General features: G+C 43.7%; 1 protein-coding gene across 1 annotated transcript; it reads left to right on the top strand.

The window, feature by feature from the left end:
• The first annotated feature begins 21474 nt into the window (after positions 1–21474).
• On the top strand, positions 21475–53134 carry TAF7L (TATA-box binding protein associated factor 7 like). Its single transcript, XM_058659199.1, has 13 exons — positions 21475–21898; positions 26781–26848; positions 30669–30747; positions 32634–32767; positions 33677–33809; positions 34024–34079; positions 40412–40453; positions 41327–41399; positions 41731–41844; positions 42270–42548; positions 42723–42835; positions 49098–49157; positions 52957–53134. Exons 1-13 carry the CDS (start codon positions 21619–21621, stop codon positions 52999–53001), a joined length of 1476 nt encoding a protein of 491 aa, XP_058515182.1. The 5' UTR covers positions 21475–21618; the 3' UTR covers positions 53002–53134.
• Positions 53135–62621: the final 9487 nt, after the last annotated feature.

The following is a 62621-nucleotide window of genomic DNA, read 5'->3' as shown; positions in this document are numbered from 1 at the left end:
TCTAGGTGTCCCTTTGCTCAGTCAAGTTGGACATAAGTTAGCCTTCATAGATATGAAGAGACAATGCAAAGAAATGGAAACACAAATGGCTCTTTTTTATTTATTTTTTTAAAGATTTATTCATTTTATTACAACCAGATATACACAGAGGAGGAGAGACAGAGAGGAAGATCTTCCGTCCGATGATTCACTCCCCAAGTGAGCCACAACGGGCCGATGCGCGCCGGTCCGAAGCCGGGAACCTGGAACCTCTTCCAGGTCTCCCACGCGGGTGCAGGGTCCCAAATCCTTGGGCCGTCCTCAACTGCTTTCCCAGGCCACAAGCAGGGAGCTGGATGGGAAGTGGAGCTGCCGGGATTAGAACCGGCGCCCATATGGGATCCCGGGGCTTTCAAGGCGAGGACTTTAGCTGCTAGGCCATGCCGCCAGGCCCAAAATGCCTCTTTTTTAAATACTCATTTATTTTCACTGGAAAGGCAGATTTAAAGAAGGAGAGACAGAGACAAAGATCTTCCATCTGCTGGTTCACTCCCCAAATGGCCACATCAGTCAGAACTGAATCAGTCTGAAGCCAGGAGCTTCTTCCAGGTCTCCCACATGGGCACAGGGTCCCAAGGCTTTGGGCTGTCCTCGACTGCTTTCCCAGGCCACAAGCAGGGAGCTGAAAGAGAAGTGGAGCCACCAGGACGCAAATCGGTGCCCATATGGGATCCCGGGGCTTGTGGGGGGAGGATTCAACAGTTGGGCCATTGCACTGGGCCTGCAGATAGCTCTTGAATGTGTGAAAACATGTCTGTATCTTGCAGGGAGTGAAAACTCCTCTACTGAGTTATTTTTCACCTAGCTGCCAAAGCACAAATCTGATAGTATACTGTTACATGTGGTATGAGGATACTGGTGGCAGTGTAAATTTGTATCACTAACTGGACAGCAGCTTAGCGGTCTTTATGAATGTACAAACCTTCCATGCCAGAAATCTGACTTCTAGGAATTCCTAGTGTGAATGTATCAACTCAGCAGCAAAATGACATATAAACAATGTTTGTAGTAGAAAGGAACTGGAAACAGTCCAAGTGTTGCTCAATAAAAATGCTTATTAAGCAATGATTCTATGAGATACTGGCTACAGAGCAATAAAACAGAGTCAGCAATTTCTTCATGCACTTATATAGATGGGTTCCAGTGTGTATTCAAGGGCCTGCTTTGTGGCACAGTGGGGTGACCCACTGCTTGCGATGCCAATATCCCATATCAGAGTGTCGATTCGAGTCCCAGCTCATCTGTTTTTGATCCAGCCCCCTGCTAATGTACTTGACATATTAGTGGATGATTCCGCAATTACTTGGGCCCCTGCCACACATGTGGAAAACTTGGATAAAGTTCCTGGTTCCTGACTTCTGCCTGGCCCAGGTCTAGCTGTTGCATCTATGTTGGGAGTGAACCAGCAGATGGAAGATTTCTTTTTCTCTCTTTCTTTCCATTTATTTCTGTGACTCTGACTTTTAGTTAAATAAATCTTAAAAAAAAAAAAAAGAGTGAAGACAATATGTAGGAGGAGAGGAGCAACTGTTTAGCCTTATAATCAAGATACCCCCATTAAAGTTCCAGAGTTTTATACTCAATCTCCTAATTCCAGCTTCCTGCTGGTGGCAACAGTGGGGATGGCCCATAGTAATGTGGTTCCTGCAGTCCACATGGAAGACTTAGATTGCGTTCCTTGCTCCTGGCTTTGGCCTGGCCATTGTAGGTATTTGGAGCATGAACCAGCAAATGGGAGTGCGCGCTCTCTCTCTCTCTCTCTCCCCCTTTCAAATGAAATACAGAAATAAATAATACATAAGTAGGGGCTGGCACTGTGGCATGGCATGCTAAGATTTTGTCTGTAGCACCAGCATTCCATTTGGATGCCAGTTCATGTCCTAGCTGCTCCACTTCCCAGCCAGCTCCTGCTTATGGACTGGGAAAGCACTGGAGAATGTCCCAAAGCCTTGGGACACTGCACCCTCACGTGGGAGATCAGAAGAAACTCCTGGCTCCTGCTTTCGGATCAGCTCAGCTTTGGCTGTTGCTGACCCTTGGGGAGTGACCCAGTCGATAGATCTCTGTGTGTTTCTCCTCCTGTCTGAAACTTTGCCTTTCAAGTAAAAATAAAATTTTTAAAATAAGTGTTTATTTTAAAAATCAAGTTAATACAAAAAAACCCCATGATGAATAAATATATCAAACTTTCAAATGAAGATAGGATGTGTAATGAAGAACCTGGAAGTTTTCTGCCTTTTGTGATTCCGCCTTAATGGCTTGGCTGAGGGCTGTGTGAACCCCAGGCCTGATAGCCTACATGACACCCAGCAGGACATGTGGCAGGTCACGTCCTGAGGAGTACCTGGTGTTTGATAAGATTCACCACCCTATAGCTCATCGATTTGTACTTTTTGAAAGTTGCTTGTTTCAAACCCACCAATAGAAGCCTGCTAGACCATGACTGTATAATTAATAGCCTAAAATGTATAAAAACTGGGGGGCTTGGGCTCTCTCTCTCTCTCTCTCTCTCTGTTTGCTAGCCCTGCGGATCCTGCAGCGGCTGCCCCTCCCCCGCCCAGCCATGCTGGGCTGGGGGAGGTGGCTGGGAGACCTGGGCTGATCTGAATAAACCACCTTTATGCCTTAGCTCTGACTTCAGACTTGATGATTATCTGGGGATTTCAAAAACCGGCACAATAGTAACACGGTTAAAACAAGGAACATTGGCACCTGAGGAAAAAAGGAAAAATGTAGATCCTGTACACACATTGGTAAGTATTCTTGAATAGTTCATTTTTTCCTCCAGAATTCTGAAGTAATTGATTGAAATTGAAAAACTGAAAAAAAAAAAAAGTAGGTGATGGGAAATCTCTAAAGTGCTTTGGTTTTTGGGAGAAAGATTTAGCAAGAATTACCGGGAGAGACAGGGAGACTGGGAGAGAGCTCTTTCATTTGCAAATTCACTCTGAAATGATTGTAATGGCCAGCTTTGGGCCAGCTAGAAGCCAGGCACCAGGACCTTCAGTTGGGTCTCCCATGTGAGTGACAGGGGTCCATCACTTGAGTCATCTTCTGCTATTTCCCATGCTATTAGCAGGGAGCAAGATTGGAAGTGGAACAGCTGGGGATTGAACTGGTGCCCATAATGGGATTTTTATCCACTATGCCACAACGCTGGCCCCTATAAAGTGTTTTTAACCCATGTTTTGGAGAGATTACAAGTGTATGAGTGCTAAGGACTGAAAAAGCACAAGGCTGAAAATAGGAATCTCACAGACTTGTAAGATAGAAAATGTAATTTTGTGTTAGAAAGGCTGGGTCCTGATGACTATGGATGAGCAGCAAGAGGAAAATGAGACTGACTGGCCACTCTAGATTCACCACGTAGAGTTTGTCCTTTACCCATATTTGATTACATGTTTGTTTCTAAAATGTGTGACAGGAAATATACTACTCTCTCCATTCTAAGAAACATGATAAGCAGCTTTTATTTTTGTAGCTGAGGTCACGCCAAAATTGGAGAAACATTAATCTTATGAAGTTTCTCACCCAGATCCATATATAAATATTTGAAAGACAGAATTACCGAGAGAAAGAAGGAGGAGGAGAAGAAGGGAGCGAAGGATTTCCGTATGTTTCAGATGGCTGCAATGGCTAGCACTGAGCTAATCTGAAGCTGGGAGCCAGGCGCTTTCTCTGAATCTCCCAGATGATGCAGGGGCCTAACGACTTGGACCATCCTCTGCTGCCATAAACTGGGAGCTGGATCACAAGTGGAGTAGCCAGGACATGAACTGGCACCCATATGAGATGATGGTGCTACAGGCAGAGGATTAGCTTGCAATACCACTGTTATGGCACTTATTTTTGCATTTTAAAAAGAGATTTGATTATTTATTGTTGGAAAGGCGGGTTTTTAGAGAGAAGCAGAGATAAAGATGTTTCATCTGCTGGTTCACTCCCCCAAATGGCTGCAATGGCTGGAGTTCCATCAGTCTGAAACCAGGAGCCAGGAGCTTCCAGGTCTCTCATGTGGGTGCAGGGTCCCAAGGCTTTGGGCCATCCTCTGCTGCTTTCCCAGCCACAAGCAGAGAGCTGGACGGGAAACAGAGCAGCCAGGATACAAACTGGCTCCCAAAAGGGACTCCTTTGCTTGTGAGGGAAGGATTAGCCAATTGAGCCATTGCACATTTTAAATTTATATATGATTCACCAATTTATCTGGAATTTGCTTTGGTAAATGATATGAAGCAGGGCTGTAATTTGCTTTTTACCCCCAAATATTTGCCTGAGCAGAATATGTTATGTGTTTTTTCCTTTTCCCACTGAATTGTGTTCTCTCTGATGTATTAAGGTTTGTTTCTGGGCTGCCTATTCTTTGCCACTGTTCGGATGAATAGCTAGCCCAGGCTGCCAAGAGCTGCCTCAGTTTCAACACAGGAAAGCTCTCAGCTGGAGGATCTACTCCATACTCTTGTGCTGTTGCCACATTGTCTTATTTATGGTAGTTTTACAATTCTAAATACCTAGAATAACAAGTGCCTCTTGGCATCCTTTCCAGAAATTGACTGCTTATTATTCTAGTTGAAACTCAGAATATTTTAACAAATTGTGTTAAAAATCTTGTTTTGTCCTACAATTACAAAGAAGAGCATACTTTTTTTTTTTCATTGAACCTCCTTATAACGGTATGAAATGTCTCATTCAGGTGTACTTTTAAGTCTCTTGTGAAAGTTTCAAATTTCAGCAATGGCATTGTGGCTTATTGGGTAAAATTGCTATCTGCTATGCTGGCATACTATATGAGCAGCAGTATTTATCCCAGCTTCTCTACTCCCAATCCAGCTCCCTTCTGATGTGCCTTAGAAAAGTAGTAGAAGAAGGTCCAAGTGTTTGGTCCCCTGCTTCCCACATGGGAGATCCAGGAGAAGCTCCTGACTCCTGGCTTTGGACAGGCCCAGCTCAGGACTTTGCAGCCACCTATGGAGTGAATCAGCAGATGGAAGATTTTGATCTCTCTCTTTCTCTTCATCCCCCCCCACCCTTTCTGTTACTCTGAATTTCAAAAAAAAAAAAATCTTTAAAAAAAGACTCATATACGTCATTTCTAGGTAATCTAACATAAAATGCTATTATATTAAATGGGAATTTTTTCTTCCCCTTACATTTTCTTTTTTTAAGATATTATTTTTCTTTTTATTGGAAAGGCAGAGTTACAGAGAGGAGAGACAGAGAGAACTTCCATCCATGAGTTCATTCCCCAAATGGCCACAATAGTCAAGGCTGAGCCAGAAGCTGGGAGCTCCAGCTGGGAGCCAGGAGCTGCTTCCTGGTCTCCCACATGGTGCAGGGTTCCAAAGATGTAGGCCATCCTCCACTGCTTCCTAAGGCATAAGCAGACAGCTGGACTGGCCGTAGAGAAACCGGGACACAACTGAAGCCCATACGGAATGTCAGAGCCAGAGGCTGGAAGATTAGCTTACTGCACCAATGTGCCACCCCCTTTACATTTTCTAAATGTATAAATGCGTAAGTATGCTTAAATACATGACTTTTTTAAAAAACTGCAAGCTTGCTTGCTTGCTTTCCTTCTTTCTCCCTTTCTTTCTTGGCCACCCCAGCTCTTCTATTCTAATGCTAATACATATTAACATAAAATGATAACCAATTGTACCATATCAATTGATAATCTATTCTTTGCCTGATGAACTACTGCCTGTATCACTCACTAACTTTTTGCATGTCCTGTGATCTCATTTTAGATTTGTAACTTTATTATACTGATCTACTTGTCTAATGTCATATTAATGTGAGATTAATTTGTTCACACTGGCTTCACTGAATTTCCTAATATTTAGCCAGCAAATCCTCCTTCAGTGTTCTTATGTTTCAGGCTTTTCTTGGGTTACTCCTTGTACTTATTCCAGAATAAGAAGGAGAAAGAGAAAAGAAGGCAGGCAGGCAGGCAGGCATGGTAGCCTAGTGGCTAAAGTGCTCACCTTGCAGGTGCCAGGATCCTATATGGGCACTGGGTCATGTCCTGGATGCTCCACTTCCCATCCAGCTCCCTGCTTGTGGTCTGGGAAAGCAGTAGAGGATGGCCCAAAGCCTTGGGACCCTATGCCCATGTGGGAGACTTGGAAGAAGATCCTGGCTTTGGATCAGCTACTGGTCAAATCAAATAGACCAGCAGGACGGGCAGTTTTTTGTCTAGGTTCACCTCCTGAGCTCCCGGTGAACGCCCCTTCCCACCTTGTTGCTGGTGGAGTTCCAGCTGCTGTTGCACTTCACCGCTAGCTGAATGCAGCTGGGGTATCGGTCACTGCAACATCACACCATTGTGTTCGCAGCTTTCCCATGTCTGTCCGTCTCCAGCAGCCCCTCTGTTGTCGCTCTGTCCTCTTCTATTTCCTAGAATGTGCCCTCTGCTTCATGCTGGCTAATGTTTCTCCATCTGTAGTGTGTCCTTACCCTATCCTGCCATCTTGATTCTCCCCTGTTGTGTTTTGTAATAGAATATATTTATGTCTTTCTTTTCTATTCCTAGCTCATTATGATTTCTATTAAGAATTTCTGCTGAATTTCACCCAATTGATTTTCATAATTTATCTGACCAGAAGGCTTTCTTCACTAGCTTGGTGATATAATGGGTTATGATAAATTCTTATGTAATCATTTTTGCATTCCTGAAATAAGCCATGTCTGGCCATAGTCTAATTTATTGTTATTTAAAAACAAAAACTTGGGTCCGACGTGGTAGCCTAGTGGCTAAAGTCTTCACCTTGTACGTGCTGGGATCCCATATGGGTGCTGGGATCCCATATAGGTGCCAGTTCTAATCCCAGCTGCTTCATTTCCCATTCAGCTCCCTGTCTGTGGCCTGGGAAAGCAGTAGAGGATGGCCCAAAGCCTTGGGACCCTGTATCCGTGTAGAGACCCAGAAGAAGTTCCTGGCTCCTGGCTTCGGATCAGTTCAGCTCTGGCCGATGTGGCCACTTGGGGAATGAACCATCGTATGCAAGATCTTTCTCTCTGTATCTCCTTCTCTCTGTGTATCTGCCTTTCCAATAAAAACAAAGTAATAAATAAATAATTAAAAAACCCAAAACTCAAAATTATTGGGTGCAGATGTGTTCTGGGTAGGTAGCACACACTGGCAGATTACAAAAAACATACCCAATCCAAGACACCTTGTACACCTGGGAATAACACCCCCTCCCCACATCCTTAATAATGTTGGCAAGGTTGTAGGGAATCCAAATCATTCCTTCAATCACAGACCAAGCCAATTGAGAAAGTAAGAAAGTATTTCATTGAGACATCAATGCTGCCCCTCATCCTGCCCTGCCCTTTCTTATTATAATGCATCCACTGCAAGTCCACACCCACTGCAAATACAGAGATCTGTCTCAGCGCAGCCCCAAAGTGCTTTGTGGATCAATTTCCGGTGAATCAATCCTCAACTCTGCCGACCTGAGGTAGTCAGCCTTTTCAAGTAGTCAGCCTCTTCGGTCTGAGTGCCGCCTCTTTTCCTCCTCTATCCCATCAGAATTTCCCAACATGGTTTAAAGATACGCTTACATGTTAGTTTCATCAGTACCTGGATCTTTTCCGTTTCAGTCACGACAAGGCAGGAAGATGCTCCTCCATATTAGGTATAGATCAGTATTAGCATAGAGCCCAGAACAAGTTAAAAAATTGGTTTTAAATTTTATTTATTTTTAAGGCTCCTTCTTCTAAAAATAAGATACATTCATCCTTGCTCAGCAGTCCACGAAGTGGTGCTGTGGAGCCAGTTCCTTCTGTGCCCCAGAGGAAGTTGGGTCTAGCATCCTAGTCTCTGGCTTCTTGGTTGCTTCTCCCAAGAGATTCTGTGAGGGGCAACGTCAAAGGTGGGAACAGGCACAGCAGACTATTTTAACACACTGTATAAATGAAATTAGTGACAAAAAGTTGCCCAAGTATTTATCTCAGCATGTACCTATTAATAATCATTTCTTCTCTGACAGTTTTGGTTTCTGCTGTCTCAGGGTTTTGCAAGCAGAAAATGATAGGCTCACTGTGAAGTGGGACTTTTGCTCCAAGAGTGTGCCGTGAGGCAGCAATTCCAGGTCGCATTTCTGCAACCTAAAGAATCCCACCAGCTAGATCTCCCAGCACTCAGGTATACTGTGCAGTCACCATCAGCTACCTCCTTTAAGCAAGCAGCTGTTTTGAACTCCTTTGCTGGAAAGAATGTCTAGATAGGCAATCAGCTGACAGCTGGGATTGCAGCTGACAGAGGACAGCATTAAGCTCCCATAGTTCACTTGTTCTTTTAATGAAGACATAGTGGCCACGTGTTTTCTGGATTGGACAGTCAGATCCTCTGGCTCCTTGCGGAACCCTTCTGGGAAATCAGAGTGTGACCTGGAAGTGTTTTTGGTTCTAGATGAAATGGGAACACACAGCACACCTGAAGACCTTAGGACATTTTTGATGGAATTTCAAGTGAAGAATGTTCCTTCAGAACGAATTGCAATCCACAAGATCCTGTCTGGGCTAAGAGCATATTTGGATCACTCTGACCCTGGCTGCGGGGTAGAATATGTATTATCTGCTTGGGTGCTTCTGCTACCAGGCCTCTGGGGCTCAGTGTGATCTGATCATTAATAGGATCACCTTGAAAAATCTGCACTCCCTTAAGAAGACTCAAGAATGGCAGCCTTGGTGCTGTGTGAGGAGTTGGGCTCAGGCACACTCTTTCATTCATTCATGAGCTGTATTCGTAGTGCTTAGATGGCAAACTTCTCCCTAACCATGATAGCCATTCCTTTTTTTCCCCCAGACATCATCCCTTGTTCTTCCAACACTGGATTCCCTAAAGCCTTGGCAGGTGCGGGAGATAAATGCATTCTAGAAGGCAAAAATTTTACACTCATTTGTGACTTGAATGAGATTAAGCACTAGAATTGTTTCTGAAGGAATTTCTTCAATATTTTCATGATTTTGCTTGCAATAAGGATTTCCATAAATATTTGACAGAGAAGGGATCTAAACCAGCCCATTTCCTCTCCTCTGCACGTGCAGAATTCTTTGGAAACTTCTCTCAACATAAGCAAAGATGTCAATAAAAGGCAGCTGCAGAAGGTTGTAGATTTGGCTTGAGGCAGTAGCTGGTTTCTGCAACAGAAAGATAAAGCTCATCCGTCTGCATCCATCAGCCTTGGGGGTGACAGGCCCATCGTTGCCAACCGGAACAAACAGCAAGTCTCTCTCGCTAACAAGAAAAAGAAGAGGCCTGCAAGGGAAAGAATTAAAAACTTGGTGATATGCATCAAAGGGAATAACCCAGTAAACCCCCCAGAACACTAATGGGAGTAAAGAACAAGGAGTTCTCAGACATAATCCCTGGCTGGCCTTGTTCTTGAAGAATTGATCTTATCCAGTAATACGGTCCGCCCCATGGGGGAATTGGGGAGGGTTGTACTTCGCAGATTCCCACCTCCACTTGGGATTCTTGGCCTGGTCTGGAGCTGTGAGATTCTCTGGTCACAACAGTTTGCCCCCCACCCAGAGGTGTTTATTAAAGTCCCAGCCACACAGAACGGGTGGAAGGAGATGGGAATGCAGTTAGCTGAATAAGCAAAGAGAATAGGAAAAATCAGCTTTAGGAGCAAATCACTACTGATATCCACAACATACATTGTTGATGTCAGTCCCTGGTTGGGAGGCACTTAAAAGGCTGTCTCCAGCTATGTAGGTGAAAACTTCACAGCCAGATCTCAAACGAGTACACATGTGGGATGCCTGCATTACAGGTGGTGGTTTTATCGGCTACACCGTTACCACCACCATGCCTGTCTGCTCCCTATATTCTTGCCCTTCTCTTTTGAGAATTCTCCTTTTCCACTAGGAAATAGATACAGAAACATTCAGTATTAGAAGCAAAAAGTGGGCACAGCACAGAAGGCTAGTGGCTAAATCCTCGCTCTACTTCCCTTCCAGGGCAGCGGTGGCTAGACAAAAAGGCACCTGCCAGTATATGTGTAGGATGGATAGTAGGTTGGTTGGGTTGAACTAGGCTTCAATGCCCATTGACAAGTTCCAAAGCTAAATGGAATGTGGGACAGACTGAACAAGCCTGTGGTACATACTGGTAAGCATGGGAACCAGGGTAGGGGCAGGCCTGGTGGGGGTTATGGGGAGTCGCCTCAACTAGGCTGCAGCTCCCACTGGTTTGTGTGAGGACCGAGTATGAAGTGGGTAGGATTGGGCTGGACTGCAACACCCATTGGATGACAGGGCTGGAAACAGAACTGACCCAGCAATTGCAACGATGGATGGTGCCAGACCCTGTACTGGCAAATTCACGTAAGACTCAGGTCTGGGATCATCTCAGATGAAGTTTCTTTGGAGATCCCTCCAACTGAACTGCTGATCTCAGAACCCCAACCATGAAGAGACTATGTCAGCCAGTGGATTCTGAATAGGTTTCATTACGATTGGAACGGTGAGATTGGCAGCAATTCAGAACTGTTGAACTATCAAAATTGCTTGAGCAGGACCCTCGGAGCGTGCCTCACATCGGGGACCTGGGATGGGTGGGAGGCTGGGTGGGGCTTTTCCCTTTGTTTCTCCCCTGACCCCAGATACAGGGGGAAAAATGATATTAGTGTGGAAGCAATGGTATTACCCACTTTCCTGTAGCCCTTGACCCTTTGTACCCTAATCAACTAACATCATTTTTAAAAGATCAGTTAATAATAATAATAATAATAATAATAATAATAATAACAACAACAAAGCACAGATTTGAAAGGCCTGGCCGTGGCTGTTTTCTCTGTAAAATGGGTTAGGGCTGGTGACTTGCACCACCAGGTGGTGCTAGAGACAGAAGTGCTAACTCCAGAGCCCAGTACAGAAGAAGTGCTGTCACTTCTCAGATTTTGACATGGAGTCATTTTTCTTTTCAGAATTAAACTGTAGACTTTGCAGTGACTTTGAAAAGTTTCCCACTTCAGTTTTAGGTCAGAAATTACAATGAACTCCACATGGAATATTTTGGCAAGCCCGGTAATAGTTAACTCTGAAGCAATAACTTCTTTGTCCACATGGTTGTGCTGTTGAATTTCACATCTGAAACCAGCAACCAGGTGTCCTGGCTTTTTACCCAGGCAGTCTGTCTGCTGAAAGAGGGTTTCCATTTGTTCTTGCTAAAGGAGCTGAAGTCTGTTGGGTTAGCTATCTGCATTTATTTTAAAGGAATAAAAAACATACCTACTTATTTCTAAACGAAATGTCTTTTTTGTTCACGGATATTTGATTAGGCATTTTGGTTTTTTACGTTGCTATTGTTTGTACATGTAAGGTGTGTTTAAGTACAAATGCTTTTCTTTGACGATTTATATGGTGATTCTTTTTTACTTTTCAGAATATTTAATGATGTGACATATGTTAATATACAAAGACGTTAATAGACAACTATAAATTCTAGTTTATCTATATGAACTGTAAAAACACCAAAAAGATAAAACGGAACTGCAGGAAAATAGACAAAAAGAACTTCTTTTTTCTGGGTTTAGGGTTGAACAGTCCTTGGGAAAATGGTAAAAGTGACCAAGTTCATTTCCAAGTCCTTGAACCACATAGAATTTCTCCAGTATGCCAGTAAGGAATAAGAACGACTTAACTGTATTTGGGTACTTCCTTGGGATAAAGTAAGAAGCAACAAAGGGCACGTAAGACATAAGGGGGAAAAAATACTGCAGCAGTAGCACAGTAAGTTTGGTCATGTAGTTGGTGAGATTTATACATGTGAAACTAGTCACTGAGATATACAATATATTCTAAAACTCTAAAATTAAAATTAATTCTAAGGCAAGAGGTAAAGAACACAAAAGATCTTCTTCCTCCCTTTTCTTTGTAGATATCCAAAGTCAGCACGTGAAAGACACATCTGTACTCTCAAGTTCATTGCAGCACTACACACAATAGCCAAGGCAGGGAATCACCTAAATGTGCATTTTTGGATGAATGGATTAAGAGACCATGGTATATGTTTCCACAGTGGAATATTACTCAGCCATAAAAGAACAAAACCTTTACAGTGAAATGAATGGAGCAGAGAATATCATGTTAACTGAAAACAGTCCCACACAGAAAGATACTCCATGTTTGCTCTCATATGTGAAGGGTTTTTTTTTTTTAAGATTTGTTTATTTTTATTGGAAAGTATGGTATGCAGAGAGGAGGAGAGACAGATAAGATCTTTCATCCAATGAGTTACTTCCTAAGTGACTGCAACAGCCGGAGCTGCACCGACCCAAAGCCAGGAGCCAGGAGCTCTTCCTGGTCTTCCATGTGGGTGCAGGGTCCCAAGGCTTTGGGCCGTCCTTGACTGCTTTCCCAGGCCACAAGCAAGGAGCTGGATGGGAATCAGGGCCACCTGGATTAGAACTGGTGACCATATGGGATGCAGGCAGGTTCAAGGCTAGGACTTTAGCCACTAGGCCACCGTATTGGGCCCAAAAATATTTTTAAAAGGGCAATTCTTGAGTTGGGCCTGAAATCAAGTACCACTTCCTCCTTCACTCCAAATTTTTGCTGATGTGCCTGGGAGGCAGCAAATGATGACGTAAGTACTTGAGTCCCTGCCGTTTACATGTGGAAAACTCAACATGAAGTTCCTGCTCAGACCTTCAGCCTGCACCAACCCTGCTGCTGCAGGCATATGGGGAATGAACCAGCAGACAAGAATTCCTTCTCTATCTTTCAAATTTATGAAAAAATTATACATATATATGTATATGTATATATAAAATTGGGCCATTCTGAATAGAAGTAAAATACAACTTAGAATGAATTTGGAAGTATAAGATTTTAAAATAGGGGCACAATGCGATGACTCAATAACTAAATCCTCACCTTGCATGTGCGAGGATCCCATATGGGCGCTGGTTCTAATCCCAGCGGCCCCGCTTCCCATCCAGCTCCCTGCCTGTGGCCTGAGAAAGCAGTTGAGGATGGCCCAAAGCCTTGGGACCCTGACCCGTACAGGAGACCCTCAAAGAAGCTCCTGGTTCCTGGATTCAGATTGACAGAAAATCTTTCTGTCTCTCTCTCTCTGTAAATCTTCCTTTCCAATAAAAATAACTACATCTTTTTTAAAAAAAGATTTTTAAAAAGATTTAGTTATTGGGCCCGGCGGCGTGGTTTAGCAGCTGAGGTCCGCGCCTTGAACGTGCCGGGGATCCCATATGGGCGCCGCATCTAATCCTGGCAGCTCCACTTCCCATCCAGCTCCCTGCTTGTGGCCTGGGAAAGCAGCTGAGGACGGCCCAAAGCCTTGGGACCCTGCATCCACTTGGGAGACCCGGAAGAAGTTCCTGGTTCCCGGCTTCGGATCGGCACAGCACTGGTGTTGTGGTCACTTGGGGAGTGAATCATTGGACGGAATATCTTCCTCTCTGTCTCTCCTCCTCTTTGTATATCTGACTTTCTAATAAAAATAAATAAATCTTTTTAAAAAAAAGGATAATGACATCCATTATTAAAAAAAAATATTTATTTTTTTTATTGGAAAGGCAGATATACAGAAAGGAGGAGAGACAGAAAGGAAGATCTTTCATCCAATGGTTCACTCCCCAAGTGGCTGCAACGGCTGGTGCTGAGCCAATCTGAAGCCAGGAACCAGGAACCTCTTCCGGGTCTCCCACAGGGGTGCAGGGTCCCAAGGCTTTGGGCCATCCTAGGCCTCTTTCCCAGACTACAAGCAGGGAGCTGGATGGGAAGCGGGGCCGCTGGGATCAGAACTGGTGCCCATAAGGAATCCCGGCACATGCAAGGCGAGGACCTTAACCACTATGCTATTGCACCAGGTCCTAATAAAGAATTTTAAATAAGAGGGTCCAGCAAGGTCAAGCAGTATGCTAATCCTCCACCCTGTAGCATTGACATCTATATAGATGCCAGTTCATATCCCGGCTGTTTCACTTCCCATCCAGCTCCCTCCTTACGGCCTGGGAAAGTATCAAAGGATGGCACAAAATCTTGGGACCCTGCACTCATGTGGCAACCCAGAAGGAGCTCCTGGCTTCAGATCAGCTCAGCTCTGGCCATTGCAGCCATTTGGGGAGTGAACCAGGGAACAGAAGATCTTTCTCTCCTTCTCTGTCTACAGTGTCTTCCTTTCCAATAAAAAATTTAAAATATTTTTTAAAAGTTTAAAAGAATAAAAAAGTAGTAAAAACAATGCAAACATTAACATAAAGCCCAGATAAAACTTCTTATTCCTGCTTACCTAACTAATACACTCAATTCACCCTGGGAGATACACCAGTGTGACTGAGGTAATGACACAGATTGGAAAATGGACAGCTTACAAAGGCACAAACTTTCTCATTAAGAAAGGTAACAGGACGCAACCAAAGCTTAGCACATCTGAAACTCTGACATAAAGTAACTTTTACATAATGTGCTACAGTTTCTATAGTCAAGTCTAGAGCCAGCACAATAGGTCAACTGGCTAATCTTCCCTCTTCAAGCCTTGGGATTCCATATAGGTGCCAGTTCATGTCCTAGTGCTGATCCAGCTCCCCGTTTGTAGTCTGTGAAAGCCACAAACCCTACACATCCATGTAAGAGACCCAGAAGAGGCTCCTGGCTTCAGATTGGCTCAGCTTTGGCCATTGTGGCCACTTGGGGCGTGAACCAGCGGGTGGAAGATCTTCCTCGGTCTCTCCTTCTCTCTGTAAATATGACTTTCCAAGAAAAATAAATAAATCTTAAAAAATAAGTCTAACCCACATCAAGAATCAGAAGCTTGTACATACATGTACTTGTGCTGTAGAAAGTCTGGACTTCCACACAATTCCAGCTTGATCCTTCCATTCTTTTTTTGTTTTGTTTTAAATAAATCTCATAGCATCTATAAAACAGGATAGGACTTAATGCTGCCTCAATAGTTTGTATTATTATTCCACTAAGCAAAGATTAATAATTGTGTTTTGTTGGTTGGTAGTTCCTGGTGTATTGTGACCAATTACTTAAAATACTGGGACATATGTGCAATGACTGGCGAATAAAGAACAAGTATATCATATTTCTTAGCTAAAAGAATAGCCAAAAAACACATCATTTCTATTTCACTATGATTAAGAAAGTGCTACTTCTTCCACAATAGAAGACTAAAGTAGCAGGACTTCAATGAAAGACTCAGATATTCCAATCTCTAGTCCGATGTCTACTTTCTTCTCACCAGTTTTTATTTGTTTGTTTACAGGATACCCCTTCATTTGCCTTGAAAGGTTGCTTCCCTACACAAAGCAGAGACCTTGAACAGTGAGACTCAACTGTAACTCTAGGCCAAGAAACGTGGGCTGAATTTGAATTTCCTTTTGCTTTAGCCACACAGAGACTGATCAGGATATATAGCAGAGGCAGAACTATACTTTGGAGGTTGGCATTTGTTGTGCTAGCATCTCATACGGGCACTGGTTGGAATCCCTGCTGCTACACTTCTGATCCAGCTCCCTGCTTATGGCCTGGGAAAGTAGCAGAAGATGGCTTAAGTCCTTGGGTTGCTGCACCCACGTGGGTGACCTGGATGAAGTCCATGGCTCCTGCCTCCAGCTTGGCTCAGCCACAGTTGTTTTGGGCATTTGGACAGTGAATCAGTGGGTGGAAGATCTGTTTGTCCCTCTCTGCAACAAATAAACAAGTATTTTTAAAAAGAAATGCACTTTCAAGATAATTTTATTATGAGGGAAAAGTATGTTTCTGCTCATGTGCGTGAAATCATGTGACGAAATGAGATTTCACTAAAAGTATATGAGAAAAAGAGAAACCCTGAATGCTTGTTGGATTATTCTAAGACTAACTGTGACCATGAAAGAAAAACAAATTTGCTTATTAAATGCACATTGGGTTGAATAGAATTTCTAAAGATTATAAAGTGAAGAACACTAGATGTTAGTCCAACCCACCAGAACCATCTCTTCTGGCAAGTATGACTACTATGAAAGACAGAAAAAGTTTATATATAAATATGGAACCGGTGTTGTAAAGTCACCACCTATGATACTGGCAACCATATGAGCAGCAGCTTGAATCCTGGCTGCTCCATTTCTGGTCCAACTTGCTGCTAATGGCCTGGGAAAGACAGAAGAAAATGACCCAAGTACTTGGGTCCCTATCACTCGTATGGCAGACTTGGAAGAAGTTCTTGGCTCCAGGCTTCAGCCTGGCCCAACCCTACCTATTGTAGCCATCCAAGGGGTGAACCAGTGAACAAAACATTTCTCTCTCTCCTATCTGTTTCTCCCTCCTTTCTTCCTTTCTGTAACGAAAAAAAAGTTTTAAAAGTATTAATCTACTAATTCTATAACAGCATAACATAATAAACTAATATTGCAATTATTTGTTTTTTAAGGTAACAGATAACTTAACATTTTAGCTATTTTCTTTATTTATGAGTTCTAATAAGGTACTTGGATATTTTCCCCATCACATTTTTCAACTTTATTTTATTGCACTTGTAAAACAACATAAAGCCTGATTTTTTTCTGATTACAAATTAAAAATGCATGTTGGTCAAAAAACATGAAAACATACAAAAAAGTACAAGGAAGAAAATAGTACCTGGAAGGAAGAAAGACTAAATAATCTGTCTTTTTAAAAAATCTAGAAATTGCCATACTGTTGTAACTGAAGCACTGATAATCACCCTTTTAAAAAACGATTTATTTATTTATTGGAAAGTCAGATATACAGAGAGGAAGATCTTCCGTCCGATGATGATTCACTCCCCAAGTGGCAGTAATAGCCAGAGCCAAGCAGATCTGAAGCCAGGAGCCAGGAGCTTCTTCCAGATCTCCCACTTAGGTGCAGGGTCCCAAGGCTTTGGGCCGTCCTCTCCTGCTTTCCTAGGCCACAAGCAGGGAGCTGGATTGAAAGCAGGGCCACCGGGATTAGAACCGGAGCCCATATGGGATCCTGGTGCATGCAAGTTGAGGACTTTAGCCATTAGGCTACCGCACCGGACCCTGCTCATCATCTTAATAAGATCCATCTTTTTTTTTTTTTAAGATTTATTTATTTTTATTACAAAGTCAGATATACAGAGAGGAGGAGAGACAGAGAGGAAGATCTTCCATCCGATGATTCACTCCCCAAGTGAGCCGCAACGGCCGGTGCTGCGCCAATCCGAAGCCGGGAACCTGGAACCTCCTCCAGGTCTCTCACACAGGTACAGGGTCCCAAAGCTTTGGGCCGTCCTCGACTGCTTTCCCAGGCCACAAGCAGGGAGCTGAATGGGAAGTGGAGCTACTGGGATTAGAACCGGCGCCCATATGGGATCCCGGGGCTTTCAAGGCGAGGACTTTAGCCGCTAAGCCATGCCACCAGGCCCAAGATCCAGCTTTTTAAAAAGAAAACTTCTTTTAAAGAAAATGCTGAGAAGTGAGTTTTTGGAGCAGTGCTTGAGCTGTCCCTTGGAGCACCTGCATGGGCATCCCATATTGGACTTTTCTTGGTTTGAACCCCAGTTCCACTCCCCGTAATAATAATGCACAACCTGAGAAGCCAACAGCATGGCTCAGACAGTTGGGTTTCAAGGAGATCTGGGTGGAGTTGCAGGTTCCTGGCTTCAATATGCGTCTACCCTTGCTGTTATGGGCAATGATATGGGGCTAATATTTAAGAGGTGAATCAATGGAAGGAAGATATTTCCTCTCTCTCTCTTTGCTTTGAATCACAATGGAAATAAGTGAATACAATTTTTAAGGCAATCAGCGTGGTAATAAATTCAGGGGAATGATTAATATTAAAATGAAATATTGCCAATGTACTGTAATAAACTTGCCATCTTCACGAATCTTGTGCTTTGGGGTCATCAATAAGCAAAAAACAAAGTTGCTTAAACACAAGCACTGCAGGGCTTCAATAATTATCAAAAAACTGAAATGGCTGCTAAGCAACTAATGGCAAGTGGAATTACAGAATAGATACACTGGACACGCCCATGACTTCCAGCACAGGTGGGCTGAGGGGGTGTACTTCCTTACTCTACCCCAGAACAGCAGACAATTTAACATGTATGTATTTTTTTTTTACTTCTAGGATTTCCATTCACCATTTGAGACCATTATTGACTGCAGGGGAAAACAAACAACATAACAGCATTATTTTAAAAGCTGAATGTTATAAAAAATTCAATGTCCACAGATAGACAAATAGATAAGAGAGATGTAATATGGCCATACAATAAAATACTATTTAGCCTTTAAGATGAGTAAAATTCTGATATTTGCTATGACCTAGAAGAACCTGAAGACCATCATGCAAAGAGAATGAAGCCAGACAGAAAAGCACAACTATTGCATGATTTCACTCATATGAGGTAGCTATACTAGAAAAATTCATAGAGAAAGTACAGGTTATCAGGAGCTGGGGCAAAAGCAGAATGGGTAATAGGAAATAACTGGACTTCCTAATTTCCTAGAAGAGATCTGAGTATGCAGACATAGCAATTTTGAGAGTTAAATGGACATGAGTTAAAGTATTGGATCTGCCATTTGCTGTGTGACATGGGTCCAGGTAATTAACCTTTTCAAATCTCAGTACACCAACCTGCACGAAACTCCCAATAAACAGATACAAAGTCCTACCTCCTTCCAGGAGGAGCTAACATACATAAAGCACTAGAGCAGAACCTATCGCAGTATGCCCTTAGTGAATGTTAGCTATCAGTAACCTTAGAAGACTTCTAAGTACACAACGACAAACTTCTGGTGAAAGGACACATGGAACTGCAGATTTGCCATACTGATGAAATTGATTGAAGGCACAGTTGGGAAGAGGAGGGAGTGATTTACAAGGAAAAGGGTAAAGAAGAACTCACTGGAAAAAAAAACAGCAATATGACAGAATTCGGATGTAAATTCTGTATGCACCTGACAATGGGTTACTATGTGTTTTTAATGTGTGTAACATGTTACTTCAGTTCTCTACTGTCAAGAAAAACCTAACTCATGACCTTTCTTTTCTTCTACCACTTAGTCTCTAACAAGATTGCAAATTTCTTTTTTTTTTTTTAAAGATTTTTATTATTATTGGAAAGCCGGATATACAGAGAGGAGGAGAGACAGAGAGGAAGATCTTCCATCCGATGTTTCACTCCCCAAGTGAGCCACAACGGGCCGGTACATGCCAATCCGATGCTGGGAACCTGGAACCTCTTCCGGGTCTCCCACGCGGGTGCAGGGTTCCAAAGCTTTGGGCCGTCCTCAACTGCTTTCCCAGGCCACAAGCAGGGAGCTGGATGGGAAGTGGAGCTGCCGGGATTAGAACCGGCGCCCATATGGGATCCCGGGGCTTTCAAGGCGAGGACTTTAGCCGCTAGGCCACGCCGCTGTGCCCAAATTTCTTTTTTTTTTTTAAAGATTTATGTATTTTTATTGGAAAGGCAGATATACATAGAAGAGAAGAGACAGAGAGGAAGATCTTCCATCCGATGATTCACTCCCCAAGTGAGCCGCAACGGGCCGGTGCTGTGCCAGTCCGAAGCCAGGAACCTGGAACCTCCTCCAGGTCTCCCACGTGGGTAGAGGAACCCAAGGCTTTGGGCCGTCCTCGACTGCTTTCCCAGGCCACAAGCAGGGAGCTGAATGGGAAGTGGAGCTACTGGGATTAGAACCGGCGCCCATATGAGATGCTGGCGCGTTCAGGGCGAGGACTTTAGCCGCTGGGCCACGCCGCCGGGCCCAAGATTGCAAATTTCTTAAAGATGATTTTTTGCCCCCGTCTCATGAAACACCAGATTTTAATGCTTCAAATTAAGTCTAGCACATCAAATTCTTGATTAACATGTGTAGGATGATTACGTTTATAAGTGAACAGTCATTTTCTGTGCTTCTCTCCTCCACATCTAAGGTTCCTCTTAGAAACTTCTGTCAGAGCATGCTTTCATTAATCAAAAATTCATAATTGTCTGTTTAATCAAATAAAATGTTTGGAGCTGCTTCCAGTGTTGTTTACTGCACAAGGTAAAAATCACTAGGGGATTAGGAGACTAATGAAAATGGGTAATAGATGCCAGCGAAGTTCATGGTTACTAGATATGGAATATAAATTTGGGTCTGAGCTTCCGAGCAGCAATGATACAGAAGTTAATCACAGGATTCACATTTTCCAGACCATCCACAGCAGTTTTTCAGCTATTTCAGTTACTGAAAATAGAAACTTTTCTTCGAATGATCAATAAAGGATTCTTTTAAGAGACACCTTCAAGAACATTCTACACTGAATGTAGGACTGTTATTACTGGACCATATTTTTGGCCCATTCTTCTTGGACCATTGCATAGCTAAAAATATATTTAATACAGGAACGCATGAAATTACCTACGATTTTTAAGCTACAGGAATGTTTTAAGTGAAATTTCCTCTGATTAGTTACAAAAGGACTATAGATCGATTAATTAATATTGAACATGGTCATTCTTTATTTCTTCGGTGAATTTTCAGAGCAAATCGTTTGCTGTGTTTTGGGGGAAAAGTCCACATTGTATTGTATTGAACCATTTTGTATTATAGGTCACAATGTAGCCAGCCCCACAATGTAGCCAACCCCAGATCAGCGATTGGAGTACAAAAGGGACCGAACGACCAACAGAACTGCTCTAGCTTTAGTGAATGAGAAAAGAACACATATCTGGAAGAAATGACTAGATTACTCGGTCTTCAACCGTGATATCTTCAAAAGGCCCCCAGAAAGGCTCTTCAAATGAACACTGTGGCTTTAAAGAAAATCCGTTGACATCATTTCAAGAATGTTCTGGAACTTCCTGAGTCACATGACTGAACTGGAAGCCATTTTGCCGCCCTAACGGCGTGGATTATGGAGCATCCTGAAGAGCGGCAGCCTATCGATCCGTCAATAGATGATTTAATATTAATAGCATCAGAATCAGAAAAAAATATTTATGAACAGCAACAAATTCTTGCCCATCAAAACCAAGACGTCAAAATGGTCACTGGCCTTGGCACTAAAAACGCCGGTGGCCCCCGCCCTGAGAATCTTGACGGCTCTAGTACTGAAAGTGTCCTAAGAACTGAAAATGTCAGTGGCTCCAGCACTGAAAGCCTCAGCGGCTCCAGTACTGAAAATGCCAGTGGTTCCAGCACCGAAAATGCCAGTGGTTCCACTACAGAAGATGCCAGTGACTCTAGCACGGAAGAGGCCAGTGGTTCCAGCACCGAAAATTCTCTCAGTCCCATCTCCGAAATCGCCAGTGGCCCCAGCTACGAAAATACCGGTGGTCGCAGCATAGAAAATATCAGCAGCCCCAGTTCTGAAAATGTCAGCGGCTTCAGTATGGAAAAGACCAGAAGTCCTAGCTTCAATGATATCACCAGTCCTAGTTCTGATAATTTCGGAAGCTCCAATTCGGGAAGTTCCAGCAGCTCCAGCTCCGAAACGTCTAGCAGCTCTAGCAATTCTAGCTCTAAAAATTCTAGCAGGCCTAGCTTTGATAATGCCAGAGGCCACATTCCCGAGATTACTAGTGGTTCCGTCACCAAGAATGGCAGTGGCCCCATCACTGAGACCACCAGCTATATGACCAAGAATGCCAGCGGCCCTGTCATGGAGACTTCTAGTGGCCCCATCACTGAGACTCACAGTGGCCCTGTCGCTGAGAATGCCAGCGGCCTCGCCAGTGGTCCCAGCATGGAAATGGAAGGCCCCATCTCCAAAACAGTCAGTGAGAGCAATGTCAAAACGACGGGCGACCAAGGTGGCGAGATTCTGGTTGACCAAGGCCCTCCTCCAGCTACGGCTGACGCCAGTGCCCAAGCTGCTGTCCAAACTCCATCGGAAAACTGCCCAGAAAGGACAGGTCAGTAGATCTTAAAAGTTTTTGTGGGTAACCTGAGGATCTTATTTGGCAGGGGTGCCGCCCTAAAAACTTGCTTTGAATTTGTGTCCCTCTCTAAAAATGTAAAGTAGGGTTGAGGATGGAGGAAGTACACTGTCGATCTAGCTACACAGTAGCTTAGGCAAGAATTCCAATTCTTTGTCACCAGATGAGGCCCCCTCACGAAGCAACAGAAGCATGACACAATAACGAATAACAGGAGCAACGAAATGCGCTTTTAACGAACACCACCGCTTAAATTCCCTTGCAGCCCCAATGGTAGCCCTGCGGAAAAGCAACTCGTTTTGGAGCCTGGATCTTGTTCTACCAGGCCCCGACGCGGTGGTTTCAACTTGGGGCTTAGCGCCTCTGCCTGGCGGGCTGTCCTCTTCCTGTCCAATTGGCCTGTGGCGATAGGGGCGTGGCGAGGCAGTCAGGAACTGGCCCGCACCTATATTACCTGTTGCAAAACGGTCAGCTCACAGTCTGTTTGTGCATCCTGTGAGAAACGCACTAGCTATCCACCGGGAGTGCACATGCCAAAGACGCCCAGGCTAGCCAGCACGGACTTGCAGGTGGCTGAACGACCCTGTGGAACAGCAGGTGAGTCGAGGTGCTTGCAGGGCACCCTGGACGGGATCAGCTTTGGCAGCACACCGGATCGCCCTTACTGGCCCTCCTTCACAGTGAGGTGCGGTGGCTGGGGATCTTTTAGCCCTGTAGGAGGTTTTCAAAGGAAGTGGGATCAAAGCCTAGAAGCTGAGCCTTTGAGCGTTTGTCTAGCAGGCGTAGTGCCCTAGGGATAACGATGGGGCTACCGGCTGCCACCGGCTCCAAACTGCAGCCAGAGGCTACGAACTTGAAAAAAAAGTATCAGCGGGCTTGGGCTTATGCTGACTTGACTTTGGCTGTCTGGAGTGTGCTTTCCTACAGGTAGGCGAAATTTCAGTTATAATCCAGCAGAAGTGAGGTGCAACACCGGGTCAATGTTGGATAGCAGTGCCCGTAACTTAATTAGGCATTAAGAGAGTGCTTGCTAGAAAAAAAAAAAAAAAAACACCTAGAAGTCTTTTGTTGCAGTAAATGCCATACTACCAATTTATACTACTGCTATCACAACAATATAGTTTTAAAAACTTGACTCCTTGCAACCAGGGTTGTCCACCTTTTTCTCCAACAGGAACTTTTGTTAGTGCGGTTTTCAAACAACCACTTTGAAATGGTTTTGATCTTTACATTTTTTCACCCATAAAAAACAAGTTGCCAAAAAGGCAGCAAAATGAACAAAATGCCCTAATCTTAGTTTTGCTGAGAAATGCAAGAGTTACTATTGATCTGATTAAATTTTGCTTACCAGCTAATTCTTCGAATGATGTTTCTGATCCCAACTTTAAATATTTCTTACTCTGTTTTGTTAGGCAATGTGCCCAGCCTCCAGTTTTTTTTTTAATTTACTTAATTGTAAATAATTAGCTTTTTGGTTACTTGTGCATTTATGTAAATACAAAATACATAGATTCTATATATGTAGATATGCAAGGGGCCTTCCAAAGGTTCATGGAAAATATGTATTATGAACAAAGCTTACTTGGGTCTCAAAAGTTGTGTACCAAAACGAACTCTTTAAATTAGAGTTCCATGAATTTGTTACGGTACCATTCTGTGTGTGTGTGTGTGTGTGTGTGTGTGTGTATGTGTGTGTATTTATGACAAAGCTCAAAGGAGCGAAGAAAAAGAAGAAATGACTACATAAATCATAGCTCCCTACTCCTGTTCTGGGTGTCTGCTTTTCAATCACTGACTCTTGTGTGTTTCCAGTGCTTTTCCGATAATTTCTGAAGTTATGCTAAACTGTCGAAATAATGACTCATGAATGATTTCACCCTACTTCTGTGTTAAAAAACGGGTTTTCGTGCTTTTAAGTGAGATTTCAGATTTAAAACTCAGAACCCAATTAATGACTTGCAGAGTATTAAGGTTGAGAAGTGTAGCAGCCAGGACACAAATTGGCATCCACATGGGATCCCGGCAAATGGGAGGCTAGGGTCTAGCCGCTAGGCTATCGTGCCGGGACATTGGGGTTTTTTAACTGAAGGTAAAAGTCCTTATGAAGTGGTGGATAGCATAATGTCCGTAGACCAAAAGAAAATGCTGTCAGGTTTCACATATGTACATTGCCTTTCTTATATTTCTTTAGAGTGTAGGCCCTGATACTCAAAACACATTTCAAATATATGGAAAATATGACTTTTGAAAAATGTATTTACTCATTTGAAAGGCAGAGGGAGAGAGCGGGAGAGACAGAAAGAGCTCTTTCATCAGCCGGTTCACTCCCTAATTGGTCACAGTGGCTAAGGCTGTGCCAGACTGAAGCCAGGAGCCTAAAATTCCATCTGGGTCTCCCACATGGATAGCAGAGGTCCAAACATTGAGGTCATTTTCTGCTGTTTTTCCAGGCTCACTAGCAAGAAGCTGGACCCGAGGTGGAACAGCTAGAACTTCAATTGGCTCTCACATGAGATGCCAGAATCACAGGCAACGGCTTAATCTGTTGTGTCACAACATCAACCTTGGAAAATATGATTAAAGATTAATTCTGAATTTATTAGTCCCACTTCTGGGTAAATGAAGGATCTTTGTAAGAGTTAATGGAAAAAAATATTTAAAAAAAAGAGTTCATGGAAAATTCATATTTGTGAGAAATGCATGGATTTCAACTTTTTTGCACCAAAATGAACTTTTTAAATTGTATTTTCCAAAAAGTTTTTGGAGTACCCTTGTATATCCTAAGGTCTTGCAGTTTGCCTGTCAAATAAATAGCTGCACTCCCATATTTAGTGTAGTAGTATTTACAATAGCCAATGGATTCAGCTTAGATGTCCATCAACATATAAATCAGGGAAGAAACTGCAGTGTCTATGTTCAGTGGAGTAGACAGCCTTTTTTTAAAAAAAGGAGATTGTGTCATTTGAAACAATATGGTTGAAGCTGTAGGCATAGAAAGACACAAATCACAGGTTCTCACAAGTGAAATTGAAAACACATGAGCTCACAGAACAGAAAGTGGTTCTGGTGGTTAACAGAACTTGTCATATGAGAACAGACAGATGTTTATTCAAAAGGTAAGGAGTACCAGAGAGGAAAAACATGTGATAAGTATTTGTAAAGTTATGTATATGCTAATAATCTTGAATAAATTATTCTAATATATATATATAAACATCACTGTGGATCATAGTTATATCCAATTATCATTTGTAACCACACCACATTAACTTGGATGATATTATTCACTTTATCAAAGTTTCTGATGAATTTCTGATTTTGTTTTAATGGAAGTTTTTTTTTGTAAGAATTATTTGTTTTTTATTGGAAAGTCAGAATTACAGAGAGAGACAAAGATCTTCCAAGCACTGGTTCACCCCCTAAGTGGCTGCAATAGTGAGCCAATTCAAAGCCAGGAGCCAGGAGCTTTTTCTGGGTCTCCCACGCAGGTGCAGGGTCCCAAAGCTTTGGACCATCCTTCGCTGCTTTCCCAGGCCACAAACAGGGAGCTGGATGGGAAACGGGGCCGCTGGAACACAAACCAGCGCCCACATGGCTCAAGGCGAGGACTTTAGCCATAAGGCTACAGCACCTGGCCTCCAAACCTTTTTTTTTTTTTTTTTTAACAAAAGATTCATTTTAGTATTTCTTTAGTTTTTAAGAACATTTTATTTTTTAAAAAAATTTCTATATTGATGATCTCTACTTAGTTGATTAGGGTTCAAAGGATCAAGGGCTAGAGGAAATTGGGTAAGACCTTAATTTCCACATTCCCTTTCCTCCTTTTTGTTCCTGGGGAGAGACAAGGGGAGAAGCCACACCCTCCCTCCCAGCCATCCCAGGGATCCGGATGCGGGGCTTGCTCTGTAGGCACTGCTCAAGTGGTTTCAATAGTTAAACTGTTCTGAATTGCTGCCGATCTTGATCTCGCATTCCAAGCATGATGAAATCTCTTCAGAATCCACTGGCTGACAGAGTCCACCTTAGGATCTCCACTTGCCCAGATTTTCACTGCCAACACTTGGCAATTAGCCAGTTTGCTCTGTCTTCTGTTGTGGTACCAGGTGAATTTTTAGGAACATTTTAAATAGATAGTGGTTTTGATGATTAAACGAAACCGTATACCTAATGCATCAGTGTGGTTTCAGGCATATAGAATGTACACAGTGTTGATAATGCAGAAATCAACTCAGATTTTAAATTTTATTACTATCACCCCTTCAGGAATGTATCTGTTGCATGAAACCATGTGCACCCGTGTAATAGCTGAGCACCTGACTTCCCAAGGGGAGCTCAGAGCTGCTGATTTCTGCCTCTAGTGTTCAAAAAGTTAGTACTTCCAACTGGTCCATTAAGGGGATACACTGTTGACAAATAAGCTGTTGTTTACTTTGAATCATCATAAAATACTTCTACGAGTGTTTCTGGGTTGATGTTAGCCTTTAACTTGCACTCTTCCTTGCACGTATTGTGTCGTTTGGTTTGGTAGCCACCACTGTGTTGTGTAATTGTTTATCTAAGAGGCTATCGTTAAGAAAATTAAACATGTTTCAGAACTGTTCTGCTTCATTTGTTCATCAAGTGGAATCATTTGGGTTGAGGTGGGAAAATTAGTACATACTGGGGAAGAGATAAGGTGCCTTTTAGAAATAGTCAAGTTGTATCAAGTAAGGTATTGCAGAACACATTCCAGTGAGGATTGTTGGTAAGATTTGGTATCATTTAACGATTGAGTACTACCAGAATTGGTCAGCAGAGGGCACAAAAGGACTATGCACTGACTTACTGTTGTTTTTGTTTGCATGAACTGGAAAACAAGCTATGAGTAAAAGCAAGAGTAAACCTCCTCAGGAATTGGAGAACCAGTTTATATTGCGTGTGCCTCCGGTAAGATATTATGTCTCAGAGCAAATAGTTTCAGTACATGAGTATCATTCTGCTTGGCATCTGCAACATTTCTATGCGAGTTAAGTTGCAAAAGAATATTTCTTTCCTAAGAATCACGTTCTATTAGGCGGCCCTACCCTTAGTGTGTGCTCCTATAGCAGCATTTCTGCTGTCCTATACATTCCACCTATGGAGTGGGTTGAATTCCAGGCAAAACAGCTGCAGCCGTGAGAGATTCAGTTAGTTATCACAGACACTAATGCCCCATTAATGCACAGCCCAGATAAGACTCTTCTGAAAACCTTTCTGTCATCTTATCAGGGGGTAGTTAAGAAAATCAGTATTACATCTTCTGTAAATTCATCACCGTGTAAGGCTGTCACAGTTCATAGCGTTTGGGTCTTTTTTTTTTTTTTTTATATATAATCCATTTTATTGTATTGTTGTTGACAATCTTTACATAGTTAACTATAGTTGAAGGAAAATCAAGAAAGAGAAGGAAAAAAAAAAAAAAGGTTCAGGGGGATAGGGAGGTGGGCAATGCTATTATGTCCATATTGTTTCCATCATGTATCTGAGGTAAAAGGGGCTATTGAGGGAGAAGCCCCATCCGGTTTCCCGCCCACCCCAAGTCCCATATGTGGGGCATGCTCTGAGATATGTGCTCAAGTGGAGTTAATAGTTCTCCAGTTATGAGTCACTGCCAGTTTCGCTCGATGAGGTGGTCCACTGATTGATATGGTCCATCATGAAGTCTCCATTTGTCCCATATTTCGCTGCCAACATGTAGCTGAGATGAATGATTGTCCTATTCTGTCTTCTGTCTTTTCTTGGTTAGAATTCTGAGTCCAGCAGTTCAAGTGGGGAGATCTCCAAAGATACTTTGAGGTATTCCCAGACCAGATTCTTGTATGTTCTAGCAAGCACAGGGCCCGGCACAGTCCATCACCCTGATCAGCTGGTGGTTGCAATTGCTGTGTTGGTTCTGTTTTCAGTCCCGAGTTGCACTGGAACCAATGGGTGTTGCAGTCCAGTCTGGTTCGGCCCTTACATCAACCAGTGGGAGCTGCAGCCTAGTCGGGGCGACCCACAATAACCCCCACCAAGCCTGCCCCCTACCCTGGTTTGCCAATTTGTGTAGCAGAAGACCAGTCTGTCCCCCATCCCATTTGGCTCTGGTACTTGTCAATGGGTATTAAAGCTTAGTTCTATCTAATCGACTCAACCATCCAGCCCTCACAGATGTTGTTGAGTGCCTCTGTCTAGCCATCCCAGCCCCCGTCCTAGTTTTCATGCCCTCCCACGGGAATAGTGACCCAAGAAGGGGGAACCCACTTTTTCCCTCCCAGGTCTCTCTGTCCCGGTTTATGCACTCTTTAGGTGGTCCTGTGATTTGACTCGACAGAATTAGTCCCCAGTGCCAGCTTCTGCCAGCTGATGCTGTGGCCCTGATCTTGTCCACATGCAGCGCACAGGTGTTGTAGCCTTGCTTAGTCGTGTCTGTCTCTATCCTAGCCAACACTCTCCAGTGGGAGTGGTTGTCCAGCGAGGGGACCAGCCCCTTAACCCCCCCGCCAGCTCTGCCCCTCCCTTCCTGGATCTCACGTGTGCTGGATGGGTGTTGCATTCATATCCAGTACAGGCAACCACGCCCTGGCGTTCCAGAATGTGTACTGGTTTTGTCGCAACCAAACCCGGCCCATTCCACACTCTGTTCTGGTGATCGGATTTGCCAGAGGATGACATGAACTGATTCAGCCTGGCCTGCTCCTGACCCATGCCGAATGCATGCCAGTGGGAAACTTTCCATGGCCTATTCTGGGCTGTTTCCAATCATGCTTCTCGCGCTTACCTGCAGGGACTGTGTCCTGCCAGAGGAGTTGCCCAGGCTCCTCCATCAGAACCCCTCCCAATGCCAGATTTTGCGCTTGCCAGGGGGTTCTTGAGCCAACCCTACTCAGTTCACCTCCTGTCCTAGCAGGAACAGTGGCTTTTCCTGGCTGGCTTTCACCCCATTCTGACTCTTGTTGTTGGATGTTTCAGCCCAGCCATGGCTCGTCCATACCCACATACAGCTCACACATGGCTCAGAAGGGGATTGAGACCCAGCCTAGTCAGTCCCACATCTACCCTGTTTCTCCATAACACCAGATGGTGCTGGGATCTGAACCGGCCTGGTGCATCCAATCCCAGCCCACACTAGTGCCTCGGGTGACTGCAACTGTTTCCTAGATAGAACGCAGCCCCCATTCCAGCACATACACCCCTTGGTGGGAACCTCATCCAAGCTGTGGCTTCCCAGATTGGGACCGTTCCTAGCTGTAAATCACGCACCTGCACGTGGTTGCTCCGAGGACCATTAGGTGCCAGCCTGCTACACAAGCCGGAGCTTATCTTTTACTTGATAGGTGTTCAAAGCTCAGCATTATTAAGGGATTGGAAGTTCTTCAAAGGAAGAGTTACTGGCATTGGGAATCTTTAGGATTGACTCAGATCCCAGAAACAGTGGGGTCACTCTAGAGCTATCTCAGCAGCGATTCAGATGTCCAATACCCCAGAGCTCCCCGGCCGGGCGGCCAGTAGGAACAGCCTGGCGCCAAATGGCGCACTGGCCGCCCGGGCCCAGCCCGCCATGAGCCATGGGCACATGGCGGACTGGGTTCGGGATCCGAGCTAGACGTCCTCTCCCGCAGCCCTCGGCTCGCCTCTGGCAGCCGGAAGTTAAATCCTGCAGGCCCGAGGTTGCGCCCCTCCCCAATCCCGTTCACCCACCACCCAATGAGGGTGTTGGGTGGGACCCGGACATGCCCAGTCACGGAGGCCTCCCCCCTCGGCGTACTCACCCCAGAAGGAAGCAGGCCGCACCCAGGCATGTCCGGGCCCAGCCCGCCATGAGCCATGGGCACATGGCGGACTGGGTTCGGGATCCGAGCTAGACGTCCTCTCCCGCAGCCCTCGGCTCGCCTCTGGCAGCCGGAAGTTAAATCCTGCAGGCCCGAGGTTGCGCCCCTCCCCAATCCCGTTCACCCACCACCCAATGAGGGTGTTGGGTGGGTCCCGGACATGCCCAGTCACGGAGGCCTCCCCCCTCGGCGTACTCACCCCAGAAGGAAGCAGGCCGCACCCAGGCATGTCCGGGCCCAGCCCGCCATGAGCCATGGGCACATGGCAGACTGGGTTCGGGATCCGAGCTAGACGTCCTCTCCCGCAGCCCTCGGCTCGCCTCTCGTTTGGGTCTTTTTTCCCATTGCCACCTGCAAAAACCCATTAGTCCAGGAAGCTACATTAAGGATGAGGGTTCAGAAAACTATTTCTTGAATTAGAGTTAATCGACATACCCTAACTATACCGCAATGAGTTAAGCTGCCACTTGAAGCATCTGAGTGCTTGGTTTGAGTTCCAGCTATTCTGCTTCCCGCTCAGCTTCCTGCTACTGTGCCTGGGAGGCAGCAAATCACAACCCACATGGTTGGCTTCCTACCAACTATATGAATGACCTGGATAGAGTTTTCGGCTCCTGGCTTCAGCCTGGCCCAGCCCTGCACGTTAGCTGTTGTAGCCATTTGGGAAGTGAACTAGCAGATGGAGGATCTCTTAGTCTCTCTCTCTCTCTCTCTCTCTCTCTCTCTCTCACACACACACACACACACACACACATATTCTCTCTCATCATGCCTTCCAAATAAATGAAAATAGTCATGTATGTGTGTATATATTTATATGGGAGGTTTCTTTTTAAGGAAGGGTGTTCTTGGATATATCTATTCTAGAGCTGCCAAGTAGACACTCCTTCTGACTTTTCATTTTACCTTCATTGTAGGAATATGCTTCTACTGTCAGAAACATAGCACATTCTAGAGATGTTGCCGCGAAGAATAGACTTAAAATTGATCTATCTTGTAAGTAGCTGATATTCATCTACCATATAATCAACAATAATTTATTGAAAGCCTACGATGTTCCAGGCACTCAACTAGATACTAAGCATATGAAAAAGGATGGAATATGGTTTCTGTTTTGACGGACTCACGATTTAGAGAGTTTTAAGTTACTCATGTATCTTTTTTTTTTTTCAAAGATTTATTCATTTTATTACAGCCAGATATACACAGAGGAGGAGAGACAGAGAGGAAGATCTTCTGTCTGATGATTCACTCCCCAAGTGAGCCGCAACGGGCCGGTGCGCGCCGATCCGATGCCGGGAACCAGGAACCTCCTCCGGGTCTCCCACGCGGGTGCAGTGTCCCAAAGCATTGGGCCGTCCTCAACTGCTTTCCCAGGCCACAAGCAGGGAGCTGGATGGGAAGTGGAGCTGCCGGGATTAGAACCGGCGCCCATATGGGATCCCGGGGCTTTCAAGGCGAGGACTTTAGCCGCTAGACCACGCCGCCGGGCCCACTCATGTATCTTAAGAGTAAAGAAAGTAAGAATTTTGCAACTTGATATGAGTAGTTGTACTTGTCATAGTGCACATAAGGAAGAGCTTGGCAGCCATCTGGGGTACTTTCAATCTGCAGTTGTCTCCTAGATACAAAGTTTGGGGTTTCTTAATGTCCAAGGAAATAAAGAATAAACATGTCATTCTTTAAGTAATATTTTTTATATTTGTAAACCATGCATCTGATAAGGGATTGCTATCCAAAATACATAAGGAATTCAAGCAATTCTACAGCAGGAAAATAAATTATCACATTAAAAATGGGCAGAAGAGTTAACAGTCACATCTCCAAAGACATATGAATAACATACGAAGGTTCAAAAAAAGTATTTATCATCACTAAACCTTTGGGAAACACAAATTAATGAGATATCATTTCAAATTAATGAGATCAAGTCAAATTAATGAGATCGTGTCATATCTATTAGTATGACTTTTATATTTGTACAATGAAGAAAATAGATATTGGTGCAGAGGTGGAAAAAAGGGAATCTTTGCATACTTTTGGTGGGAATGCAGTTAGTGCTATAGTTCTAGTTATTCCCACAATACCACTTCTGGGAAAATTTCCAAAGGCATTGAAATAAACATGTTGAGGGGATATCTGTACTCCCATGTTCATTGCAGCAGCATTCACAGTACCCAAGGTATCAACCTCTAAGTGTCCATCATTGAATGAATGAATGAAGAAAACATGGTTTAAGCACATAGTGGAATACTATTCAGCTTTCAGAAGGACATTCTCTCTGCATTTCAATATTAATTCATATTAAAAAGTCATGCCAACTGTGACTCTGCATCTTTTTTTTTTGTCTTGCACTTAATATTAGATTACACCAGAATCCCTTGTATTTGAGAAATTTGCACAGGATTCAGTGTTCATCATTCATGGGCATTGAACAGATTCTTATGTTTGTGAAGCCAGTTAGAGGTTTTTAATTTGAGACTTAACAGCACCATGTAGGATGATCTTTCCCTCAGCCCACCTTCAAAAACACACACACACAATTATGCAATTGAATGATTATTTGAGAATCAATATACACGAGCAGAATTTGCCCTTTAGGATGAGAATGAAACATTTACCACCTGGTCTTGTAATCATTAGAAAGGAACTTAGCTACCTTTGATGAGTGACTTCAGCTGGAACAAAAGGTTCTACTCAGTCTCCTACCATTTTCCTGGGAATTTACTACTACATTTACAATTCCATTGTCATGACCAGGAGTGGTTTTCAAAAAAAGACTAGTCTGGGCCACGATGAATACTGAATAAGTATTCAGATCCTAGGAGGCTCGAGAGTTTATGGGGAGGAATTCAACTTTAATCTTCTCCACTGTTCTTCAGCTGATCTACGCAGAGCAACTGTTGAAGTGGACAAAACCACACTGCCTGCTAAGCTGGTTGACTTGCCTTGTGTTGTCGGAAGCCTGAAAACTTTTGATAAAAAGAATTTTCATGCAACAGCAGACATTTCCCAGGTAGGAATTAGCTTTTTTTTGGAGTAGCTTTTTTTTTATTAGCATTTCATCTGCTAGCTCTCACATCCTTCAAGGAATCCCTTCCTTTCTCCTTTCCCTTTTTTTTCAGTATTCCTTTCCACCTGCTGAAAGGAATACTGCTTGCCATTTCTAATTTTCAGACTGATTGCACAGAAATCAAGTGTCATGTTCTGGTGTGGACTTTGGTCATTAACTTTTCACTACCTTAATTGTATCCAAAGAGCCTGTTGAGTTCCCTATTTTGTGACTTCTGAAAATTAAAAATATGAGCAACTGGGCTCTTCTGAACTCATGCAAACAGTGTGCTCTTTTTAAAAAAACTTATTTATTGTGATTAGAAAGGCAGATTTTACACTGAGAAGGAGAAACAGAGAGACAGATCTTGCACCTGCTGGTTCACTCCCCAAGTGGCTGCAACAGCCAGAGCTGAGCCGATACAAAGCCAGGAACCAGGTGCAGGGTTCCAAGGCTTTAGGTCATCCTCTGCTTCTTTTCCGCTCCATAAGCAGGGAGCTGGATGGGAAGTGGAGCAGCCTCAACTAGAACTAGCCACCTGCAAGAGATGCTGGTACCGAAAGGTGGTGGATTAGCCAATTGAGCCATCAAGCTCAGCCCAGCAGATGTGTTTTTCTTCGTAAGTAGTAAGCAGTCTAGCTTAGAATACAAACTCAGATTCATATACAGTACTGCAGTGTAGATAGAAGAGAGAGGAGGATATGAATGGATGAGGAGGATATGAATGTATATTACCTAATGCCTGGTTTTCGGGAACTGCCAGTGATCAGTCTCTACTGTGCTCTAGAGTTCCTGTTGGTGAGAAGGATCATAATTTGTTACTTCCCTAAGATTTATGGCCAGAGTAAACTATTTTGTCTTCGTTAAATGTAGATGCTTGTTTGCACTGCTCCTGCTGACGGTCAGCCTCAGTCTTCTCCAGAAGAGCCAACTACTTCTGCCGATCTTGATTTAACTGAGAAAAGTGAAAGACGGAAGAAGAAAACCTATGCTTGGAAACATGGCAGTAAGTCACCAGTCCCTTGCTCTTTCTGGCTGGGTACATTTATCTGCTGAATTCTAATTCACTTTGAACTGGAGACCTCTTGCCTGGTTCATATAGGCTTGAAGAAGTCAGATTATGACCTAGTGGCTAATGGCTTGGCCTTTCTCTTTATCAAATTTGGGTATGTGGCAGTCGTCAGTTGTATGTACGTTTCACCATGTTGTGTTTGTTTTAGTTACTCCACCACTTAAGAATGTCAGAAAGAGGAGGTTCCGGAAAATAACAAAAAAGGTTAGTTGCTTGCTATTAGCGTGTCTGCTATGTGTATTAGAAGAGGATTTTGCATGGGGAAGAAAGGGAGTCAGTTGGGAAGTAATTTGTTCATTCACATGCTCAGTAAACATTTATTGAGTTTAGTGAGCTAAATGCCAGGAGCTGTATGCTAGCAGTTGAGAATAAAAATAGTTTATCTTTAAGGTTATAACCTAGTCTATTCATGAGAGATCTGGAAGCATTATGTATTTGAACTTCTCTTAATGCTTGAAGTTTTTGATTGTACAATCTAGTATTTTGTTATTTTACTTTTGATGATTTTTACATAGTTGATTAGGACGTGAATAGTCAAGGACTAGAGGAAAATGGGTGAGACCATTGTTTCCACATTCTCTTTTTTCCTCCCTGTATCTCAGGGAAGGGGGGAATAAGGAGAGAAGCCACACCAACCCTCCCAACCATCCCCGGGTCCCCGATGTGGGGCATGCTTCGAGGGCACTGCTCAAGTGGTTTTAATAGTTCAGCAGTTGTGAATTGCTATCGATATTGCCTCTCCAATCACAATGAAATCTCTCCAGAATCCATTGGCTAACATAGGTCACTTTAGAGTTTCTGTCCAGATATTCATTGCCAACACTTGGCTGGGGTAATTGATCAATTTGCTCTGTCCTCCATCCTCTGTTATGGTACCAGGTGTCCTCTGGAGGCTCCAATATACTGCCATTTCGTCCAAGTGCAACCAGATATGCTGTCCACTGCTCTGTCTTAGCCACTGAGGAGGCCCAGTTCTGACACTTGCACTCCATAGTCAGACTATGGACCGTGCAATTCTCTCTATGGTTGGAGCTCTGAGTCCAGGGGTTCAGTTGGGGGTATACCCAAAGAAATCTCATCTAAGGTGATCCCAAACCTGATTCTTGTGTCTGCTTCCAAATACAGGGTCTGGTGCATTATGTCATTCAAATCAGCCTTGGCACACACCGGTAGTTATAATTGCTGGATCAGTTCTGTCTCCAGCCTTGTCTCTTATCCAAACCAGTGGGTGTTACAGCCCCGCCCGATCCTGCCCAACACCACTGAACCTTCACGCAAACCAGTGGGAACTGCAGCCTAGTCACAGCGATCCCTAACAACCCCTACCATGCCCGCCCCTTACCCTGGCTCCCATCTTGCCAGTATGTACAACAGATTGGTCCAGTCTGTCCCACACCACATCCCACTCTTATATATGTCAGTGGGCACTGAAGCCTAGTGCATCCCAACCAGCCCCACTATCCAGTCCACACTGGTGCTGGTGGGTGCTACTCTGTCTAGCTATGCCTACTCCTAGTCCTGGTTCTCATGCTCACCAGAGGGAGTGGCAACCCAAGAGGGAGGAGCCCACTGTTTCCATAATGGGCCCACTCTTGGATCTTGCACTTTCCAGGTGGTTCTGCTGTTTAACTTGACAGAATTTGCCCCCCATGCCAGCATCCGCCAGCTGATGCTGCAGCAAAGCCCAATCAACCCATACCCCGTCTGGTTTATGCTTGCACCAGTAGATACAGTCAGCCCAACCTGGCTCTCCCCTGATACAGCTCAAATGCAGGCCAACAGGTGTTGTAGCCCTGCCCAGCTTGGTCTGCCCCCAATCCCAGCTCTCATGCTTACCAGTAGGAGTAGTGGTCCAGCAGGGAAGCCTCACGCAACCCCTCTACTTGGTTAGCCCCCTCCCTCCATGGTCTCACGGATGCTGGTTGGTTGCTGCAGCCTAGCCTGACATGGCCCACCTCACCTTTGCATTTGACAGTAGGTACTATAGTCTGATCTGGCCCAGCCCACCCCAAATTCCAATTCATGGTGGTTGGGACTACAGCCTAGTCCAACCCAGCCAGACTCCAGTTCTGGCCCCAATGTAAACTGACTGGTATCATGGCCCGACCCAGCATGACCCACACCCCATTCTAGTTCTTGGATTTGCCACCAGGTGATATGAACTGGCCCAGCTTGACTCGCCCCAGACCTGAGCCAAATTTATGCTGGTGGGTGCCATTACCTGACCTGATCTGGGCTGCTCCCTGTCTTGGTTCTTGCAGTCACCTTCAGGGACTGTGTCCTGACAGAGGAATTCTCCAAGCTCTTCCAACAGAACCTCTCCCAATGCCAGATCTCGTGTCCATTGGTGGGTCCATGGGTCAGCCCTACTTAGTCTACCTCATGTCCTAGCAGGAACAGTGGCCTTTCCTGACCAGCCGTTACCCATTCTGGTTCTTACTATTGGATGCTAATGCCCAGACAAGCCTGGTTCACACCCAGACACAGCTCATGTGTGGCTCAGCAGGGGCTGAGACCTAGTGCAATCTGTCCTACACCCACACTGGTTCTCACAAGCATCAGTGGGTGCTGGAGTCTAGCCCAGTCGAGTATATCCCAAACCCAGCCCACATCCGTTCCAAGGGACACTGCAGCCATGTCCAGACCAGACCTCTGTTCTGACTCACCAGTGAAAATCACAACCCAGCCAGGGTGTCTCCTTAGCTCCCCAACAAGGCCTGATCCAAGCCATAGATTTCGTGTGTGCCAGTGGTTGCTCTGACCCAGCTTGACATAGCCCCTCACCTGTCTTGGCCTTTGCCTCCAGATGCTGTAACCTGACCTGACCTAGCTGGCCTCCAGTCTCAACCCTCACTGGCGGGTGCTACAACCTGGCCCTGCTCAGTCTGCTCCCATCCCTGGCTCATGTAAACCAGTAGGTTTGATACCCTAGCCTGACATGACCTGTACTCCAGCCTTGTTTCTGTACTCACTAGTGGACTAAGGTTTGCTCAGCTCTGTCCATTCTGCTCCCTTCCAAAACCAGCCCACACACTTGCCAATGGATGGAGCTACCTTGCCCAGCCTGCCCAACACCCAGACTTGGACCCAGTGCTCACCAGAGGGAGCTATGGCCCACTACGTAAGTTTCCCAAGTTCCCCTGCTCAAGCGACTCCTAGACCCAGATTTTACACATTCCAGCATGTGCTAGGCCCTTACCCAGCGTAACCTGCCCCCTCCGTCCTGCCTTTTGTATGAGATGGTGGATGTTGTGGCCTGGGCCACCTCATAACCTGTTTCAGGGTACGCATGTGGGTGCTGCATCCTGGACCAGCCCAGCCTGTTCCCAGCCCCAGAACCTGTAAGTGTCAGCAGGTTCCATGGTCATGCCCAGCTCAGCCCATCACCAACCCCAACTCTTAAGCTAAACATCAACACTTGTAATTCCACAATGTTAGAGCCACATATCCCCCACAGAATCTACCCCTAGACCTGGTTCTCTTGCGTGCTAGTTAGTGTCATGGCTCAGCCTAATGTGTCCTGACCCCTGTTCTGATACTCACTGTCAGGTACTGGACTCTAGCCCTGCCAGGTGGGCCCCCAGCCCTAGCTTTTGTGTGGGCTGGTGTGTGGTGGTCAGCAATGATCCATGCTAACAAGCCCAGCTCAGGCTTTCTATGTGGACTGCTCCATCAGTGTGACCCATAAAAGTCTTCTGCTCTCTCCCCTCCAAAATACCGGGCCTCAGTCCCCTCGCTTACCTGCAAGTACAGTGGCCTTGTTATTGGGAGTCCCTCAGAAGTCATTCTTCACCTGCAAGATGCTCCCCTTGCCCCTTTTCTTAATCAACCCATAATCCTTGTACCCAAGTGGGTACTATGCTGATCTGGAGCTCGCCTGCCCACCAGAGTCCCAAGTTTGTGGTACTTGTGCTGGCCTGGTGCCTTACTCCTCCAGACACCCAAGTTCCAGGTCCATTGTAGTTCTCTGGCCCTGGTCCATTAGCACACCAGGGCAGCATGCTGACCTGGGGTCTCTCCCCTCCTCTTTTCTCACTCTACCCAGGGCCAAACTTGCTCCGGTTGCCTATAGGTGAGCTCCCAGGTCCCCACATACCCACTGGTACTATGCCCTAAGCCTTACTCTGACCCAAATCCGCATCCTCACGCACCCACGGGCTGCCTGCCAACCCCCAGCTGGCTGGTGTGGGAGAATGGCGGCAGGTCGTCATCCCCTACAATCTAGTTTTGAATCAAGTTTGTGCAAAACCTGAGAATTCAGAACTGCGGTTATATTCTTAACTTTACCTCAGGCTTGCAAAAGCTCAAGCATACCATGTGGTACTGTATTTGTTTTTCCCTTTTCAGTTAATCTTTGTTTCAAAACAATCAGATGCAATTTTAAGAAATAAAGACATACTGTATACTCCTTTCCCAGTTTTCCCCACTGTAACATTTTTCAAAAACTGTATCATGCAATATCACAAACAGGAAATTGACATTTTACAAGTCACCAATCTCTTTCCTATTTCTCTACTTTTACTTGTATTTGTGTGTATGTGTGTTTAATTTTATGAAATTTTATCCCATGTGGAGGTTCATGTGTCTATCTTCACTATTAAGACGCTAAACAATTCCATCATCACAACTGTCTTTCGTCTTTCTCTTTTGTAATTATATCCACTTCCCTCCTGGTTTATGTTCCTGGTCCCTAACGCCTGGTGATCATTATCCCATTCTGCACCCATGTTATTCTGTTGTTTGAAGAGTGTCACCGAAATATAATCTTGTAGTATATAACATTTGAGACTGTTCCCCCACCCAGAATAATTCCCTCAAGATCCCTAAACGTTTTTGCATGCACCAATAGTTGTTCATTTTTTATTGCTGAGTCGTATTCCATGCTATTAATATACCCCAGTTTATTTGCCCATTGAAGGACATTTGGGCTATTTCAATTGTTGACTATGACAAATAAAGCTACAGTTGGGTTTTTGTGTGAACCTAAGTCTTTATTTGGGATAAGTGCCTGGGAATACAGTTTCTGGATAGTTGTTGTACATTTAATTTATAAGGATCTGCCAAACTGATTTTCAGAGAGACTGTTCTTTTTTATATTCTGATTAATAGTATATGAATGATCCATTTTCTGTACTTCCTTACCAATATTAAACAAGTATTATTTTTTAGATTTTAGCCTTTCTGATAGGTGTGTAGTGATTGCATGTAGTATTGTTTTGCATTTCTCTGATAATTAACAGCACTGAACATTTCATGTGCTTGCTTTCCATCTGCATATCTTTACATAAGTGAAATTTTTGTTTTTGCCTTTTGTTCATTTTGTAGATGGGTTTTTAAATTGTTGAATCTTTTGAGTTTTTTTTTGTATTCTAAATACTAGTCTTGTCAAATATGCAGTTCAAAAAGAATTTTTTCTTTGTCTATAGCTTGTCTTTTCATCCTCTTTTGTAGGATCTTTCAAAGGGTAAAAGTTTTTCATTTTGGTGTGGTCCAATTTATGGTTAATTTAAATTTTAAAGGAAGTTTTTTAAGGTTCTTGCTCACAATGTTAAAGATTTTTCATTCATTTTATATTTAAGGCTATGGTCACTTTTAAGTTCTTTTTTTTAGAAGTATGAGGTACAGTTCAGTTCTGTTGTTTTTGCTAAGGAGATCCAGTTGCTCCAGCACCATTGGCTATCCTTCCTTTATTGTATATTTTAACCTTGGCCAAAAAAAAAAAATGCAACATAGTTGTGTGAGTTTGTTTCAAAATTCTCTGTTCTAGTCTGTGGATCCAAAGGTCAGTCCTTCCAGATACCACAGTGTAGCTTGAATACAGACTGAGCCGAGGAACTGATGGCTCCCACTTTAGTTTGCTTTGTCAAGAGAGTATTAGCTATTCCAGAGTCCATGCCTATGCATATAATTTTTAGAATAAATTTGTCTATGTATACACTAAATCATGATGGACTTTTTTGAATATTTATTTGTTTTACTTTGAATGGCAGTTCTAGAGAGAAGAAAGAGAGAGAGAAGAGTGGTAGATAGAAAGATCTTCTGTCTCCTGGTTTGCTCCCCAAATGGCTGCAATGGCCAGAGCTGAGCTGATCTGAAGCCAGCAGCCAGGAACTTCTTCTAGATCTTTTATGTGGGTGCAGGGGTCCAAGGATTTGAGCTATTTTCTGTTGCTTTCTCAAGCCATAAGCAGGGAGCTGGATGGGAAATGGGGCAGCTGGGATAAAAGCCAGTGTCCATATCTGATGCTGGACCATGGGCAGAGGTTTCACTTACTATGCCACAGCACCAGTCCATATGGTAGAATTTTGATAGAAATTACGTTAAATTTATAAATGAATTTGAGGGAGAATTCACATCTTTACTATGTTAGTCTTCTGATGCATGAACATAGCTACCTCAGGCTTTTTTATTCTGTTGATTAGCAGCATTTATTGAGTGTCTATAAAATGCAAAACTAAGAATAGTTTTAGAGGGTTTTTGAAGCTTTACTGACATAGAAAAACCATAATGTAACTTCATTGTGTTTTATTTCATAGACTGCTGATGTAAACCAGTTTGAAGAAATCAGCTTTACTGAGGTAGAGCAATAATACTTTATCTTTATTGTTTAGCCTTGGTGTGTTTTGTTTAATAGCTGATTAGTTTCAAGTAAGTAAAAAATTTAGTTTCAAGTCTTCTTTCTCACCTCTAAATGCCAGTCCCATCCACACACACGGATAAGAATCACTTAAAATGAAACTTGTTGCGGAGTGTCTGATACCTCCTGGAGGAGGTACAATTTAGTTCGTGAAACTTGTGTATTTCTTTAGCCGCTAGGCCACGCCGCTGGGCAGAAACTTGTATATTTCTTTCCTCTGCTTTTGTTTCAAAAGTCATTGTTGAAAGCCTGAGTTTCCTTTTACCAGAAGCTGTTTGCAATTGCTTATTTCCCCTGCAAGATTTAATTTCTATTTGTGGCATGACGAATTGGTTGCTGTGGAGATAATTATCTAAAACTGGCATCCAGTTTTAAGGAGTAGATGTAGCTAAGATCCAGTTTTGTAGGACTGTCTCTAATAAGGATGTGGAGAAGTAAAACCTGGTTATTTGCATCCTTAAACCAAGTTACTTCTAAATAACTATCAAGGAATTGTCGTTCTTGGCCTGTATGAATTAGGGAAAACAATAACTGAGGTTCCAGAGTTGCATCTCTAAGAGAGATCGTCACCATAAGAAAGCAGGTGGAAAAGCCTGAAGGTAATTTGTTGAGTTGGGAATTCAGCCTATCATACATAAGTCTAGACCTTGGTTATATTCCTTTATAAATAGCACCACAGAAAGTAGACATTTGATTGGGTGGGCATCTATAGAGCACCAGTCATTGGGATTCATTGGCAATTAGGAAAAGGGCATTTCTGCAGAGCACAATGTGTTAAATGACTGTACTGGTGTCCCCACATACTGTGTTTCAGTACGTTGATTCTCCAGAAGTGGAAAAGGAAGTGAAGAGACTGCTGTGTTCTGATGCTGAAGCCGTCAGTGCCCGTATCCTTTATACCAATTACATTCTGGATGGTCTGTTATATCCCATGTGCTTGTGCTAATATACCCTCAGTTTTGGTGTTTGTGTGCCAATTTTGATGTGTAGAAGTTAGGATTTGGAGAAATGGTACTTTGTAGATAGGAACAATGAATTCACGTAATGAAAAATTACTTACTTGAGTAATTTAGTCTAAGATGCTTGGCTACACTGAAAACTCAGCTCCGAAGAGTCTAAAGTTGAACTAAAACCAAATCTGTTTAGCCCAATAGCCTTTTCCCTTTCATTTGTACCTTCTCCTTTCCCTTTGCCTTCTCCTTGACTTCTTTCACTCAGGATGGGAAGTCATCTCAGGAGGTGAAACCAAGGAAATAGAATGCCAAGGCAGTGTTCCAAGCTTCCAGATGTCCCTAGGAATTAGAGGCCACAAGAAGAGCCGTGACTTATCAGGTATTTCAGTGGAGGCAAAGCAGAAGCTTCAAGTGGGGGCAGGGATTGATTGTGTGTTAGATCACTGTGCATAGACTCCCAAACCCATCAGAGAAAAAGGCCACCTTTGCCTTTGTCCCTGTTGTTTGTCTTTCGCTGCTTTTCAAGAGAGTGCTAGAATTTCCCTTCTGCCCCTAGTATTTTAATTGTTCCAGACTCTTAGATTCTCCACATATCTTGATCATTGAATACATGAATGAATGTGACAGTGCTTTGCATTTCCTGTCCTTGCTGTATGAAGGGAATAATCTTTCTGTTAGAAAAAACAGTATAAAGTTAACTTGTTACCTAGTGCATCTGAGGGTAGGAAGTAAAATTGTGTCTGGCATTGGGGTTCCCGGCAATGTTTCAGGTAACTTCACCTTCCTCTTGCTTAAAATCCATAGAATATAAACTGCTTCCGGAGATGTTTGATGAGTCTAGTACTGACACTGAGACTGAGGAGGAAAAACAAGAGGAGGAGGAGGAAATAACAGTGATGAAGGTGGTAGACAAAAAGCGTGAAGAGGAGGAGGAGCAGGAAGAAGATGATGATGATGAAGATGAAGAGCTGATAGAGGATGAGGAGGAGGACAATGAGTACGAAGAGGCTCTGGAAAGGGAGCTACAAACCAAGTTGCTTGAATCTGACATGTATGAGTCAAAGGAGATTATCACATCCCTAGGTAAGTCAGAGGGGGGAAAAAAAAGATGATGGGACAGTGTAGGTGAGAGTCCTAAAGAGTGACCCTAAATGCACATTAGCTATAAAGGCTAAGTTTGAGGAGTTCTTACTCAGATGTATCACTATGCAAATCAAGTTATCTGTGGACATCTAAAATTTCTTGCTCTCTCTGTAGTCATGACAATCCAGAAGCAGATGAGTTTCTTGGAGAAAAAGCTCTTTGGGATTCAGTGGAAAATTCAAAGACAGAAGCGTCTCCTAACGAAGGTGGAAAGCCTGCCACTCAAGGCAAGTTCTTGTTGACTGGTATAAAGCACTCCTGCCATCTGTCACAACCCTAACTTTGTTTCCACTCATGTCATCTGTGCAGCATTCATGTGCATTCATGAACCTGCACAAATTCTTAGAAACTTCTAGTAAAAGAGAACTTTATTTGTTTAAAATATTAACTCATTTATTTGAAAGACAAAGTAAGAGAAAGGGAGAGGGAGATCCTGCACTGGTTCACTCCCCAAATGGCTGCAATGGTTAGGGCTGGGCCAGACTGAAGGCAGGAGTCAGTAATTTCACCCAGTTCTCCCACATGGGTAACAGGGACCCAAGAACCTAGGCCATATTACTGCTACTTTCCCAGATGCATTACCAGGTAGTTGGATCCTAAGCAGAGTAGCCGGAACTCAAACCAGTGCTTTTATGGATTCCAGCGTCACAGGAGGTGGCTTAACCTGATGCACAACAACACCTACTCCAGGTGTGTTTTCATTTACCTGAGTCATATAAGCATTTTCAGGAAGGAACCATGTGAATTGAGATAATAACTGCTTCCGTTGAGCAAAGGCATATCAGAGCTAAGAATTATATTTGTATTTATCTGATTGCATTTTCTGTATCCCTGAAATATTTGAGAGTCAGTGAGGTATTTTACTTCCGACATGACTGCAGTGTTCTTGGGCCAGGCTGGGGGCCAAAGCCAGGAGTCGTCGACTCAGTACAGCTGTTCAGGGGAGTGGCAAGAACCCAATTATTTGAGTCATCTTTACTGCCTCCCGTGCTCTGCATTAGCATAAGTTGGGGGAAAGTATTAAACCCAGGATCTACAATATGGGATTGAACTTCTTAACTGCTAGACCAATTGCTTGCCCCAGTATTCTTATTTTATAGGTAAGGAATTGAAATGCAAAAAGATTAAGTAACTTGCCAGGGACTATAGGAAGTGGTAAAGTGGTAGGGCATAGACTGAACCCTGTTTGTATCAAAATGTATTTACTCCAGTGAAATTAACCAGGTATGCCTTAAAATTTTATGATGCCTGCAGGAGTATTTTATTTTATTTTATTTTATTTTTTATTTATTTTTTTTATAATCTATTTTATTGTGTTGTTGTTGACAATCTTTTCATAGTTAATTACAGTTAAAGAAAGAAAAAGAAAAAAAAAGGTTCAGGGGGATAGGGAAGTGGGCAATACTATTATGTCCATATTGTTTCCATCTTGTATCTGAGGTAAAGGAGGATATTGAGGGAGAAGCCCCACACGGTTTCCCGCCCACCCTGAGTCCCGGATGTGGGGCATGCTCTGAGATATGTGCTCGAGTGGTGTTAATAGTTCTCCAGTTATGAATCGCTGCCAGTTTCGCTCGATGAGGTCGTCCACTGATTGATATGGTCCATCATAAAGTCTCCGTTTGCCCCATTTTTCGCTGCTAACATGTAGCTGAGATGAATGATTGATCTGCTCTGTCTTCTGTCTTTTCTTGATTAGAGTTCTGAGTCCAGCAGTTCGATTGGGGAGATCTCCAAAGAAACTTTGAGGTATTCCCAGACTAGTTTCTTGCATGTTCTAGCAAGCACAGGGCCCGGCACAGTCCATCACCACGATCAGCTGGTGGTTGCAATTGCTGGGTTGGTTCTGTTTTCAGTCCCGAGTTGCACTGGAACCAATGGGTGTTGCAGTCCAGTCTGGTTCTGGCCAGCACGTACTCGGCCCTCACACTAACCAGTGGGAGCTGCAGCCTAGTCAGAGTGACCCACAATAACCCTCACCCGGCCCGCCCCTGTTTTGCCAGTATGTGTAGCAGAAGACCAGTCTGTCCCCCATCCCATTTGGCTCTGGCACTTGTCAATGTGTATTAAAGCTTAGTTCTATCTAACCAACTCAACCATCCAGCCCTCACGGGTGTTGTTGAGTGCCTCTCTATCTAGCCATCCCAGCCCCCGTCCTAGTTTTCATGCCCTCCCACGGGACTAGTGACCCAAGAAGGGGGAACCCACTTTTTCCTCCCAGGTCTCTCTGTCCCGGTTTATGCACTCTTTAGGTGGTTCTGTGATTTGACTTGACAGAATTAGTCCCCAGTGCCAGCTTCTGCGGCTATGCCCAAACATCCCTCACCCACTCTAATTTATGCTTGCACCAGCAGGAATAATCAGCCCAGCCTGGCTTTTCCCTGATCTATTCCACATGCAGCGCACAGGTGTTGTAGCATTGCTTAGTCTGGTCTGTCTCTATCCCAGCCCACGCTCTCCAGTGGGAGTAGCTGTCTGGCGAGGGAACCAGCCCCTTAATCCCCCCGCCAGTTCTGCCCCTCCCTTCCTTCCTGGATCTCACGTGTGCTGGTTGGGTGCTGCATTCATATCCAGTACAGGCAACCACGCCCTGGCATTCCATAATGTGTACTGGTTTTGTCGCGACCAAACCCGGCCCATCCCACACTCTGATCTGGTGATCGGATTTGCCAGTGGGTGATATGGACCGATTGAGCCTGGTCTGCTCCTGACCCATGCTGAATGTGTGCCAGTGGGAAACTTTCCATGGCCTATTCTGGACTGTTTCCTGTCATGCTTCTTGCGCTTACCTGCAGGGACTGTGTCCTGCCAGAGGAGTTGCCCAGGCTCCTCCATCAGAACCCCTCCCAATGGCAGGTTTTGCGCATGCCAGGGGGTCCTTGAGCCAACCCAACTCAGTTCACGTCCTGTCCTAGCAGGGACAGTGGCTTTTCCTGGCTGGCTTTCACTCCATTCTGGTTCTTGTTGTTGGATGTTTCAGCCCGGCCATGGCTCGTCCATACCCACATACAGCTCACGCATGGCTCAGTAGAGGGTTGAGACCCAACCTAGTCAGTCCCACATCTACCCCCTGGTTCTCCATGACACCAGATGGTGTTGGGGTCTGAACTGGCCTGGTCCATCCAATCCCAGCCCACACTAGTGCCTCGGGTGACTGCAACTGTTTCCTAGATAGAACGCAGCCCCAATTCTAGCACATACGCCCCTTGGTGGGAACCTCAACCTAGTTAGGGTGTCCCGTTACCTCCCCGATTGGGCTTGTTCCTAGCTGTAAATCATGCACCTGCCCGTGGTTGCTGTGAGGACCAGTAGGTGCAAGAGCCTAGCTCGGTATGACCTGTGCTCCATGCTGGTTTCTAGTTTATTTTATTTTATTTGTATTCATTCACATTGAAAGCTTAACAGTGGTAAAATATATGTTTTGGCCATATTTGCTTTCTTTTCCCTAGTGAGTGTAATTCTCAAGTATCTGGAGAGTTTCTTGCCAATTTCATTTTCAATATGCTGTGATGTCCTTTATAAAAAACAAGCTAGAGCCCAGTAGCATGGCCTAGTGGTTAAAGTCCTCACCTTGAACACACCGGAATCCCATATGGGCACTGGTTCTAATCCCGGCAGCTCTACTTCCCATCCAGCTCCCTGCTTGTGGCCTTGGAAAGCAGTGAGGACAGCCCAGAGCCTTGGGACTTTGCACCCGTGTGGGGGACCTTGAAGAAGTTCCTGGATTCTGGCTTCAGATTGGGGCGGCACTGGCCGTTGTGCTCACTTGGTGAGTGAATCATCGGATGGAAGATCTTTCTCTCTGTGTCTCCTCCTCTCTGTGTATCTGACTTTCCAATAAAAATAAAATAAATCTTTAAAAAGAAAAAAAAAAAACAAGTTAGGGGAAAGTGGCAGACACGGCAGTTAAGATGCCACTTGGGACACCTACATCCCATATCAGGGTTCCAGCTCCACTTCCAGTGCCAGCTTCCTGCTAATACCCACCCTTGGAGGCAACAGTTGATGCCTCAAGAACTTGGGTGGGTGATTAGAATTAAGCTCCTGGCTCTTGATTTTAGAATCAACCTAGTCCCATGTTGTTGCAAGCATTTGAGAAGTGAGCTAGTAGATGGAAGATCAATCTTTCTCTCCCCATTTCAAATTAAGTAAGTAGAAAAGTAAAGGAAAAGAATAAAGTTTTCAGAAAGAATACCAAGTAAGGTAATAGATTCATATACAATTTGAAAGATTTAGCTAGGTGGTATCAGTGTGGTTATTGCTGTTATGTGTGCTACTATCTAGGACAGAAATATTCTGTCTTAGTAAGGGGAAATGGAAGAGGAGTCTGAATAAGCTTCCAAGCCAGAATCTTCAGTAGTTCACCACAGCCAAAGGATTTAGAATAAACTAGAAAAATATACAAGATGAAAGAATTCTGAGCATTTATTTTAAAAGGGCAAGAAAAACATGCTGAAAGGGGTTAAAGATCAAGTAGGATGGCATTGTAGTTAGGGAACATAGTTTATGGATTTACATGTTATTTGAAATGGAGAGAGAGAGAGACATCTTCCATCTGGTTGTTCATTCCCCAAATATCTATGTAGACAGGGCTAAGCCAGGCTGAAAGCCAGCAACATGGAACTCAATCCAGATCTCCCACATGGATAACAGGGACCGAAGTGTTTGAAATATTACTTGTTGCCTCCCAGTATGCACACAAGAAGAAAGCTGGATCGGAAGCAGAGCTGCCAGGACTTGAATTAAGCACTCTGACATAGCTCGTAGGTGACTCAGGTGGCAATTCAAATGCTATGCCAAATGCCCAGCCCAATGGGAGCATAGTTTTTATAGTTCAAATTCTTTAGAAAGAGTGCTCTTATTTTTTTATTTGTATTTTTATTTTATTTTGATGATCTTTACATAGTTGGTTAGGGCTCAAAGGGTCAAGGGCTAGAGGAAAGTGGGTAAGACCATTGTTTCCACATTCTCTTTTTTCTGTCCTGTATCTGGAGAGAGATAAAGGGAGAAGTCACACCCACCCTCCCAACCATCCCAGGGTCCCCGATGTGGGGCATGTTCGAGAGCACTGCTGAAGTGTTTTTTTTTTTTTTTTTTTTTAAGATTTATTCATTTTCATTGCAAAGCCAGATATACAGAGAGGAGAGACAGAGAGGAAGATCTTCCATCCGATGATCCACTCCCCGAATGACCACAACGGCCGGTGCTGCGCCGGTCCGAAGCCAGGAGCCCAGATCCTCTTCAAGGTCTCCCACACAGGTGCAGGGTCCCGAAGCCTTGGGCCGTCCTCGACTGCTTTCTCAATCCACAAGCAGGGAGCTGGATGGGAAGTGGAGCCACCGGGATTAGAACCGGTGCCCATATGGGATCCTAGCACGTTCAAGGCGAGGACTTTAGACACTAAGCCACTGTGCCAGGCCCAGGTGGTTTTGATAGTTAAACTGTTCTGAATTGCTGCTAATCTTGCCATTCCAAGCATGATGGAATCTCTTCAAAATCCAGTGGCGGACACAGTCCACTTTAACATCTCCACTTGCCCAGATTTTCACTGCCAACACTTTGCTGGGATAGTTGATCAATTTGTTTTGTCCTCTGTTGTAGTGCCAGGTATGCAGGCTCCAATGCACTGCCATATCCTCCATGTGCACCTGGATATGCTGTCCACTGCTACGTCTGAGTCTCCGAGGAGGCTCAGATTTGACACATGCACTCCACGGTCAAATCATGGAACCTGTAATTCTCTTCATGGTTGGGGTTCTGAGTCTAGCAGTTCAATTGGGGGGATCCCCAAAGAAACTTTAATCTGAGGTGATCCCAGACCAGATTTTTGGGTGTGCTTGCCAGTAAAGGGTCTGGCACAGACTGTCACCCCAATCTGCCCATGCATATGCTGGTGGTTGCAAATGCTGCATCAATTCTGTCTCCAGCCCTATTTTCTACACAAACCAATGGGTGTTGGAGCCCAACCTGATCCTGCCCACTACAGACTCGGTTCTCACACAAACCAGTGGGAGCTGCAGCCTAGTCAGAGTGACCCTCAATAACCCCCATCAGGCCTGCCCACTGCCCTGGTTCCTGTACTTGCCAGTATAGAATGGTCCAGTCTGTCCCACATCCCATTCTGTTCTTGTGCATGTCAGTGGGCATTAAAGCCTAGTTCAACCCAACCAGCCCCACTATCCAGCCCACACACGTGCTGGTGGGTGCCACTCTCTGTCTAGCCATGCCTGTCCCAGTCCTAGTTTTCATGCTCACCAAACAGAATGGCAACCCAAGAGCGAGGTGCCCACTGTTTCACTACCAGTCCCATTCCCAGATCATACACTCTACAGGTGGTTTTGCGGTTTGGCTTGACAGAATGAAAGAGTGCTTTTCTAAATAACTGACAGTTTCATACTTATCAAATTATTTGCTAAACTCTTTGTCTTGTGTGATAATCTCTTTTTTTTTGACTCTCAACATTAAATATTTATAAAATTTGTTTTCTAGACTCATTTGAACTCTGTGCTGGAGAAGCTTAAGGTAGAAGAGAAACAAAGAAATGAGCAGGTGAGAATGTTTTTGTCCTCACCCCATCCCCAATATCTTTTCTGTCTGTTCCCCTCACAGGAGTAGTGATAGCCAATTGTCCTAAATAAGAGTCATAATTAGCACAAGGTCTTTGTGAAAATTCTCTCATTGAATGGATCCTAAAATGTCAATAAAATGAAAAGCACTAGATGAATAGAGCTGAGCAAGATAGATGTCATACTTATCCTTATGGCACAAACAACCTAACAGGGAAGATTGTCATTAAAATTATCATACAGGGCCTTGTGCAGTGGTTCAGTGGCTAAATCCTTACCTTGTACTTGCTGGGATCCTATATTGGCGTCGGTTCATGTCCGAGCCTCTTCACTTCCCATCCCTGCTTGTGGCCTGGGAGAGCAGTAGAGGATGGCCCAAAGCTTTGGGACCCTGCACCCATGTGGGAGACCTGGAAGGAGTTCCTTGCTCCTGGTTTCAGAATGGCTTAGTTCCAGTCATTGGGGCCATTACGGGAGTGAATCAGCAGACAGAAAATCTTTTTTTTCTCTTTCTCTTTATATGTATGCCTTTCCAATAAATAAATAAATCTTTAGAATCAGAAGCAATAAAACATGATCAAATATCAATGTGCAAACATGATGATCTCTTGTGAATGAGAAAGAGTCCACCATACTATTATGGAATTAAGTGAGTTCTGAATCATATTGGGAACATCTTTCCAAGCCCCTCTGAGGAATGGATGTTTAAACTGAGACCTGCAGGATAAGCCAAAGCAGAAGGTGAGATGAAGAATCTTTTATATGGAGCATGTTCAAGATGTACAAAGAGAAAGAACTCAGCCCTGTGGCGATCTCTGGAGTATTTAAAGCAAGAAGAGGAAGTGCTTTAATATAAGGTTGAAAAAGTAGGCAGAAGCCATAGCCTATGGGTCCTTACAACCCATGATATGCAGGGTATGTTTTAGTCTTTGATACTGTAACAATCTTTTGAAGAGTTTTAAGGAGAATCTAATGTAATCTAGTGTATACTTAACTTTTTTAAAAATTTGGACGAGAGAAAGAGAGAGATAAAGATCTTTTGACCAGTAGTTCACTTTCCAAATGTCTGCAACACCAAGGCTGGGCCAGGCCAAAGCCACAGCCAGTGTCTCAATCAGGGTTTCCCACTTGGGTTGCAGGGACTCAGCACCTTGACCCATCACCTGCTGCCTGCTTCAGTGCATTTCATCAGGAAGTTGGATAAGAAGTAGGGCCAGGACTTGAACCCAAGCAGTTCCCAATGGTGTTTTAACTGCTATGCCAAATGCCTACCCCTAATTTAAGCTTTTAAAATTTCCATTGGTTAGTGTCTAGAGAATGGATTACAAGGAGGGCTGGGGTAGAAGCAAGGGGACTAGTTAGGAGACTGTGTGATAGCCTAATAAAAGATTATGGTAGCTTGGAATAACAAAACAGCAGTAGAGATGGGAAGAATATATATTTTAAAACTGAAGTAAAACTGCATATATGAAATATATGTAAATTAAAAATATGTTGGAACTGCTATAAAATATTTTTATGTAAGTGTTATTGAGTTGTAGTTCACATATTCACCCATTTAAACTGTACTATTCAATGGTTTCTAGTGTATTCCCAACAGAGTTGGGAAACCATCATCACAGCCAATAATACATCTTTATCACCCCTGCAAATGAATCCTGTACCCATTAGTAGTCACTCTCCACTCCTGCAGAATTTGTCCTTGTCTAGCCCAAGCCAACCACTAATCTATATTTACTAATGTACTGCTGATTTCATACAAGTGAAGCCATATAAATCTTTTGTGTCTGGCTTTTTTCATTTAGCACTATGTTTTTGAGGTTAGCCCATGTGTGGCATTTGTCAGTAATTTTAAGACTGAACAACACCCCACTACATGGAATACAATATTTCCTTTCCTTAGTTGCCAATTGTGACATTTAAGCTGTTTCTTCTTTATACTATATATGATGCTTCTGTGAACATTGCTTTATGAGAGAATACTTTTTAAAGGTAGATGTGATTGAACATGGATCAATCATTAGATACCAAAGAAGGAAGTCTTAAGGATGGAAGTCAGATATCCAAGTTGAACGACTGGATTAGTCAAGACCACAAGAGAATGTACAGACCACCAGGAAAGGAGAGGGCACTTCTGGATAAATGGAGGTCAAGTATAGAGGATGCTTGCTGATGGAATCCCTATGCTGTTGAAATGAACAACTTTAAAGAGACTGCAGGTTACATTCTGAGGATAGGTTTAGGATGGAGCACTTAAAGAAGGGACTCTGCTTTTTACCCCATTCCCATGATGCCAGGGTAATTCCTAGGCTTTTCCCCTTCCTCTCAGCAAGTCATTTATTCACATTCTGATTATAAGCAAACAACTGGGCAATTAGTTAATGCTACGATTGGTTAGCACCCACAAAAACATCTTTGTTTCCTCCTATGTAAGTAGTTAACATTGGTAATTTTATCTGTGTAAGTAATTAACATTGGGGAATAATATTTTGGACATAGAAATGTAATTGTAAATTTTATTTACTCAAAAATCATTATAATAGTTCATTTACTCTAGATTTATTGGGTTTCTTCTTTTTATAAGATTTAAATTTTTGACAGGCAAGTGACAGATGGAGAGGAAAGAGGAGGAAAGAAGGGGGAGGAAAGAGAGAGGGAGAGAGAGAGAGAGTTTGTATCTGCTGGTTCACTCCCCAAATGGCTACAATAGCTGAAGCTGGGCCAGAAGGAAGCCAGGAGCCTGAAACTCTACCCAGATCTCTCACATGGGTGACAGAGGCCAAAGTGTTTGAGCCATCCTCTGCTGCCTTCTCAGGTAGTGTTAGCAAGGAGCTAGTCGGAAAGCAAGGTGGGACTCAAACTGGCATTTCAACATGGGATGATGATTCTGCAACAACGTAACATAGCACAATGCCACACTGGCCCACAGGTGCCTACTTTCAGCCAGATTCTACAGAAGGCTATGTTATGTGATATTTATGATATAATTTCTGTCTTCCATTCGGGAAAAAAAAAAAAACTATGAGTGGGATAAACATTTAAAGGAATGAGAGATCACTTTTGACCATGGAGATTAGAGAAGGCTTTGTGGTCAAGATGGTGTTTGAGGTCTTAAAATGTAGATGGGGTTTTAATGAGATAGGAAAAGGAGGACATTCTATGAACAAGCAGCAAACAGAATGGCCCAGGGAGGCAAGCAGGCTAAAAAGCAGATTTTGAATGTAGGTTGTAGTGAGCCATCTTTTTTTTTTTTTTTCTTTTTAAACCTGGAGAGTAATCCAGGCAAGTTTTTTTTTTTTGTTTTAATCAGAATATAGGAGAAATTGGAGTAGGGAGAGACTATAGGAAGGGGCAAGTGATAGAAAGAACCAGAATCAAAGATTAGTTTTACAGTGTTTTTACAGTCTCAAAGGGGGGAACCAACATGGGGAGCCTCTCCCTCCCTCCTTCTCCTTACTCTCAATACCTCTCTCTTATTCTTTCCTAAGTTAGTACCATAAAACAATCATTATTTCACAGAGACAAGCTTAACTTTCCAAGATAAAGGTAGACACGATTGAACTTGACAGGACAAGTAAAGGAAAAGGGAGAAAATAGAATAACCTAATGCAGACGTATATTAGCTGGTAGTTTCTTTGGAATATGGTAGGGGTGAGATAATCTTATAATAGCAGTAGTTCATTTTGGTGTATATAAGTAAATTTTAGGTCAAATAATAAAAGTCACAATTTCAAATGAATTTTCTCATGTTGTTTTGTTTTGTTTTGTCCCTTTTCTGACAGCTCATTTCCCTGAAGGAGAACCTGAGATATGTTCTACAGAAGTAAAGGGCATCATCAGCCTGGACCCAAATCTTGGATTCACCATCCTGGCTGAAGACTGAATAAGATAGTCCATGATTCTTTTCTTTTAGTTGCCTTAGTTTGAATCCATTGCATTTGCTTCTCTGAACTTTTTTTCTTTTTTGCTAGCTATACAGTAGCTTTGAAGTTCATTGTCATATAGATAGGGACAGAATTAAGCAATAGACTAAAAGTCCCCATTCAACCATGGGACTTTGCTTCTCTTTGCCAACTTGTATTGCTCTTGTTGTAACGTGCCATCAGATGATTCAGCCATACTTGCCAAGGGCAGACAGAGTAGCCTAGATACTGTTAAGCTGACCTGGGCTGCATCTGTTTTTGCGTATCAAAATTATTTTGTTTAAGCATCTCCTATATTATAGAATTGAGTCACTTCTACTAAGGGCTGGGCCTGCTGCAATGAATATATGTGCCTATATTGCAGCAGTTAATACCAGATCATGCCTGCCTCTGTTCAGGTAATGGGGATGCTTTCCTGCTCAGAGGTGCTTTCTTACTTCTGATGATCTGTATTCTATTGTGTTTTTGGCCTTGTGGTTCCTTGTTATTCATTCATGTAACAGACAGAAACATCAAAACTCTGAGCTGTTCCCCTCATCTGAGCCTTCTCATCCTAAACCCCGTGAGACAACATTAGGAGAAAATGTCCACAGTGCCTTTGAAATACCTCTTAACAACATAAATTGTTCTTAAGCTTTTTGCTGTTTTATGATTGAGGCTTTCATTAAGCAATACATAAATTCTGTCTTCTTTAAACAGTAAATAAATTCTGTCTTTAAGCAATAAAAAAGTCTTCTTAAAGTGGATTGTTGTCAGCTGATTAAACTGCCCCCCTCCACAGTGAGGACATTCAGTGTTTGAAAGGAACCCAGGAGACAAGTTATACACACTGTGTTTTGGTCTAATTGGGGTGCTGTGACAAGAACGCCACAGACTGAACACTTTATAAACTACAGAAATTTATTACTTACACTTCTAGGGGCTGGGAAGTTCATGATCAAGGCATTGGCAGACTTAATGTCTGTTATGGTCTCTGTCTACTTCAATTATGGGTGGTGCCTTCTTATAGCATCCCCAACAGAGTGGAGGAGACAGATGAGTTTCCTCAGGCCTCTTAAAGGGGCATTAATTCCATTATGAAGGCTCTGATTCTGGGTCCTAAATAATTCCTGAAATGCCACCTTCTACTGCTATCACATTGCCCATTTTGTCCAACATGAATTTGGTGGGAGGGTGTTACATTAAGACCATAGCACTCCATGGTTAGAAAATGACTGAAGATGCTGTCAATTCTGGAGCATCCTTCCTAAGAGTCCTTAGGATAATTCCTAATGTAAGGAAATCATCCTATGTTAAGTATATCACACCGGGATTTGAAGAGAAGTATAAAGAACTGATAAAAAGGCAACTCCAATGCTTAGGTTGCATTTTTTAGGTTTATTTATTTATTTATTTATTTAATTTTTTTTGGAGATTTTGACATTTGAAGAACAGTTTATTTTAACATTAGGTTTATTTATTTATAAAGATTTATTTTGTTTATTCAAGATAGAGAGTGGAAGAGACAGAGACACAGAAAGAGAGCAAGAACAAAAGAGAGAAAGAGAATGTTCCATCTGCTGATTAACTCCCCAAATGGCCACAGCTGGGATGGATGGTTTGAAGCCATGAACTGGAGCTTCTTACATGTCTGTTGCATGGGTGCTGCAGTCAAAGCACTTGGCCCGTCTTCCATATTTTCCCCAGGCCATTAACAGGGAGCTGGGTCAGAAGTGGAGTAGCTGGAACTCTAACCAGAGCCTTTATGTGATGCTAGTGTTGCAGGGGAGGCTCAGCCTGCTACACCACAATGCTCGTTCATACAGTTTTAGTTTCCACATTCATGGTATAGACTGCAGGTACCTGACTGCTATGTTTTACTTTTCCAGTATAGTTGTATCACAGTTTTTCTTTTAATTTTAAATTAATGCCCTTTTACTTACTCTTTATATTACACTTAGGACATTCCACTGATTTGTTGGAAAACCTGTTTCACAGGTTATATCACCTGTAATGTTATATCATCTGTATTTCATTTCAAGTGTAGAGGCACTAAAGAATATTTATTAAGGTAATAGTGGGATATGGGATGCTGGTGCTGTAGGCAGCAGCTTTATCAACTATGCCACTATGCCACAGCACCAGCCCTTCTATTTATCTACTTATTTGAGAGAGTTAACACACACACAAAGAGAGAGAGAGAGAGACCCTCTATCTGCTACTTCAATCCCAAGCTGGCCACAATGGCTAGGGCTGGGCCAGGCCAAAGCCAGAAGAAAGGAGTTTCTTACATTTCTCTCACATGGATAGCAGGGATATCAGCACTTGGACATCCCCTGGTTGCTTTCCCAGGTGCATTTGCAGAGAGCTGGATCAAAAGTAGAGAAGTTGGAACATGAGCCAGTGCTCATGCAGGAAGCTGGTGTTGCAAGTGGCTGGCTTACCTGATAAGACACAAAATCACCCCCCTAGATTTGCTTATTATATTGTAGTGGAACTGTCAAAAGATTGGCATCCAAGCTCTGCCACCTGAGTGGGCCAGTCCTTACAAGTCTGGGAGCTGCTATTTCCTCACCTGTACATCAAGGTAATAATATCCACCACCAAGAAGTGTATGAGTGCTTTTTGCAAGTAGTCCACCTTGCCGTAAGTCTTATCCAACTTGACAAAGTCAGTGCTACTCCAGAAGGTGCATTGCCAAGATTTTTCCTTCTGATGTTCTTCCAAGTTGATGTTAATAAACAGTTGGCAGAGAAGAGATGGCCACTAGTTATGGGTAGAGTATGGGTAGAGCCTATGGAGATGGAATGGAGATATCAGAATGGTCTGGGGAAAAGAAGGGTAAAACAGTGAGAGAGAGAAAGAGAGAAAGCAAAATACAGCCAAAATTCGGAGAGAAGTTTGAAGATAAATTTGAAAATATAGATCATAGAAGAAACTTGGAACATAAACAGCAAGGATAAGGGGGGAGAATGAGGGAGAGGACTTGAGTCTAAGAAGCAGGAGGTGGGAGAACACAGACAAAAGTTGGCGAAAAGTTTGAGGACAACTTGGAAATGCAAATGATAGAAGAAAGACTGTTGTTTCAGAAACCCGGAACATAAACAATAAGGATAAGGAGGAAGAATGCGGGAGAGGAACTGAGTATCAGAAGTAGAAGGTGGGAAAAGAGGCAGAATCTAAAAAGAAGATAGGGCTTTCCAGAGAAAGGAAGGCCAGGCACCGGGACAGACACATTTAGTGCCTTGGGGTCAGGCTGTGGAGATGGAAGGTGGAATGCAAGGATGAAAGGCAGAAGAGTCTCCATGCAGTCGTTGTCCGCTGCTGCAGCCTGACGGCAGCAAGGGCTCTGCTGGCAACCAAGTTGGTAGGTACACAATGTCATGGGAAGGGAGAAGGAGGAGCTGCCATGGTTGCCACACTCCTCCATCACCTCTACCTTGAGAAAATACATTTGAAAGGCAGGGCATCAGAAAGGGAGAAAAAAGTGTACACACACATACAGAGTATATATAAAGTATATGTAAAGAGTATGTATATCTATGTATATGTGTGTATGTATATGTGTATGTGTGTGTATGTATTTATATGTATGTATATATATAATCCTCTATCTGGTGATTCACTCCCTAAATGGCTGCAATAGCCAGCAAAACCAGGAGCCTGGCACTCCATCCAGGTCTCCCAACTTGGGAGGCAAGGATTTCAGTACTTAGACCATCTTCTGCCGCTTTTCTAGGTGCACTGACAGGAAGCTGGATTGGAAATAGAGCAACTGAGGCTCAAGTGTCACTGTGATATGAAATCTGAAGTTGCAGGTGGCACCTTAATTCACTGTGCTGCAATGCTAACCAATGCTGTAGCCTCTTGATGCAACCTATGGAAATAATTTTCCAACTGCTCTTCACTCAAGGCTTTTGCCACTCCATCTCCTTACCCACACTAATACTCTCTCTCTCTCTCTCTCTCTCTCTCTCTCTCTCTCTCTCTCTCTCACACACACACACACACACACACTTCACAAAGTTTTCCTTTGCTATAGCTCAATGATTCTGACTTCATTTTTTAAAAATTTATTTGTTTTCATCTACTTGAAAGGCCAAGTGATGAGAGAGAGAGAGAGAGAGAGAGAGAGCGCAAAATCTTTCATCCAGGGTGGCACATTGGCTCAACTGGCTAATCCTCCACCTCCAAGTGCAGGCATCCCATATGGGCGCCGGTCCATGTCCTGCTGCTCCACTTCCCATCCAGCTCCCTGCTTGTGGCCTGGGAAAGTAGTGGAGTATGGTCTAATGCCTTGGGACCCAGCATCCATATGAAATATCTGGAAGAAGCTCCTGGCTTCTGGCTTCAGATTGGCTCAGCTCCAGACATTGAGGCCATTTGGGGAGTGAATCAGCAGATGCACGATCTTTGTCTCTCTCTCTCCCTCTCTCCTTAAAATTTGTGTTTTCAATAAAAATAAAGAAATCTTGAAAAAGTATTTCATCCACTGGTTTACTCCAGACACCCTCAACAGCCAGGACTGAAGCAGACCAAAACTAGTAAACAAATTCCATTGTTGTCTCCCACATGGGTGGCTGGCACCCAGGCACTAGAGGTATCAACTGTTGCCTCCAAGTACGCATTAGCAGAAAGCTGGATTGGAAGCAGAGCAATCAGTGTTTAAGCTAGTACTCCAATATGGGAGTTAGGCATTGCAAGCACCAGCTTCACGTGTAAATACCTATCCCAGTGACTCTGGCTGCTCTATGTTATAGATCTACATTGTCTCATATTTTATCCACAAGTGTCTTTGGGGAACCTGACATAGAACTAATCCCCTGGAGATGTCCCAGAAATGTAAAATAGGCTTTGGACTTCTGTAGGGGGTCTGCTCTGAGCCAGCATCCTGGTGACCTGGCACTATCTGTGCAAGTCACACAGTTCAAGCAGCACCCAACTCCCCCTTATTGGTGGAACTCCCTGTGATTCTCCCAGAATGTAGAAAGACAGGAAGGTTTGTGAGAAGCTACTGCAATACTGTTTCTTACCCATCTTTCTAGGTTGAGGGAGGCTGCCATTAGCCACTTCTCATTCTAGTAAGGGAGAAGTTTTTTTTTTTTTTGCCTGGCCCTCACCCCAGTTCCACATGCACGGCAGCAAGCAGTAAAACTGTTTCATTCCAGGACTGGATACTCAGCACCAGGAGGTTCCATCATTCATGTCACAGGTCATCTGGTCCCTTGTGTTTCATTGTCATGCTCTGGGACAAAGGACACAGGAAGGTGACATCACTGTGATCTTGCTTTTGTTGTCTCCATAAGTAATGGCTTGTCTCTACCTATCTCCTTTCTTTACCAGCATGTTTGACAGTTCTGAAGACCAAATAGAAAAAAAAAGCTCATTAATATTGCTGTAAGTAAAATATATTATTACAATTAATTTCATGGGGCACGCATCACATTGTAGTGCAGCAGATTAACTTGCTCTCGGAGATGCCTGCATGCTGTATTGGAGTGTCGGTTCAAGTCCTGGTCATTCTGCTTCCAACCCAGCTTCCTGTGGAGGCACCTGGGAAGGCAGCTGATGACAGCCTAAGCACTCAGGTTCCTGACAACTAGGTGGAAGACTTGGATCAGGTTTCTAGTCTCTCGTGTTGGCCTGGTCCAGCCTGGGCTGTTGTGGGCATTTGGGGAGTGAACCAGAAAATGGAAGGGGTGTGTGTGTGTCTTGCAAGTAAATAAAAATACATAAATAAATATCAGAATTGTCATTTATTCTTTGGTTCATATGGCTGCTAGAAAATTTAAAATTGCAGAAGTGGCTTGCATTGTGTCTCTGTCAACTGTGCTGCTATAGAAGAGAAAAACTGATGGTGGCAAAGAGAGGCTGACAGGGCTTTATTTTGCTAGGAAGTAGCAAAAAAAAGAAAAAATGATCACCATCAGCTCATAAGGTCATTTTAATACTATATATTCATTTATTCATGTATAAAAATTCATAATAAAAATATAATAAAATAGAACTTTAAATTAAATGAATGTATTTTTATGAAAACTCACTGCATTGTTCTGATTTTTTTTCTTACATTGTTGCAGGCTGGTGAAAAATTCTCCATGTTGATGAGGATGAAATTTAAGGTCATTGTTCTTTAAGATTTATTTTTTTTATCTGAAAGAAAGGCAAACTTACAGAAAGAGAAGGAGCACGATCTACCTGTTGATTCACTCCCCGCACGGCAACAGTCATGGCTGGGCAAGCCCAAAGCCTGGAGTGGTCCCCTCGGTCTCCACTGCTTAGAACTCAACTCCTGATACGACAATTAGCTAATGCTGTGGGGGGTGGAACAGGGAAATTCCATAACATTCTTGCCCAGAAATGGTCTGAGAGGCTGTGGCTCTGCCATGGAGAATGTAAGTTCAAAGTCTGCTCCAGTCTGAGAGGTGACCAACCCTGGTAACCATGGGAGTGGGAGCAATGGCAGTGTCTTTTTTTGTCCTATAGGTGTTGGGCCCTCAGATGGCCTTGTGTTTTGGGGGGATCTTGTGGCTTCTCAGTCTACTCTTTCTCTTCCCACCTACAAACAGGGAAAGGTGCAGAATATGTGGAATATCTGAGTCACAGAGCACAACTGGAGGAACGAAGTAAACAAATACAAATTTATTCTTTTCAAAGCAGAATTCAAGGACAAGAGGAAAAGCACCACATGAGTGGCAACAAAGTTAATCAATTTGTTCCCAGCCCATCCCTTTTTCCCAAACTTTTCCAGATTCCCAGATTCCAGATTTCCCTCTCCATCTCCCCTTGTCCCTTCTCCAATTCCCATCCTTGTGACCAATCTTGCAGCCAGCAAGCAGCATAGCATACTTCCTTCAGGCCTCATTACAATCCTGGGGACAACAAGGACACCCAGCATGTTTCTTCCCAAGTGCAATAGCTGTAGGAGGAGATGGACACTGAGAACCCAGTTCTGGCATTGAGCATTTTGCTTTCCCACAGCCATTGTTTTCAAAAGCATCAGCAGTAACTAAGCAATTATTTTATTCCAAGGGCTAGGTTTTGGCAACAATACCAGGACATAAAGCTGCCCAGGTGAGGAGCTAATTTTCCAAGGCCCCAGGGCAAGGGCCCTAGTTTTCCTCTTGGGATTGTTGGTGGTGCTAAGGCAGCTACTTATTTTCTTGATTAGCTGTCACCTATGTCAAGAAAAATTTGACTAGAGTCCTGGCCTTAAATGGTCCCAGAGGTTGTGATTTTGCCATGGAGAGTGCAGGTTCAAAGACTGCTCTAGTCTGAGGCTGTAGGTGCAGCAAGCCCAGACCCTGAACACACACACCTCAGGAATCCTGGGTATTCCTTTAAATGAATCTGGTGGGAAAACATTTTTCAGGAATGGCTTCTGCCTGAGCTCTGAGTTTCTCATTACTGTGACCTGCCCAGAGCCCAGAGCACCAGAAACTCTATCAGCTTCGTCAGTGGGGAAATGTAGCTTCTTTATTTGGGTGAGAGTGTTTCCAGGGAACTACACTACAGCAGAATGTTTCCCAGCGAGACAACATTCCTTAACAATTCTCAGTCACCAGAAACCCACTATGCTCTAGCTATGGCCAGAGCCGCCTTCATAACGGCCTTTTGGACTCTATCAAGTTCTGTCAAGAATAAATCATCTACTACCAATCGTAACTGCTCTCTGACACTATTTGGCAAAATCCAAGCAGACACAGTACTCATCACTGATGCTGATCCCATAAGTCAGAAAATGTTTTCCCTAAGTTTATCACACTACCAACTCCCCTTACCTCCCTTCAAGTTCAGGGCCATACACTACATTGCACCACACACAATGCCTTTAGGAGACTCAATACTCAACTGGTGCTTAACAACATACAACACGTTTCAATACGTCCAACCCCAATTTGGATGCACAATGCCCAAGGATCCATTACCTCACTGAGGACACATTACTCCATGCTATAGTGACTGTCACTGGATCACTGAGCTGTGTACTCACCTCAGGTGTTAAGGGGGAACACCCAGGATCACAAGGTATCAGTGATGCCCTTAATGAGAATTCAACATTTGACCTTCCATTTCAGTCCACCGACACCACAAATCCTACATAACAAGAGCTACATCTTTTCTCCCAAGCCCCAACCACTGCAGTGGCCACAGGCCTTCAGCAACCCAAGAGTTCCTGGGTAGAACGGTGGTTATGGGAATGATTGTCCAGATCAAAGATTCTTCTATAATATCAGCCCTCCCTACAAAGATGCCCCCACTCTAATGCACAGATTCTGTGTTTGATGCCTGCCTACCACCAACTCACCACACATCATGATATCCAGGTCTCTACTCCATAGACCTCGTGAATACCCAAGGAAGATGCTACGCGGTCTGACCCTCTGAACTTGTGGCTTAGTGGAGAAGGAGGCATCCTTCTTAGATTTCTGCACCCAAGTTGCTGTCTTCTCTCCTATGTAGCAGATCAATCTAGGTTCCAGCACTTCTTTCTACTGACCCAGTGCTCAGTTATAACAGTCTATTTCCCTCCTTCCTGGTGTTAGTAGCAACTGCTGCTTTCTTTAAGGACCTGAGCCAGATCTTAGGAATTGGCAGGGGTTAGAGGAGGTACTCTGTCTTAGCGTGGCAAACTCTAAATTATTTTCTCCTTCTTTTCTGTGTGGGGTGAGCTAAATGGATTTGCTATATTGTTGCACTTGACTCACTGTTTACAGATGCCAAGGAAAACCCACCCAAGGCCCAGGTCTCAAGGACACAACATTTGGAATGAGAGAAGAGAGCAGAGTGTCTCTTCCTATTAGATTCACCTATGTCCACAGGTTTCTGTTGCTTTGGTCTTGAGGACAGCCCATCCCAAACATCAATGGAAATAGACATCCTGGAGAGCAGCCAAGATGCATCTATACGCCAACCAGAGGCTGGGCTAACAAAGAGCAAGGCAGAACATTAATACTTCAAGAGGTATTAAAATTTAATGTGCAAGTGAGGCCAGGAGAGCACTGATTGACAGTAGGTGTGTAGAGTAGATGTGTATGTATACAAACTTAGGCAAATGCAGTTGACTGCTGGGCTCTGGGGGAGAAGCTCCTCATGGCAGAAGTCTACCTAAGTAGGCTCTGAATTTGTTCAAGGTTCCAAAGCCCACTCCCTCACTCCTACCCCCACCATCAACTCTACCCAGGCTCTGGAGCTGCAAATGAAGGGGTCATGGCATATGTTACCCAAGAATAGTTAGTTCAATTTGAAGATTGAGTTCACCTTCCAGAGTTAGAAAGGTCAATTTTATGTGAAAGAAGTCTTGAAGTGATAGGACACACTGATATTTTCTGAGTAGAAAGTGATCAGTTTCTTGATTTGTGGCCAGCAAGCTCCCTACAAAGGGTAGCTACTAGGGCTGGCCAGGTGCACTTGTCATGATTAGTTGGGGCAATCAGTCACCTCAACTGACCACGTCCAATAGCCAGAAAGGTTACAGACTGGAAGGGTGTTGGGTACTAATATTCCACAAGGCTAGAGGGTGATTTACCCTTCCTCATACAAGT

This window comes from Ochotona princeps, chromosome X, assembly GCF_030435755.1.
Source record: "Ochotona princeps isolate mOchPri1 chromosome X, mOchPri1.hap1, whole genome shotgun sequence".
In the NCBI taxonomy this organism is placed as follows: Eukaryota; Metazoa; Chordata; class Mammalia; order Lagomorpha; family Ochotonidae; genus Ochotona; species Ochotona princeps.
This window is presented reverse-complemented; position numbering and strand designations above follow the sequence as displayed.

Excerpts from the sequence above, each read along its gene's own strand:
- TAF7L (XM_058659199.1), top strand. The coding sequence starts at position 21,619 with ATGACCAAGAATGCCAGCGGCCCTGTCATGGAGACTTCTAGTGGCCCC. Across the intron at positions 41,845-42,269 it reads GAAGAGCCGTGACTTATCAG|AATATAAACTGCTTCCGGAG; the intron begins GTATTTCAGTGG and ends TAAAATCCATAG. Across the intron at positions 49,158-52,956 it reads AGAAACAAAGAAATGAGCAG|CTCATTTCCCTGAAGGAGAA; the intron begins GTGAGAATGTTT and ends CTTTTCTGACAG.